The following is a 63,866-nucleotide window of genomic DNA, read 5'->3' on the forward strand; positions in this document are numbered from 1 at the left end:
CACTCACACATCACCACTGAACAATCTTAGAAAAACAAATACTGTATATAAAAAGAGAAAGAAAGACAGTCATTGCCTGTTGTGTTTTCTGACCTGGAGATATTGTTGCAATCTAGAGAAACTTCCAACGGTAATAACCAGTCTCTAATTGGCCTTGGCTCACATAGTGAGAATGACCACATGGACAAGATACCAGAAGGCCTCCTAACGCCCACTGACAGAGTGGGAGAAAATATCAAAAGCACTTTGAAATAAGTATGTACTGTACAAGATCCATAACTAGAGCAAAGTTAAAAATAATAAAATAATACTTTATCTCATGGACAGTTAAGCTTCTAGAGAATAAGAGATCACATGTGGGAATTTAATAGATCTTCTTAGGCAGTCCCTCGGAATCGAGGATGACTTGCTTCCACATTAAAAATGAGTTTGCAGGTGACTGATGAGTCCAATGCTGGAATTTTTTGAGGATGTAACTAGTAAAATAGATAAGGGAGAACCAGTGGATGTGATGTATTTGGACTTTCAGAAGGCTTTCGATAAGGTCCCGCATAAGAGATTAGCGTGTAAAGTTAAGGCACATGGGATTGGGGGCAAGGTATTGACTTGGATAGAGAACTGTTTGGTAGACAGAAAGCAAAGAGTTGGAATAAACGGGTCTTTTTCCGAGTGGCAGGCAGTGACTAGTGGGGTACCGCAGGGATCGGTCCTTGGACCCCAGCTATTTCACAATATATATTAATGATCTAGACACGGGAACTAGATGTAATATCTCCAAATTTGCAGATGACACAAAGCTGGGTGGGCGTGTGTGCTGTGAGGAGGATGCCGAGAAACTACAGGATGATTTGGACAGGTTGGGTGATTGGGCAGAAGCATGGCAGATGCAATATAACGTGGATAAATGTGAGGTTATCCACTTTGGTGGCAAAAACAGGAAGGCAGATTATTATCTGAATGGCAATAGATTGGGAGAAGGGGAAGTGCAACGAGACCTGGGTGTCCTTGTGCACCAGTCGCTGAAGGTAAGCATGCAGGTGCAGCAGGCGGTTAAGAAGGCAAATGGTATGTAGGCCTTCGTAGCGAGAGGCTTTAAGTACAGGAACATGGATGTCTTGCTGCAGTTGTACAGGGCCTTGGTGAGACCACATCTCGAGTATTGTGTGCAGTTTTGGTCGCCTTATCTAAGGAAAGATTCACCAAGCTGATACCTGGGATGGCAGGAATGACGTATGAGGAGAGATTGGGATGATTGGGCTTGTACTCGCTGGAGTTTAGAAGAATGAGAGGGGATCTCATTGAAACTTATAAAATTCTGACAGGACTGGACAGACTAGATGCAGGAAGGATGTTCCTGATGGTCGGGGAGTCCAGAACCAGGGGTCACAGTCTAAGGATAAGGGGTAGGCCATTTAGGACAGAAATGAGGAGGAATTTCTTCACCCAGAGAGTGGTGAACCTGTGGAATTCTCTACCACAGAAGGCAGTAGAAGCCAATTCATTAAATATATTCAAGAAGGAGTTGGATATATTTCTTAAGGCTAAAGGGATCAAGGGGTATGGGGAGAAGGCAGGGACAGGGTACTGAATTTGCATGATCAGCCGTGATCTCATTGAATGGCGGAGCAGGCTCGAGGGGCCGAATGGCCTACTCCTGCTCCTATCTTCTATGTTTCTACAGGGCTCGATTTTTGGGCCTCTGTTCAAGGAAGAAGCGGAGCGCCCTCAGGCCGTCTTGGTGGGGGATGGAGGTGTAGAGGGATTGGACGTCCATAGTGAAAAGGAGATGGTTGGGGCCAGGAAACTGGAAACTGTTAAAGTGACGGAGGGCGTCGGAAGAGTCGCGGATGTAGGTGGGAGGAGACTGGACAAGGGGAGAAAAAATAGAGTCGAGATAGGAAGAAATCAGTTCCGTGGGGCAAGAACAGGCTGAAACGATGTGTCTACCAGGGCAGTCCTGTTTGTGGATCTTGGGAAGGAGGTAGAAGCGGGCTGTGTGGGGTTGGGGGACTATGAGGTTGGCGGCCGTGGAGGGAAGATCTCCGGAGGAGATTAGGTCAGTGACATTCCACCACCAACCCCCACACAACTTCTCCTTTGACTCCACTCACTTCCTCCAAATTAAAGGTGTTGCTATGGGAACCCGCATGGGCCCTAGCTATGCCTGCCTGTTCATGGGATATGTGGATATGTTCAGGTCCCTCCCTCACCTCTTTTTCCAGTACATCGATGACTGTATCGGTGCCGTTTCCTGCTCTCGCCCTGAACTAGATAAGTTCATTCACTTTACTTCCAATTTCCACCCTTCCCCCACCTTCACATGGTCCATCTTCGACTCTTCCCTTCCCTTCCTTGACTTCTCCGTCTCCATTTCTGGTGATCGGCTTTCGACAAACATCCGCTACAAGCCCACTGACTCCCACAGCTACCTGGACTACACTTCCTCCCACCCCGCCTCCTGTAAGGACTCTATTCCATTCTTCCAGTTTCTCCGTCTCCACCACGTCTGTTCTGACGATGCCACCTTCCATACCAGTGCTTCTGACATGTCTTCCTTTTTCCTCAACCGAGGATTCCCCTCTACTGTGGTTGACACGGCCCTCGACCGTGTCCGTTCCATTTCCCGTACTTCTGCTCTCACCCCTTCCCCTCCCTCCCAGAACCATGATAGGGTTCCCCTTGTCCTCACCTTTCACCCCACCAGCCTCCACATTCAACGGGTCATCCTCCGCCATTTCCGCCACCTCCAACGTGATCCAACCACCAAACACATCTTCCCCTCACTTCCCCTTTCAGCATTCCGAAGGGACCACTCCCTCCGTGACTCCCTGCTCCACTCCTCAATCACCCCTAACAGCCCTTCCCCTTTGCCCGGCACCCCTAACAGCCCTTCCCCTTTGCCCGGCACCTTCCCGTGCAAGCGCAGGAGATGAAACACATGCCCTTTTACCTCCTCCCTTCCCACTGTCCAGGGCCCCAAACACCCCTTCCAGGTGAAACAGCGATTTACTTGTACTTCTTGCAATTTAATATACTGTATTCGCTGCTCACGATGAGGTCTCCTCTACATTGGGGAGGCCAAATGCAGATTGGGTGATCGCTTTGCGGAACACCTCCGTTCAGTCCGTAAGGGTGACCCCGAGCTTCCGGTCGCCTGTCACTTTAATTCACCGCTTCACTCCCACTCTGACCTCACCGTCCTCGGCCTCTTACATTGTTCCAATGCAGCTCAACGTAAGCTCGAGGAACAGCACCTCATCTTTCGATTAGGCACTTTACAGCCCTCTGGACTCAACATTGAGTTCAACAATTTCAAACTATAACCCCTGCCCCCATTTTTCATGCTGTATGATTTTGCCATTCCCATTTGCAACATTTTGTCTTTCCTGTCTTACAAAAGCACAGATTGTTCCTTCAATTCCTCCCCCCCTGTCTCTGCACCTGCTTAATATCTGTTACATTTCCAGCTTTTTCCAGTTCTGATGAAGGGTCCCAGACCTGAAACGTTAACTCTGTTTCTCTCTCCACGGATGCTGCCTGGCCTGCTGAGTATTTCCAGCATTTTCTGTTGTTATTTCAGATTTCCAGCATCCGCAGTATTTTGCTATCATTCTAGTAAATCTCTTCTGCACACTCTCTGAGGCCTTGACATCCTTCCTAAAGTGTGGTGTCCAGAATTGAACACAAATTTCATCTGTCATGTGTCTGCCCATTTCACCAGTCTGTCTGTGTCCTCTTGACGTCTGTTACTATCCTCCTCATTGTTTCCTACATTTCCGAGTTTCACGTCTTTATGATTGCAAGGGCTTTATCTTTGTCACGTTTTTACTGGAGAACATTGTGGCCCATCTGTAGTGTATGTGCTTTAAGTCAGAACTACTTTTTACAGCTCCTGTATACTGTAGTACCGGCAGTAACCACACCGGTATATAAGCTGTGCGCATGCCTCTGTACTCCAGTCTAGAGATTGCCCTCCTCCAGTAAAGACCTGTTATTTGTTATGTACAGCATCCGTGTAATTATTTATCCACTAAACCACGGATCTAACAGTGGCGACGAGTGTTGATGCGAATCTACCTGCAACATTAAACAAAAAAATAAAATAAAAAATAGTCGAGTCCAGGAACACGGGCATCGACCGCGAGCAACCGCCCAGCAGTCAGGCAGAGATCCAACTTCACTGGGGAGGCTGTGGAGAGCCGGGCTTGGTTCCCCAGCCACAACGAGCAGTAAGAGACCGACGACAGGTCCAGAGCAGACCCTTCCCGAGCAGCAGCGGCTGGAGCCGACCGACGGCAGAGAGAGAGAGCCGGGCAGCGTCGACGGTGTAAGAAAAAGGGTGAAGAGAGCAGGGCGCAGCCGGGGGTTGATCACCGAGCGGCGTCGAGGAAAAATACTGCAAAACCGGAGAGAGGGTAAGAAACAGCCAGGTTCTAGACTGAGCGGCATCGACAAATATCAAGAGAAGAACGCGCAGAGCACAGCCAGGGATCACGGGCTGATCAGGGTCCGCGGGGCGAAGCAAGGGGAGACGCCATTGAGCCGTGGAGAAGCAGGGAGAGCGCGGGAGATGCCATTGAGCCGCGGAGAAGCAGGGAGAGCGCGGGAGACGCCATTGAGCCGCGGAGAAGAAGGAAGAGCGCGGGAGACGCCATTTTGCGAAGCCGCAGCGGAGAAGACGGGCGAGCGTGGGAAGGAAGGAAAGCGCGGGAGACGCCATTTTGTGCCAGCGGAGAAGAAGGGGAAGCGCGGGAGGCGCCATTGGTGATAGTTAACGCACAACCAAGGATGCCGAAGAATGGCAGTATCTCTACGTTCGACAATGAAGTCGAAGATTGGGCGACATATGTGGAACGTATTGAGGTGTACTGCAGGGCGAATGAAGTGCCAGATGCTAATAAAGCACTGGTTCTGTTAAATTCCATGGGTGCAAAAACTTATGGGTTACTGCAAAATCTAATAACCCCAGAGAAGCCAGTAAACAAGAATTTTGAAAGCATAGTAGAAATCCTACAGGACCACTTAAACCCCACACCGCTGCTGATAGCAGAACGATTTAAGTTCCATAAAAGGAACCAACACAAAGACGAAAGCAATGCTGAGTACCTAACGGAACTGCGCAAGCTATCGAAATACTGCCAGTTTGGAGTGGGACTAGCAGACACGTTAAGGGCCAAGTTTGTGTGTGGGCTACAAAGTGAAGGAACCCAGAAGCGGCTTCTATCAGAAAAGGACCTTACGCTGGACAAAGCTTTCAGTATGGCAGTATCACACGAAGCAGCCGCAAGGGGCGCTGCAGAGATACAACGGAGACCGCAAGAATATGGCACCAACGAAATGACCTATGGAACAGGGAAGTGCTATCGCTGCGGCAGAACAACACATGACCAGAAAGATTGTTGGTTCAAGGACCAAGTGTGCAGACAGTGTGGGAAAGCAGGACACATAGCAAGAGTCTGCAGGTCTGGGAAGAAAACCAACAGTAAGAAATCTCCACAGGAGAAGTACAAAAAGGTACACCAGGTGATGGACAGTGGTTCAGACGAACAGAAAAGTGACACAGACTCCGGAAGCAAGGAGCTGGGTTGTCTGAAACTACATAATGTAACTGAAATGGAGGATCACCAGACTATCTGGGTTACACTCAAGATAGACGGAGTCCAAGTGGAAATGGAATTGGACACTGGGTCAGCTCTAACAGTCATAAATCAAAGAGACTACAAGCGGCTATTTTCACACATACCCTTGAAAGCTACAGAGATTGTCTTGAAGACGTATACGGGGCAAAAAGTCTACCCCAAAGGAAAAATAAGGGTGAAAGTGACATATAAAGGTCAGGAAATACCTAAAATGGATATATATGTATTGCCAAATGGAGGACCACCACTGCTAGGACGTGAATGGATCTGGAAGATACATTTAGATTGGCATTCCATACAGGCACTGAAGGCGGAGGCCAAAAAGGATGACGACGTCACACCTGGACGACTGTCAAAAATGCTAACTGACGCAAAAGAAGTGTTCCAGGAGGGACTAGGAACACTAAAAGGAATAACAGCAACAATTAAAATAGAGGATAATGCAAGCCCAAAGTTTCTGAAGGCCAGACCAGTGCCTTATGCGATCAGACCAGCGGTTGAAGCAGAGCTGGAAGGGTTGGAACGTTCAGGAGTACTGTCCAAAGTAGACTGGAGCGAGTGGGCTACACCCATCGTTCCTGTAATGAAGAGGTCGTTGAGTAATACGCCTGGGGAACCAAAGAAGGTCCGCATCTGTGGGGATTTTAAGGTGACAGTGAACCCAGTCCTTCACACGGTGCAATATCCGCTTCCATGAATTGAGGATATTTTCGCCTCACTATCTGGTGGTAAACGCTTCACAAAAATTGATCTAGCCCAGGCGTACTTGCAAATGGAGGTAGAAGAAGCTTCGAAACATTACCTTACGATCAACACCCATAAAGGTCTCTATCAATACAACCGGCTGGTGTTTGGAGTAGCCTCGGCTCCGGCTATCTGGCAACGGGCGATGGATCAGGTCCTGCAAGGGATTCCAGGGACCCAGTGTTATTTGGACGACATCTTGGTCACGGGCGAAAATGACGGTGATCACCTCGCTAACTTGGAGAAGGTGCTCGCCAGATTAAAGGAATATGGGCTACGAGCTAATCGCCACAAGTGCGAGTTTTTCCAGAAACAGATCTCGTATTGCGGCCACGTCATCGATGAAGAGGGGTTACATAAGTCCCCTGACAAGATAGAGGCAGTAGTCAAGGCACCAGCACCGGAAAATGTGTCACAACTGAGGTCGTTCCTCGGGCTGGTAAACTATTACCACAAGTTCTTACCAAATTTGTCTACGGTATTACACCCGCTGAACACCCTACTGCAAACAGGGGTACCATGGAAGTGGGATGACGAACGTAGACGAGCTTTCCAGAAGTGTAAAGAATTGATCACATCAAAAGAGGTGTTGGCCCATTTTAACCCAGCACTACCAATTCGTTTGGCATGTGATGCATCACCCTACGGCATTGGAGCGGTGCTGTCGCACAAATTCCCGGACGGTTTGGAGAGGCCAGTAGCCTTTGCGTCTCGGTCACTAACCTCAGCCGAGCACAACTATGCCCAGATTGACAGGGAGGCCCTCAGCCTAGTATGGGGAGTAAAAAAATTCAACCACTATCTGCATGGACAGAAGTTCACCTTGCTGACTGACCACCAACCACTTGTCTCCATCTTTAATCCTAAGAAGGGCGTGCCAGTAATGACTGCACAGCGGTTACAAAGATGGTTCCTGTTTCTAGGGGCGAATCAATATGAAATAGAATATAAAGGCACGAGACAGCATGGGAACGCTGATGGGCTATCGCGCCTGCCACTGCCTACTGTGGAGGAAGCACCAGCAGTGGACCCTATTGAGATATTTTATTCGTCGATAATTGAACGATTGCCAGTAACAAACGCGGATATAGAGAAGGAGACCCGCAATGATCCGACGCCGTCACGGGTATATGAATTGACGGTGAGGGGATGGCCAACACATGGCGACTCACTGTTGCCAGCATTCTCATCCAGAAGAGAACAGCTGTCAGTATGCCAGGGGACAGTGATGTGTGGATCCAGAGTGGTGATTCCACCCAAGTTAAGGGAGAGATTGCTAAATGAGCTACATGAAGGTCATCTGGGGGGAGTGAAAATGAAAAGCCTAGCTAGGGCTTATGTGTGGTGGCCGGGAATCGATCAACAAATCGAAGACCTAACTAAGAGCTGCTTAGGATGCCAGAAGGTCCAAAATGCACCACCACATGCCCCTCTACACCCATGGGAGTGGCCCTCCTCTCCATGGCAACGGGTGCACATTGATTTCGCTGGTCCATTCATGGACTCAATGTTCTTAATAGCAGTGGATGCTCATTCAAAGTGGCCTGAGGTGATAAGGATGTCTTCAACCACTACAGAGAAAACGATTGCAGTCCTACGGACCATATTTGCCAGAAACGGGTTGCCAGAGCAGATCTGCTCTGATAATGGACCACAGTTTGTGTCCGATGAGTTCCAAAAATTCATGAAAAGGAATGGGGTAAGGCATTACACATCCGCCCCGTATCATCCAGCCACCAATGGATTGGCTGAGAGGTTCGTACAAACCTTTAAGAAGGCGATAAAGGCCATGTGCGACGAGGAAATTCCACTACAGCATAAGATGGACAATTTCTTATTAGCCTACCGAAACGCGACACATGCAGTTACCAACCAGACCCCGGCCATGATGTTCTTTAACCGAAGGTTGAGATCTCGTCTGGACTTGCTCAGACCAAATGTGCGAAGAAATGTTGAGGACAAACAATTCCAGCACATCAACGAGAAGCCGACAAGGAGCTTCAATGTAGGGCAACCAGTCTTGGCCCGGGACTATCGAACAGAGAAGTGGCAACCCGGAACAATATGTACAAGGCAGGGGCCATTAATGTACACAGTGGATGTCGGGGAGAACATTGTGAGACGCCACGTCGATCAGATCTTAGCATCACAGGAATGCGTCAACCCCATGTCTCGAGTACCTGGGGATGAACCCAACATACCGGTAGTATCTACTTCAGACCCAGTAGCAGTGGAACCCGATGAACTACCCGATGAAAGGGGGTCAGAATCGCCTCTGCACCAAGAACATAGAAACATAGAGATAGGAACAGGAGTAGGCCATTCGGCCCTTCGAGCCTGCTCCGCCATTCAATGAGATCATGGCTGATCTTCGTCTGAGATCATAGCTGATCTTACCAGTTCAGTACCCGGTCCCCGCCTTTTCTCCGTAACCCTTAATCCCCTTAGCCTTCAGAAATATATCCAATTCTCTCTTGAAAATATTTATTGAATTAGCCTTCACAGCCCTCTGTGGCAGGGAATTCCACAGGCTCACCACTCTTTGAGTGAAGAAATTCTTCCTCATCTCTGTTTTAAATGATTTGCCCGCTATTTTTAGACTGTGGCCCCTGGTTCTGTGCTCCCCGGCCATTGGAAACATTCTCTCTGAATTCAGCCTGTCCAGGCCTGCCATAATTTTATATGTTTCGATGAGATCCCCTCTCAATCTTCTAAACTCCAGTGAGTACAAGCCCAAACTATTTAATCTCTCTTCGTAGGTCATTCCCGCCATTCCAGGTATCAGCCTGGTGAATCGCCGTTGCACTCTTTCCATGGCAAGAACATCCTTCCGCAGATGGGGTGACCAAAACTGTACACAATACTCCAGATGCGGTCTCACCAGCACCTTGTACAGCTGTAGTAAGGTATCCCTATTCCTATACTCGAACCCCCTTGATATGAAGGCCAACATACCATTTGCCTTCTTAATCGCCTGTTGCACCTGCATGCTCTCCTTCAGTGACTGGTGCACAAGAACACCCAGGTCCCTCTGCACTTCCCCATCTCCCAATCTATTGCCATTTAGATAATAATCTACCCTCCTGTTTTTACCCCCAAAGTGGATAACCTCGCATTTATCCACATTATAGTGCATCTGCCACGTATCCGCCCATTCCCCCAACCTGTCCAAATCGCACTGTAGCCTCCTGACATCCTCATCAGAGCCCACCCCTCCTCCTAGTTTAGTGTCGTCAGCGAATTTGGAAATATTGCATCCAATTCCCTGATCCAGATCATTTATATATATTGTGAACAGCTGGGGTCCCAGGACAGATCCTTGCGGCACCCCGCTGGTCACTGCCTGCCACTCCGAAAACGAGCCGTTTATTCCAACTCTCTGTTTTCTATCCGCCAGCCAGTTCTCTATCCACGTTAATACTTTGCCCCCAATCCCATGAGCCTTAATTTTGCATGATAATCTTTTGTGTGGAACCTTATCGAAGGCTTTCTGGAAGTCAAGGTACACCACATCCACTGGCTCTCCCCCATCTATTTTACCAGTTACTTCCTCAAAAAATTCCAGCAGATTAGTCAAACACGATTTACCCTTTGTAAATCCATGTTGACTCTGTCCGATCCTTTCCCCATTTGTCAAGTGCTCCGCTATTTTATCCTTAATAATGGACTCTAGCATTTTGCCCACAACCGATGTAAGGCTTACTGGTCTATAATTCCCTGCTTTCTCTCTACCCCCCTTTTTAAATATTGGGGTAACATTAGCTACCCTCCAATCCACGGGTACTGTTCCCGAGTCAATGGAGTTCCGGAAGATGATCCTTAGAGCATCTGCTATCTCCAGGGCCACCTCCTTAAGTACCCTAGGATGTAGTTTATCAGGCCCCGGGGATTTGTCGGCCTTCAGTCCCCTCAACTTACCCAACACCATATCCCTAGAGATACTAATTTCTGTCAGCTCCTCCCTCTCATTAGTCCCTATGTTTGCCGATATTCCTGGGAGGTTATTTGTGTCCTCCTTTGTGAATACAGAACCAAAGTATGAGTTTAATTGGTCTGCCATTTCCTTATTCTCCATTATATATTCTCCCGAATCGGACTGCAAGGGACCGACTTGGGATTTTACCAGTCTTTTCCTCCTGATATACCGATAAAAGCTTTTGCAGTCTGTCTTTATGTTTGCTGCAAGTTTACTTTCGTATTCTATTTTCCCCTTCCTGATTAATCCCTTTGTCCTCTTTTGCTGTATCCTGTACTGCCCCCAATCTTCCGGTCTGGTGCTTTTTTTTGCCAGTTGATATGCCCTTTTTTTTGATTTTATGCTGTCCCTAATTTCCCTCGTTATCCACGGTTGAGTCACCTTTTTAGGTTTATTTTTATGCCAAACCGGTATAAACATGTTCTGGAATTCTTCCATTCTATCTTTGAATGCTTGCCATTGTCTCTCCACTGTCAATCCCCCCAGAAACACCACCCAATCAATCTTACCCAATTCCCGTCTCATACCCTCGTAATTCCCTTTATTTAAGTTCTGGACCTTAGTCTCTGATTCAATTTCCTCACTCTCCATCTCGACTGAGAGCTCGATCATATTATGATCGCTCTGACCCAAGGGGCCTCGTACAAGAAGATTGCTGATAAGTCCCTTCTCATTGCACAATACCCAGTCTAAAATGGCCTGATCTCGAGTCGGCTCCTCGACATATTGGTCCAGATAACCGTCCCGAAAACATTCCAGGAATTCCTCCTCCTCTGGAGGGAGCAGTTTAGGGAGGATAGGGGGGCATTGAATTCTGAGCAGCAAAGGCAAGGATCATCAGTGTCATCAATCAAAACAAACAAAAGGGCCTCTTTGTAAAGGGGCACAACTAATAGAAAATTCACTCGTAAATAACAAAGGAAACTTATCAAATTATATCATTATCGCCCGTGTCGACTATGCCCTCCAGTCCCTGCGGTGCTCACTGGTCACGGAAGGCCTCATGCGTACCGGCGGACTCCACATGCTCCTTCTCCATGGGCATCCGGGCGCAGACAAGACCGCGGAAGAGAGGCAGACCCCAGAGCGACCACCCCCATTGGCTGCGCATCCTCGCCTCTGAGTCAGAAGGTTGTGGGTTGAAGCCTCGCTCCAGAGACTTGAACACAAAACCTAGGCTGACCCTCCCAAGTGCAGTACTGAGGGAGTGCTACACTGTCAGAGATGCTGTCTTTTGGATAAGACATTAAACTGAGGCCCTGTCTCCCCCTCTCGGGTGCCGTAAAAGATCCTATGACACCATTTCGAAGAAGAGATGGGGAGTTTCTTTACACAGCGAGTTGTTGTGATCTGGGATGCGCTGCCTGAAAGGGCGGTGGAAGCAGATTCAATTGTAACTTTCAAAAGAGAATTGGATAAATACTTGAAGGGGAAAAAATTTGCAGGGCTGTGGAGAAAGAGCAGGGTGAGTGGGACTAATTGTTCGCTCTTTCAAAGAGCCGGCACTGGCACGATGGGCCGAATGGCCTCCTTCTGTGCTGTAAGATTCTGTGATTCTCCCTGGGGTCCTGGCCAATATTTATCCCTCAACCAACATCACTAAAAACATTGTCTGGTCATTATCACATTGCTGTCTGTGGGAGCTTGCTGTGCACAACCTGGTTTGCCCTACATCTGTGGTTCTCAAACTGGGGTCTGCGGACCCCTGGGTATCCGTAGAGACTTTCCAGGGGGTCCGTGAAATAATCAGTACCGAGCAGGGTACGTGGCGGCCGCACTCCGCTCCCGCCTCCCACCAAGCCTGTCCCGGCCACCGCTCACTCGCAAGAGTAAGCGAATGAGCAGCGGCCGGAGGCGGGCTTGATGTGAGCTGAGAGGCGGGAGTGGAGTGCGACCGCTACATGTGCAGCATGTTTGACAGGCAGAATGAGCTCCTATATAAACGCAAGCCTTTGTTTCAATTGAAAGACACTTTTTTAAGCAAAAAAATATATAATTCTTCTTGAGCTATTTGTATTATAGTACTTTAATTTAGATGGGAGTTCGGGATTACTATAAAGAAAGAAAGACTTGCGCCTTTCATGACCTCAGGGCATCCCAAACTGCTTTACAGCCAATGAAGTACTTTTGAAGTGTAGTCACTGCTATAATGTAGGAAACAAGGCCATAAAAAAGCAAACCAAGCACTAGGGTTTATTTCTAGTGGGATAGAATTGGGAAGTTATGCTAAACCTGTATCGAACCTTAGTTAGACCACACTTAGGGTACTGCGTGCAGTTCTGGTCACCATATTATTAGAAAGGATATAGAGGCACTGGAGAGGGTACAGAGAAGATTGACAAGGATGATACCAGAAATGCGAGGGTATACATATCAGGAAAGGTTGAACAGTCATAGAGTCATAACGGCACAGAAGGAGGCCATTCAGCCCATCGAGTCCATGTCAGCTCTCTGTAGAGCAATCCAGTCAGTCCCATTCCCCCGCTCTATCCCCGTAACTCTGCAAGTTTATTTCCCTCAAGTGCCTATCCAGTCTCCCCTTGAAAACATTGAGTGTCTCCGTTTCCACCACTTCTGTCGGCAGTGAATTCCAGGTCATCACCATTCACTACATAAAAAGGTTTTTCCTTACGTCCCCCCTGTATCTCTTGTCCAAAACTTTAAATCTGTGCCCCCTAGTCCTTGTACCATCAACTAGTGGGAACAGCCTTTCCCTGTCTAGCCTATCCAAACCCGTCATAATCTTGTACACCTCTATCAAATCACCCCTCAACCTCCTTTGCTCTAATGAAAACAAATCCAGCTTCTCCAACCTGCCCTTGTAGCTAAGATCTCCCATCCCCAGAACCATTCTGGTAAATCTCCTCTGCACCCTCTCAAGTGCCTTCACATCCTTCCTAAAGTGTGGTGACCAGAACTGGACGCAATACTCCAGTTGTGGCCTAACTAGCGCTTTATAAAGGTTCAGCATAACTTCTCTACTTTTGTACTCAATACCTCTATTTATGAAGCCCAAGATCCCATATGCTTTGCTAACCACTCTCTCAATATGTCCCGCCACCTTCAGGGACCTATGCACATTAACTCCCAGGTCCCTCTGTCCCTGCACATTCTTTAAAACTGTGCCATTAAGTGTATATTGCCTCTCCCTGTTCCTTCTGCCAAAATGCATCACCTCACACTTCTCTGTATTAAATTCCATCTGCCACTTGTCTGCCCATTCTGCGAGCCTTTCTATGTCCTGTTGCAGTCGATTGGTATCATCCTCACTGTTAGCTACACCCCCAAGTTTGGTGTCATCGGTAAATTTAGATATTCTACTCTGTATTCCAATATCCAGGTCATTTATATATATCAAAAAAAGAAGTGACCCCAGCACTGATCCTTGGGGAACACCACTGTCTACCATCCTCCAGTCTGAAAAACAGCCATTTACCACAACTCACTGTTTTCTGTCCTTGAGTCAATTCCTTATCCAAGCTGCCACTGACCCACCTATTCCATGAGCCTCAATTTTGTTAACCAGCCTTCTATGTGGTACTTTGTCAAACGCCTTCTGAAAATCCATGTAGACAACATCCATTGCATTAATTTCATCAATCCTCTCTGTTACTTCATCAAAAAAACAGGCTGGGTCTCCTTTCTCTTGAAAAAAGAAGGCCGAGGGGTGACCTAATAGAGGTCTTTAAAATTATTAAAGGTTTTGATAGAGTGGATACAGAGAGAATATTTCCACTTGTGGGGAAGAGCATAACTAGAGGCTGTAGGAGTCGCTGGAAATAAACAGACTGCGAGACTTTCATAGCAGCAAAGAAAAACGCGTGTTAGCTTTATTAACTCTCCGCATGGACTGAGGGACTCGGCCTCGTCGCAGGGCTATGACATCATCACACAATCGACAACTCTTAAAGGGACCCTGCCCCGATAAACCAACCAAGTTCCGTACATAACGTGGAGCGATAACAACATTGGCTATACATAGTGAATTGTGTTACTGTCCCTATGTGGTCTCCGCCACATACGTCCCCCCAGAATTCACTAGAACTGGCAATGTTAGTCGTTGAGGGGCCTGGATCACACGACTGAAACGGCTCTTTAAGTCCGGGGCGGGGACCGGGGGGGGGTCGCAGGAGGGTCCCCGGGCGCTCGGTGGTGGACTGAGGGTGCAGAAGCCGGAGGTCGGCCCCGCCGTGGGGGCTGAGCCAACCCAACGGGTCGGTCCAGATCCAGGTGGGCCGGCTAAAGACAGTCCACGGAAATGTAGTCCGGCTTACCGCCGACATCCACCATGAAGGCCTTGTCCCCGGCTTTCAGGACACAGAATGGTCCGTCGCAGGGTGGGTGAAGAGGTCCCCGGTGGGCGTCGTGGCGGACGAAAATGTACTCCGCCGCACGAAGGTCGGGTGGAACGTGGGACTGAGGGAGACCGTGCTGCGACGTGGGGACCGGCGCGAAAACCTTGGCGTTGTCCAGGAGGGCGGGCCGCTGACGGGCTGCGGACCAAGGGTCCGTGGCATTGGGGACGAAATCCCCGTGAACCTGCAGCTGCTGCCCGTAGACGAGCTCGGTGGACGAGCACTGGAGGTTCTCCTTGGGGGTGGTCCTGAGTCCCAGCATAACCCACGGGAGTCTGTCGATCCAACTGTCGTCCCGGAGGCTGGCCCGGAGCGCGGCCTTCATGGAGCGATGAAACCGTTTGCACAGCCCATTAGCCTGAGGGTGATATGCGGTGGTGCGGTGGAGTCTCAACCCGAGGCCATGGGCGACAGCGTTCCAGAGCTCCGACGTGAACTGGGGCCCCCGGTCGGAGGAGATGTCAGATGGCGCGCCGAACCGGGCAACCCAAGTGTTGATGAACCCCCGAGCCACATCGGCGGACGTTGTTGACGACAGCGGGACGGCTTCCGGCCATCGGGTGGTTCTGTCGACCATCGTGAGGAGGTGGGTGAACCCGCAGGAGGGCGGCAGGGGCCCCACCACGTCCACGTTGACATGGTCAAACCATCTCTCGGGCACCACGAAAGGCGCCAATGGGGCCTTAGTATGGCGATGCACTTTCGAGCGCTGGCATACCACGCAGGTATTGGCCCAGTTGCGAACGTCGTTCTTGAGCCTGTGCCAGATTAACTTAGCCGCCACCAGCTTCTGTGACGGCTTCCTGCCCGGGTGGGAAAGGCTATGGACGGCGTCGAAAACCTGCCGTCTCCACCCGTCGGGCATGACGGGGCGTGGCTGCCCAGCGGAGACGTTGCACAGGAGCGTGGTGCCAGCGTCGTCAAACGCGACATCCGCTAACTGAAGGCCCGTGACAGCCGTCTAGGGTCCTCAATTTAAATAAAGGAAACTACGATGGTCTGAGGAGCGAGTTGGGTAGGATTGATTGGGGAATGTCACTCAAAGGGTTGACGGTGGATAGGCAATGGCAAACATTCAAAGACCAAATGGATGAACTACAGAATTTGTTCATCCCAGTTTGGCATAAAAATAAAACAAAAAAGATGACTCAACCGTGGCTAACAAGGGAAATTAGGGATAGCATAAGATCCAAGGAGAGGACATATAAATTGGCCAGAAAAAGCAATAATCCTGAGGATTGGGAGCAGTTTAGGATTCAACAAAGGAGGACAAAGGGATTAATTAAGAAAGGGAAAATAGACTATGAGAGTAAGCTTGCAGGGAACATAAAAGCTGACTGTAAAAGCTTTTATAGATATGTGAAGAGAAAAAGATTGGTGAAGTCAAGCGTAGGTCCCTTGCAGTCAGAATCAGGGGAATTTAGAATCACAGAATCACAGAAACCCCACAGTGCAGATAGAGGCCATTTCGGCCCATCGAGCCTGCACCGACACATATCCCACCTGATCCCCGTAACCCCACGTATTTAATCCCCCTAACACTAAGGGTCAATTTTTATCATAGCCAATCAACCTAACCCGCACATCTTTGGACTGTGGGAGGAAACCGGAGCACCCAGAGGAAACCCACGCAAACACGGGGAGAATGTGCAAACTCCACACAGACAGTCGCCCGAGGCCGGATTCGAACCCGGGTCCCTGGCGCTGTGAGGCAACAGTGCTAACCACTGGGGAACAAAGAAATGGCAGACCAACTAAATGCATATTTTGGTTCTGTCTTCACAAAGGAGGACACAAATAACCTCCCAGAGATGCTGGGAAACATAGGGTCTGATGAAAGGGTGGAACTGAAAGAAATCGGTATTTGTAGGGAAATGGTGTTAGGAAAATTGATGGGACTGAAGGCTGATAAATCCCCAGGGCCTGATAATCTACATCCTAGGGTACTTAAGGAAGTGGCCCTAGAAATAGTAGATGCGTTGCTGGATATCTTCCAGAACTCAATAGACTCTGGAACAGGACCCATGGATTGGAGGGTAGCTAATGTTACCCAACTATTCAAAAAAGGTGGTAGAGAAAAAGCGGGGAATTATAGACCGGTAAGCCTGACATCGGTAGTGGGGGAAATGCTAGAGTCCATTATAAAAGATGTAATAGCAGAGCACTTGGAAAGCAGTGACAGGATCGGACAAAGTCAACATGGATTTACAAAAGGTAAATCATGCTTGACTAATCTACTGGAATTTTTTGAGGATGTAACTGGTAAAATAAATAAGGGAGAACCAGTGGATGTGGTGTATTTGGACTTTCAGAAGGCTTTCGATAAGGTCCCGCATAAGAGATTAGCGTGCAAAATTAAGGCACATGGGATTGGGGGCAAGGTATTGACTTGGATAGAGAACTGGTTGGCGGACAGAAAGCAAAGAGTTGGAATAAACGGGTCTTTTTCCGAGTGGCAGGCAGTGACTAGTGGGGTACCGCAAGGATCGGTCCTAGGACCTCAGCTGTTCACAATATATATTAATGATCTTTACGAGGGAATTGGATGTAATATCTCCAAATTTGCAGACGACACAAAGCTGGGTGGGAGGGTATGCTGTGAGGAGGATGTCGTGAAACTCCAGTATGATTTGGACAGGTTGGGTGATTGGGCAGAAACATGGCAAATGCACTATAATGTGGATAAATGTGAGGTTATCCACTTTGGTGGCAAAAACAGGAAGGCAGATTATTTTTTGAATGGCAATAGATTGGGAGAAGGGGAAGTGCAAAGAGACCTGGGTGTTCTTGTGCATCAGTCGCTGAAGGTAAGCATGTAGGTGCAGCAGGTGGTTAAGAAGGCAAATGGTATGTTGGCCTTCGTAGCAAGAGGGTTCAAGTACAGGAACAAGGATGTCTTGCTGCAGTTGTACAGGGCCTTGGTGAGACCGCACCTTGAGTATTGTGTGCAGTTTTGGTCGCCTTATCTGAGGAAGGACGTTCTTGCCATGGAAGGAGTGCAGCGAAGATTCACCAGGCTGATACCTGGTATGGCAGGAATGATGTATGAGGAGAGATTGTGTCGATTGGGCTTATACTCACTGGAGTTTAGAAGATTGAGAGGGGATCTCATCGAAACCTATAACATTCTGTCAGGCCTGGACAGACTAGATGCAGGAAGGATGTTTCTGATGGCCAGGGAGTCCAGAACCAGGGGTCATAGTCTAAGGATAAGGGGTAAGCCATTTAGGACTGAAATGAGGAGGAATTTCTTCACCCAGAGAGTGGTGAACCTATGGAATTCTCTGCCACAGAGGGCAGTGGAGGCCAGTTCATTAAATATATTCAAGAAGGAGTTGGGTATATTTCTTGAGGCTAAAGGGATCAAGGGATATGGGGAGAAGGCAGGGACAGGGTACTGAATTTGGATGATCAGCCATGATCTCATTGAATAGCGGAGCAGGCTCGAGGGGCCGACTGGCCTACTCCTGCTCCTATCTTCTAAGTTTCTATGTTTTTATGTCCTGTAGGCCTGGACGTCCGGGTCGGAGGCCTGGTCGGCCGCCATGCGGTGTAGTCGATGCCGAGGTGTACGGCGCTCGCGACGGCCCGGGAGAGACAGTCGGCGATAGGGTTGTTTTTCCCAGCCACATGCTGGATGTCCGTCGTGAACTCGGAGACGAAGGAAAGCTGGCGCTGCTGACAGGCCGACCACGACTCAGAAACTTTGGTCATGGCGAAGGTCAATGGCTTGTGGTCCACGAACGCCGTGAACGGGCGGGCCTCCAGCAGGAAACGGAAGTGCTGGACGGCGAGGTAGAGGCCGAGAAGCTCGCGATCAAAGGTGCTGTACTTCCGTTCGTTGGGGCGGAGCTGCCGGCTGAAGAAGGCGCGCGGCTGCCAGGTGCCGTTGACCCACTGTTCGTGGACGGCGCCAACGGCATATTCCGAAGCGTCGGTGGTGAGAGCGATCGGCGCATCGGGCAACGGATGCGCCAGGATGGTCGCGTTAGCCAGGGCCCTTTTCGTGTCCGTGAAAGAATTGGCCATCTCCTTGGACCAGTCGACGGCGAGCTTGGCGGGCTTGCCTTTGAGGGCCTCGTAAAGGGGCTGCATAAGCTGGGCTGCCCGGGGAACGAAGCGATGATAAAAGTTCACCATGCCCAAAAACTCCTGCAGGGCCCTCATGGTGAGGGGTCGTGGAAAATCCTTCACGACCTCCACTTTCGACGGCAGTGGCACTGCCCCGTCCTTCGTGATGCGGTGCCCGAGAAAGTCGATCGAGGACAGCCCGAACTGGCACTTGGCCGGATTGACGATTAGGCCGTGCTGGCTGAGGCGTTCGAAGAGAGTCCGGAGGTGGGACACATGCTCCGTCCTGGAGGCGCTGGCGATGAGAATGTCGTCCAGGTAGACTAACAGGAATGGCAGGTCCCGTAACATGGTGTCCATTAGGCGTTGAAAAGCCTGAGCGGCGTTTTTGAGACCGAATGGCATGCGGAGGAATTCGAACAGCCCGAACGGGGTGATCACCGCGGTTTTCGGGACGTCCTGCGGCCGAATGGGGACCTGGTGGTAACCCCGAACGAGGTCCACTTTAGAGAAAACAACTTTCCCGGCCAGGCGGGCGGAAAGGTCCTGGATGTGTGGAATCGGGTAGCGGTCGGGGGGTCATAGCATCGTTGAGGCGCTGGTAATCGCCACACGGGCGCCAACCGCCGCCTGGTTTCGGTGCGATGTGGAGGGGCGAGGCCCACGGACAGTTCGACCGGCGAATGATGACAAGGCGCTCCATCGTGTCGAACTCGGCTTTAGCGATGGCGAATTTCCCTGGGTCGAGGCGCCGAGCGCGGGCGTAGACAGGCAGACCGGTGGTCGGGATGTGGTGTTCTACCCCGTGCTTTGTGGCGGCGGACGAGAAAGTGGGCTTCGTGAGGTCCGGGAACCCAGCGAGGAGGCGGGAAAACTCGTCGGAGGCCGAGAGTGCGTTGGACAACTTTGTCGTGCGTTGGACAACTTTGTCGTGCCGGAACCACTGAGCGAACACAGGAGTGAACTGAAAGTTTCAGCGTTGACGAGACGTCAGTTCTTGACGTCCACCAAAAGGCCATTGGCGCAGAGGAAGTCAGCGCCGAGAAGGGGGGTGGACACTTTCGCTGTAACAAAGTCCCAAGCGAAACGCTGCCCGCCAAAACACAGCGCCACGCTCCGTTTCCCGAAAGTACGGATGGAATTTCCGTTGGCGGCTTCGAGGACGGGGCCGTGGTTCCCCCCCTGTATGTCTACAGTTGACGCGGGCAGGACGCTCAACTGGGCACCCGTGTCGCAGAGGAAACGACGTCCAGAGTCAGTGTCCGTAATGAATAACAGACTACCTGAACGGCCGACAGCCATGGTAGCTAATGAGTGGGCCTTCGCGTTTCCCGACGCGGTAAAGCTGCACGGGGGCCGGCACTTCTTAGCGTTGGGGCTGAACTGCGCGTGGTAGAAGCACATGCTTGGGGGCTGCCGACATTGGGCTGTGGCGGTGGGGGCAGGGCCCCGCATGGCTGCGCAGTACTGTTGCCTGGCGGAGAAAGATTTGTCGGCCTCCTTGGCCAGGGCGCAGAAATCACTAATGTGAAAGTTGGCTAAAGCCGACCGTACCTGCCCTGGCAGCTGTTGTAGGAACAGTTCTCTGAAGAGGAAGCACGGCTTGTGCTTGCCCAGGAGGGTTAACATGTGGTCCATCAGTTCTGAGGGCTTGGAGTCGCCAAGCCCGGGTAGAGAGAGAAGCTGGTGTGCGCGCTCGGGTTCAGTTAGTCCAAAAGTCTGTAAGGGGTGCGTTCTCAGCATCGCAAATTTGTGGTGCTCCGGGGGGTCCTCGAGCAGGCTCACGACTCTGGCCGCGGTGGAGCTGCCGAGAGCAGAGACGACGTAATAATACTTCGTGTTGTCCGAGGTGATGTCCCGGAGTGCAAACTGAGCCTCGGCCTGGGCGAACCTAGCGGCAGCCTGCCGTTCCCAAAACTCCGGTAATTTGAGAGAAATGGCGTTCGTCGCCATCTCGGATAAAGTCTTTGGAAACGTCCAAAAGAGAAACGGGGTCACCAATGTAGGAGTCGCTGGAAATAAACAGACTGCTGTAGTGATTCGTGTGCATCGCCACTAAATAATCGAGTTCGACTTCGACAAACTATAAATAAGTTGTTTATTTACAGGAACAGGTTAAATACAACAGGTAAGGTAGCAGGTAAGATGGCTGACTGTAGTAGCAGGTAAGATGGCTGACTGTAGGAGCACCGTGGTGTAGGTCTTTCCCTAGCGGGGACGCCACGAGGACTAACTAGAAGTTTCCCAGCTTAACTGCCAGCAGGTTCCGAGCTCAACTGCCAGCAGGTTCCGAGCTCTACTGTTGGAAGGTTCCGAGCTCTGACGTCATGACGTCATGACGCAGAGTACAGGAGAGAAGCCTGAGTGCAGTAACAGACACATATAGTAAGGTAAGTTAAAGGGAATTATGTATCTCAATGTAAGGGACAACCAGTGGTACCGCCACACTGCGAGACTTTCATAGCAGCAAAGAAAAACGCGTGTTAGCTTTATTAACTCTCCGCATGGACTGAGGGACTCGGCCTCGTCGCAGGGCTATGATGTTATCACACAATCGACGACTCTCAAAGGGACCCTTCCCCGATAACCCAACCAAGTTCCGTACATAACGTGGAGCGATAACAACATTGGCTATACATAGTGAATTGTGTTACTGTCCCTATGTAGTCTCTGCCACAAGGCCATCAATATAAGATAGTCACCAAGCAATTTCTTTACCCAAAGAGTGGTGAGAATGTGGAACTCGCTATCACAGGGAGTGGTTGAAGCGAATAGTATAGATGCATTTAAGAGGAGGCTCGACAAGCATATGAGGGAGAAGGGAATAGAGGGTTACGTTGATAGATTTAGATGAGGAAAGACGGAAGCTCGAGTGGAGCATAAACGCCAGCATGGAATGGTTGGGCCGAATGGCCTGTTTCTGTGCCGTATATCCTATGTAACAGATACCCGGGAGTGAGTTACAGACTGGAATCTAATCGAGGGGTTCGGGGTGTTTATAGATAGAATAACAGATACCCAGGAGTGAGTTACAGACTCTGTGCCTTTTATCCTATGTAATCCTATGAAACGCGGCAGCCAATTTGCGTACAGCAAGCTCCCACAAACAACAATGTGATAATGACCAGATAATTTGTTTTACTGATGTCAACATTGTTGAGGGATAAATATCGGCCCAGGACACCGGGGAGAACTCCCCTGCTCTTCTTCGAAATAGAAGCCGTGGGATCTTTTATGCCCACCCATCCGTTTGAAAAGGGGTGCCTCAGCCAAAAAAGTTTGGCAACCACTGCCCTGGATGAAAGAACGACTTACATTTACATAGCGCCGTTTACGACCATCGGACGTCCCAAAGCGCTTTACATCCAATGAAGTACTTTTGAAGTGGAGTCAATGTTGTAATGTGGGAAGCGCAGCAGCCAATTTGCGCTCAGCAAGCTCCCACAAACAGTAATGTGATAATGACCAAAATCTGTTTTTGTTATGTCACTTGAGGGATAGGTATTGGCCAGGACACCAGGGATAACTCCCCTGCTCATCTTCAATATAGTGGCGTGGGATCTTGTACGTCCACCTGAGAGAGCAGACGGGGCCTCGGGTTAACGTCTCATCGGAAAGACGGCACCTCCGACAGTGCGGCGCTCCCGCAGCACTGCACTGGGAGTGTCAGCCTAGCTTTATGTACTCAAATCCCTGGAGTGGGGACTATGAACCCACAACCTTCTGACTCAGAGGCCAGTGTGCTACCCACTGAGCCAGGGCTGACTACGCTTCGAGAAAAAAAATACTTCATTGGCTGTAAAGCCGCTTTGGGAGGCGCTCTCGAAATGCAAGTCCTTGCTTTGCATAGCTGCCTTGGATACCACCATTTTAAAGACAGCCAATCAGGGGAGCGGATGTTGTGAAGTGCCGCGCGGGATTGTTCGGGTCGCGGCGCCATTTTGTTGTGCGGTTATCGCGGCGGCAGGAGGAGACGGAGAAGAGTCGCTGAATTAACTAGCCATTCCCTTTCGCTTTATTTTTCTTCTCAGGTAGTTTAAAATTTCCGCAGGATGGGCCGAAAGAAGAAGAAGCAGATGAAGCCGTGGTGCTGGTATCCTTGCGGTGCGTTTGTTGATCGTCTCCCCAGCCTCTCGCTCTGTGTGTAGATTAACGGCAGGCCGCGGCCGCCATTAGCGACACACAGGCCGCAGTGAGTGAGAGGGACAAAGGGAGAGGCGGCTCAGCCCATGGGGCGAGCCTCTAAGGCCGGCGACTTGCAATAACACCTATAAAATCGGGGTTGGGGGGAATAAGCATTTTATACATTTAATATAATCTAAAGGCTGTGGGTGACCAAGTGAGGAGGAAGTGGCTCCATCGATCACTCCGCTTTAAAATGGCGTCTGTTTTTTTCCTGGCGTATTTCTCCATTCCTTTTATCTCGCTTTGGGCGCACCCTTGACGGCTAAAGGCGAAGGAAGCACTTTTATTTTTAACGACCCATTTTTATTCATTGTTAGCAATGCGTATGTGGGATGATGAAAGTATGTATTGTCCCGTTATAAATGATTACATTCCCTTCCCACCCCCCGGAAATGGTTGGCTTTTAAAGCTGCATTTTAACTAGATGATGTGTTTAAATAGTTATAACCTGGGCACTTATTTTCTTCATATCTCTTTTATTTCGAAGTAAAGGTGAGACCGTGCAACGGAGTCTCAATTTAAAGTGTAATGTCTGCTGCATGGTAACTTTTTCATCATCTATATTCAAGTAGTTATTTGAGTCGCGTTGGGGTGTGTATTCTATTTCTTTACAAGTAGGTAGGCTTTTTTGGTTTTCACTTCCTTGACCACAGCGGTTCAGGTACTGCAACAGGGACTTTGACGATGAGAAGATTCTTATCCAGCACCAGAAAGCAAAACATTTCAAATGTCACATTTGTCATAAAAAGTTGTACACCGGTCCAGGTCTAGCTATTCACTGTATGCAGGTAAGTTGTTCTGTTTACTGGTTAATTTACCAACACAGTGGTGACAAGAATAGAATAACTATGCTTTATGTGGAAAATTCTGAGAACCACTTTTCTTGATAAAGAAGCATTCAGCAACATCAAAACAGTTTAGATTTCTCCTAGTTCATACAGGGATTGTATGAGTTGCATTAATGTGCCTTGAATGATCTTGTTCTGGTGCACAGGTCACTACATTGTGGTGTTTTGACAAATCTTGAACTTTTTGCAGTCAGTTTGTAAATTAGTCTCTTGTAGAAATGTTGCTTTTCTTCTGTTACATTTTAATTCAGAGAAATCCGACTAGCTTGATAAGTGTTCGCGATGAGATTTCTGTAGACTACTCTTTTCGTTTCAGCAGCCTCTTCAACTCAATTATTGCTCCTGATATAACTCAATGTAAACACTGTATGCGATCTTTATCTCTGTGCATGAGATGATTTGGCTGGCATTTCCTGGTTTGAAACATTCCACGTTCTGAGCAAGGAAATGGTGCTTTTATCAGGGTTCTGGGCTTGCATACTAAACTTAGATAATGGGAGCAATATTTAGCCGATTGCTTGTCACTCCTTATCTGGATTCTGTGTGTACCATGTCTTAAATTGGAAACGAACAATGATTATTGTAGGGACAGGCCACATTCAACTATTCTAACTGCCCACAATGTCTGTTGATTTGTTCTCATTCAGTTACAAAGACAAATATGGCTAAAGTTGCAAACTGTCTATTTTAGAAGTTGCATGTACAGTGATTATAATCAATTTTGCCAGGTCCACATTTGATCATAAGTGCTACATCTAAGGCTTTAATTTGCTGATCCATCTAACAGTCCTCTGATCCCACTAAAGTAAAGTAGCAGTATATAATTGCTGGTGAGTAAAGTGCATTCAATAGATCATCAGTTTGTTACTTTGCATTCAAAAGTCCTCTGCTCACCAACACTAAACACTGTTGTTTAAAATTAAAGTTCGAAATTTCTAAAGAGGCAGCGATATAGGACGTGGAAATAGGCAGTCTTTGTGATGGAGAGGAGATGGGACCAGACACTCAGCTCAATGTCAAATAAGATGCTAAGATTACAAACAGCCCGAGGCAGTGGAATGGGAAGGGAATCGGTGGCGAGGGTATGGACTTTGTGGAGGAGACCCGAACACAATGGCTTCAGTCTTCCCAATGTCTGGATGGAGCGGGAAAACACTGTTGCTGGAAAGTTTAGTCAAAATTCTTGTGGTAAATCACTGATCGGTAAATCACTATTTCATCGTGGAAAAGACCTTCCATGAGGTATGGATGGACTAACCAGATAAGTGCAACTAAACCCCACTGATCATTGTACTGTAGATGTTCACAGGCACAGACTTGGTTCTGGCAAGGAAAAATCCACATTATCTAATTTCAGTGATACTGCGCTATTCAGGATTTTCTAATGTGTAACTCGCAAGGAAGGGGCACATTTTATGTAGGAATTTTCAGTTAAAAAATGTTGCATTTGTTTTTTATTTACTTAATTTATAGCTTTAAAAAACATTACAAGTGCTTTGGGCAGTGATATTTGAAAGTGATGGTGTGTGCATCCACCTCGTTTGTCTTACTTGATTTGTAGAAAAGGGGACCAGAATGCAGTGAGATTACCGCTCATTTTTCCTGCAGTGCCTGCAGAATGTCTCAATAGATCAAACCTGGCATTTTATCTCTTCAGCCCCCTTTTTAAATTGCATATTGGTGCCCACTTTTATAACATTCAACTATAACTACACTATATTTTCTATTTTATCGTACCTGCTTTTTCTAAAGTATGGCAGCTTGGCATAGTGGGTGAAGGAGGGTTCAGAATTTGTATTCTTGGACACATTCTTGATGTTTTTAATGAAGAATATCTTAAGACACTCCCAAGAATTGAGTTCTTTGCAGAAATGAATGAAACTTACTTGCTGCACCTCTACTGTCTCCAAAGGCTTATACATCAGGGATTCCAGTTTAAGTTCTCACTTTTACATATGTCCCATTACTAGAAGTGGGTCCCTGAGAAAAATAACTTCTCTGCACAATAGGCCACACCTCTGTTTGCCTTAGGAGGTTTTACTAGATACATGGCCATTAACTGATACAGTACTGCACATCAGGTGTGCCCTCTGCCTTGTTCAAAAATTAATTCGCTTTATTTAATGTTTGTTTTATTTGAACAAAAGCAGCCTAAACTAACTAATCATTACAAGTAAACAGTTTTAGGAATGGACTGGAATACTTTTAATTTTTGGAACTTCAGTTTTGATTATAATTCAACAATATGTAACTACTCTCTGTACAGATCTGCAGCATAAAAATATTCCCATTTGGAAAGACTCCAATGCTGGTATGGGAGATGGGAATGCTGTACTAGTTGGGACTGTGTAGAAAGAGCTGATGTTTTAGCTCAGCTAGGAGTTCTTGATGTTGAGTTTAAAATATCGAAACAGATTTCTCCAAGCGTAAAAATCCCATGTCTTAATGAGTATGATTTATTTTATTACTTTGAAAAGCATATGAAAGTGAGGTTTTCTGTCTAAACAATGAGCCAATTTATGGCAATCTTATTTCTGCCATTGAAAAAATGTTGGTGACTTCACTTGATCCAGAAACTAGTTCACTGACTGCTTGTTTCGAAGTGGCAATGGCAGGAAGTTCAGCTTGAGATGAGCATGTTTTCAGTATTGATTTGTGTGACTCAGACTTTAAACTAAAAGTGCTCTGTTTTAGATTGTGGAAGACACGATGCTCATTTGTGCATGGAAATATATAATTTAATAATTTTGGCCATTTGTTTCCAGAGTGCTTGCACATGTCCATTTTAACTTTTCATGTTGCCTGGGAGGGTTAAACAAAAGTGCTGCTCAAGTAAAATGGCTACCTGAGTGAATGAGCCATGTAAATGTCTGGCTCTGTATCTGCAGTTCCTCCACTGCAATATGATTATAAGCTTGAAATGGATGATTTGGATTACTTGCTAAACATAACATTGGAATCCTGAACTAGCTTCCTGTCACTGAGCTGGAATGGACTCTGCTTAATTGTAGTTAATCTGGTCGCGATTCCTCGCTCAAACACCATCACCAAAACTAACAGATTAGTTGGCCTTTCTTCACATTTGTTGCTTGTAGAATCTTGCAGTTGGCAAAATTGACGGCCACATTTTGCAGGACAAGAGACAGTAATATTCGCTGCATAAACAAATTCTCCTCATCTCGCTTCTGGTTCTTTTGCCAATACTCCATTGTCTATAACTGTGTCTAATTCTGGGCACCACACTTTAGGAAGGATGTCAAGGCCTTGGAGAGAATGCAGAGCAGATTTACTAGAATAGTACCGGGCATGAGGGATTTCAGTTATGTGGAGAAGCTGGGATTGATCACCGAGCAGATAAGGTTAAGGCGAGATTTGATAGAGATGTTTTAAAATTATGAATTGTTTTGATAGAGTAAATAAGGAGAAACTGTTTCTACTGGCAGAAGGGTCGGTAACCAGAGGACACAGATTTAAGGTAATTGGCAAAAGAACCAGAGGCGAGATGTGGAGAATTTATTTTGCGCAGAGTTGTTTTGATCTGGAATGCATTTCCTGAAAGGACGGTGGAAGCAAATTCATTAACTTTCAAAAGGGAATTGGATAAATAATTGAAGGGGACAAATTTGCAGGGTCATGGAGAATGGAGCTGCAGGAAACTTTGTGCTATCCGGCACCGACGGGACCGAGCTGCTGCCGTTCCCTCAAAACTGCCGGACACTCCAGAGTTAATGTTGCAAGATACGGAGATTCTTATCTCCGTATCTGATAACAAACACTGTTGCTTAGCAACAGCTTCTAAACAGTCGGGTGCAGCTGCAAGCGTCCGTAGCTAAAGCTGTTGCTACAGCTACAGACCTTGCAGTGCTTGACTGGGGGGAAAAAAAGCAAAGAAAACAAACGAAAAGAATAAAAAACGGCTCCTGGTTTTTGCCGGTGGCTCCAGCTTGCCGGATGGTTTGCCTCCGGATAACTCAAAGTTTCCTGTAATTGGATAGCTCTTTCCAGGCACAAAGGGCCAAATTTGCTCCTGTGCTGATCTTTCTATGATTCTTGTTTATTACTAAGGGTGTTCTACAGTCTGGATATCATTTTATTCTGTTGCCTGGTAATTGATTTGGTGTATTAAAATGTTTTCACTGTCCTGATGAGTGTAGTGTATTGCTTCAACTGCTTTTGAAGTTTGCTGAATAATTTCTTGCTTGCATAGGTTCACAAGGAAACAATAGATGCTGTCCCAAATGCAATCCCAGGAAGAACAGACATAGAATTAGAAATCTATGGAATGGAAGGCATTCCAGAAAAGGATATGGAGGAGAGGAGGCGACTGCTTGAACAGAAGACTCAAGGTAAAATATAAATGTGTGTGAAGGTCACATCACAATCTGTTGATCTAGAAGTTGTCAGTCTTTTCGCCATCAATTTTCTCTCTTCTCCTAACGGCATTAACCCCCTAGATGGCGTTTGGTTCCACAAGTGCCTTGCCCAAAAAAAAAAGAACTTGCATTTATATAGCTCCTTTCAGGGCGTTTCATCGGAGACATGAGGAAAATCCTTTTTACGCATCGAGTGTTTAGGATTTGGAATGCAGTGCCTGATAGGGTGGTGGATACAGATTGACTAGTAGCCTTCAAAAAGGGAATTTGATAAATACTTGAAGGAGAAAAAAATTGCAGGGATTTGGGGAAGGAGTGGGACTGACTGGATTGCTCTTCGAAAGAGCCGGCACAGGCTCGATGGGCCGAATGGCCGCCTCCTATGCTGTACTATTTTATGAAGTGTAGTTACTGTTGGGAAATGGTTGTTGTTTCTGTTGAACCTTGATGGCGACTGCTGGCAGCCTGTTTGGCCCAGGATGTTGTCGTTGTCTGATGGGTGTGGAGGTGCACTTCCAGCAGAAGTTGCTGGACAATGATCGGGAGTGAGAATTCTAGCTGATTTTCCCCTCAGATTGCCACTCTAGCTAACCATACATGGATGGGGGATCGAACCGGAAACCTTCCTAGTCTGTATGACTGAGCTATTCAATTGTTTAACCTGCAGACCGATTGGGGGAGGCCAAGAGAAAGTAAGAAATCTTGCATTTATGTAGCACCTTGCCCTCAGGGTGGCACAAAATGCTTCAGAGCCATTGAATTACTTTTGAAGTGTAGCCACAGCACAGCAAGGTCCCACAGACAGCAGTAAAATAGATCAGCTAATCTGTTTTTGGTGGTGAAGTTACTATTGTAATGTCAGGAAATGGCCATTATTCCTGTTGAACCGTGGACAAAAGGTTCCTTGGCACTACATAAAGAGGATTAGAGGAGTTTTCCCAGTGTAATGGCCAGCATTTATGCCTCCGCAGACATCACCCAAAACCGATTAATTGATCTATTTTTGGTGTCTGTGGAGGCATATATGTTGGACTCCCCATATCCTCTTTATGTAGTAGGCAGGTGGAGACTCTGAAATGTCGCATCCAAAAGATGACACCTCCAGTACGTATTAAAATGGCTTCAAGTCCATGTTAATATGGTTTTGAGTGAACTGCGAAAGTGAGTTTGTAATTTTTTCATTGCCGCGGTTCGTTCTTTATTCAGACTGCAAGGAAGAATTTCCGTATCCTGTTTTAATTGTGGATTGGAGATTTGGTAGAAACTGACAGTAAATTTGGTGTTGAATTGTTTTTTGACACTTTCCCCTCCCATTTATGTCTTATTGTAAAATGCTGGGGTAGAGTTCCACTGGCATTGTACCTGGTCCAAGTAAGTATGTGAAAGGGCATCATAACCGAGTCTGATCCGGTTCTTGCCTGATGTCCACATTTACACCTTTCCAGTAGTATCACTGATTAATGATTTGGAATGGAAACTCTTTCAAATGCTGAGGGTTCTACTACCACTCCAGCTAACTTGGTACAGACCATAATTGTATGCCTAATGTAGTTGAATTCCATAATGGTTTGATTGGATACCCTTTCAAAACAGAGTTTTACTTTTAAGATCTATAAAGTGCCTTAAATTGGCTTAGAGAATAAATTCACTTTGTAATGTGAGACGAAGGCCGCACAGACAAGGAGAGGCCCCAGGTTCAGCCCCTGAACTGCATGGCTAGTGAAATTTGTTCCGGGTGAGGCTAGAGATGCTACCTTTGGTCTTCCCACACTGAGGAAAGGAAAAATTGGTCAGGGCTACAGCAGCAAGTCCTGCTGGAAATGCACAGTAGTAAACACAGGTTGGGGCTCAGCTGTGGTGAAATAACCCAGTGAAACTCATTGTCTAGATTCGCCTGCAATGAATAGTTGCTCGGGTGATGCACCCGAGTTTCTCTTGCTACCCTTCATTGAACCTTGTAGTAGGAAAGTGTCTACTGTCTGGAGAACAACAGTAAGGGAAGACTTTTGGAGGAAAGATTAAATTTGATTACAAACTTGTCGCGCTGAGCTTCCAACCAAGCTGTTCCGGGGCACAACTGTTAAACTTTTTATATCTTCCACCAGCTGAAAGTCAAAAAAAGAAGCAGAAAGATGATGATTCTGATGAGTTTGACGATGATGAGGCGGAAGCTGGGACTTCCTACCAGCAGCCAGGAATGCAACAACAGCAGAGCTTCATTTCAAGTATGAACCAGTCGGGCATGCGCCCCATACCGGGCGCATCAGGAATTCCTCCAGGTGACGTGAGCTACCTTGCTCTTTCTCAGAAACTCCTTGATTAGCACTACAAAATGTGTGTGGTGATGTTTAAAACAATTGCACTTGGGCTACACCATTCCTGCTGTAGCTCCAGTTGACCACATTGGCCAGAGGGGAAGAGTATATATGATTAATTCTTTGTAGGTTAGTGTAACTTGCATTTTAATGTCAATGTCACTCATCAGATGTCATGTGCTGATCTAGAAGCAAAATGATCTTTTTAAAAAAGAAAGCCAATTACTGGAATTTTCAAGCAGTTACAAGTGCCCTCTGATCTCGACAGTTTCTAAAGTGTGTATGATTGCCTATAGGCAGGCTAGCAGCAAAACATCATAGCCATTTCTTAGGTCCTGACTATCCATGAGCTATGCCATGGGAGATCGTCTGTATATACACTTTTTTACCCCAGTGGAAAAGTTTAATTTCTATGATAAACCCATTGGAGCAAGGTCATGAAGCAGGTTCCTCTGCTGCAATATTCCAGGGTTATTTGTGAATTCAGTTTTTATATGGTTGAATTTCTTCTCCACAGGAATGCCGCCAGTGGTACCAGGTGTTCCTCCCATGATGCCAGGAATGCCGCCAGGAATGCCTCCAGGGTCAGTGTTCTCTACAGTTTACCCCCCCCCCCCCCCATGTTGTGTCTTGTGATCAATATTAACAAGGACAAGGATTTTTTTAAAAACATTAAGCAGCCTGGTGTCGTCCCTCTTTGTATACTAACACATTGTGCTGTAAAATGGTCTGGCTATCCTTTCTTTACCCCTCCCTTCCCACTACTAAGGTGGGACAAGATGCTTCCTCAGGAAGGCAAAAATCAATCCGCCCTTGCAGCTGCCTGATGTTTCCATCAAAACTGTTTTTAAATTTGTGAATAATGACTAATGGGTATATCTTTTTAAACAATTTCTGATCCGTTTTCTGCCTTTTGAAAGTGTTGACTTTTGTTGGCTTATGGTCCCACGGTTGCAGTTCTGGTACCTTGCCAAAGTGACCACTATTCATCTGTGGGTCTCGGCGGCGAGTGTCAGAATGGTATTCTCTGCAGGGAGCCTCACCACTTAACCCAACCCTGTGTCCACACATGCACTTCCAGCTGGAGTTGCTGGTAGCAATCAGGAGCAAGCACTCTGGCTGAATGCCACCCCTCTCAGCCTGGGGCACAGCTCAGTTATAGCTCCTCACCAGCTAACTCAGCACAGATTTTGGGGCCTTTTGTTTTCAGCACCGCACTGAATAAATTAACTGAGCCCTTGTATTTTTATATACAGCCTTGATTTCAGAAAATGTGATTTCTTAACTCTGTGTTCACAGGATGATGCCCATGGGTGGAATGATGCCTCCAGGACCTGGAATGCCACCCATGATGCCAGGCATGCATCCTGGTGGGTATTTGAAAATGGTTGGCGGCAACTTAGGTCTGTATTGCAGCGAATAATTTTTAACCGTGTTATTTAGCACAATGCAAAAGTGTACTGTTGTATAAAGGCATCACCTTCCCAAAAGCACGCACTTTCAGCATATCCAAAACTAGCAAAAGACATGATTAGTCGACTTTGATCTGTGACTTCATTTGACAAAACCATTTCTCTTTAAAGAGATGTGCTGTTTCAGATACAGGCTACCTTTCTAGTTGCTTATTATCACTCAAATGTTTCATTACAGACTCAAGTGACCCGTAACTTATGTAAGATCATTTTGGGAAAACAAACTTCTACAGAAAAGACAGCCTTTTATATAAAAAAAAAGGAAAGAATAATTCCCATGTTTGCAGTAATTAGATGTAAAATAATAGCAATAAAGAAGAAATCTATATAATATTGAATTTGCCAGGTATGTCTGGGGATCCTTATTTGAATGTCATCATTCAGTGATGCAGCTGCTGCCTTCTACCATTTGATGGAGCTGCAGATCCCCATACCTACAGCAGCACAAATGCACTTTGAGGGAAATATGTTTTGTTTTGACTCTGGGCAACGCCACAGGAGATCCACTAGTAAATTTTTTAAAAACTGCCTATGGCGAGAAATGAGTGGAATTCACTGGGAAGAATATTGGAACCTATCAAACAAATTTGAATAGGCAATCCGAGGGATTTGCAGATGGCATAGCTGTAGAAACCAAACATGGCATTAAGAAATCCTGTAGTCTAACCGCAAGGATTATAAACCAGCAAATAAAATCCCTTTAAAAATGTAAACTGTGTTGAAACTGCAGAAGAATATAAGTAGTTAACATACTAAATGATTGCTTCCTAGCTGGAGAAGGCACTAGTAGAATGCCATGCAACCCATCAAAGGAAGTCTACAACAATGACTTTGATATCATTTTGTATGGGCGTAGGAACAGGAGTAGGTCATTTATAAAATAAAATTCTGGGGATATAGACTTCGCTAGCAAGGTCAGTATTTATTGCCCATCCCTAGTTGCTCTTGAACAATGAGTGGCCTTCTGGTACCACTGCAGTCAGTGTGGTGAAGGTACTCCCACAATGCTGTTGGCTAGGGAGTTCCAGGATTTTGACCCAGCGATCATGAAGTCGGAATGGTGTGTAAACTGGAGGTGATGGTGTTCCCATGCACCTGCTGCCCTTGTCCTTCTAGGCCATTTAAGCATGTTCCACCATTCAGTTACATTATGACTGATCTGTACTGTAACTCCCATTTACCTCCCATTGAATCATATCCCCTGATGCCCTTGCCCAAAAAGCTATCAATTGTCCTGAACAGGCTTAAAGGACCCAAAGCCAATAAATCCCCAGGGTTTGATGTTGTATACCCAAGTGTGCTACAGGAGATCAGGGATGAAATCTTCAAAGTATTGATAGCTGTAATGAGAGTGTTGGTGAATGCAGGGGCAGTCCCACTGGTTTGGAAATAGGCTAACTTGGAGTGCGGGCAGCGAAAGAGTGCTTATCTAGAGTTTGGTAAGTTTGAGTTGTGGCATAAGATTAATTAATTAGATTATTAAGATAAGTTAAGATAATTTAAGTTAAGGGAAAATTTATTGTTTAAAAAGTCAAACAGCAGGGGTTAATTGGGCAGGAAGAAAAACCGTTAAAAAAATCGGTTAAAAAACCAGAAGTGTAATTAATTGACTAGGGGACACTGATTGGCTGCTGAAAGTTTAAAAGGCCAGTGCGAGCGCAGGGAGTGCGGGCAGCGAAAGAGTGCTTATCTAGAGTTTGGTAAGTGAGAGAGTTCGGGCAAGTGGGGAGTGAGGGGCTGTTTTTGTCTTTTTTTATAAATCTTTAAGTTGGTAAGTTCTTTTAAATAAAGGTGTGATCTTCACCTAAAGTAGGGGCAGAGGGTCTTCTTAAATATTAAATTTAATTAATTACATAGAATGGGGGAGCAGGTGATGTATTACTACAGGAAACTTGGTGCTATCCGGCACCGACGGGACCGAGCTGTTGCCGTTCCCTCAAAACTGCCGGACACACCAGCGTTAATGTTGAAGCATACGGAGCTTTTCATCTCCGTATCTGACAACAAACACTGTTGCTTAGCAACAGCTTCTAAACAGTCGGCCCGTACCTTGGAAGCGTCTCTGTAGCTTAGCAACAGCTTCAGAGAGACTTTCCAGAGCCTGACTGTTTGGGGGGGGGGGGGGGGGGAAGCCACGAGAAGAAAGAAAACCTAACAAAACGGCTCCTGATTTTTGCCGGTGGCTCGAGCTTGCCGGACACTTAGCCTCCGGATAACACACAGTTTCCTGTACTGCGAAATGTGGGAGCTGGTGGACACCATTGATGCTCACGGTGATTACATTTGCGATAAGTGTTTGCTGCTAGAGGAACTCCGGCTCCGTGTTGATGAGCTTGAGACCAAGCTTCAGACACTGCGACACATCAGGGCGGGGGAGTGTTACCTGGACTCTGTGTTTCAGGAGGCAGTCACACCAATTAGATTAATTAATTCAGATGTAGTCCGTGGTCAGGGACAGGATGGTGTGACTAGAAGTGAGGCAGGTAAGGGGATCCAGGAGGTAAAGTTGGAGAAGCTTCAGTCCTTGCTCTTGTCCAACAGGTTTGAGGCTCTTACTCCCTGTGAGGATGGGAACAGGGACTGCGGGGAGGATGAGCAAACTGGCCACAGCACCGTGGAGCGGGGGGCCATTCAAGTGGGGGGAGTTAAAAGAAATGTTGTAGTGGTAGGGGATAGTATCGTTATGGGGATAGATAGGGTTCTTTGCAGCCGAGAGCGAGAGTCCCGAAGGCTGTGTTGCCTGCCCGGTGCCAGGGTTAAGGACATCTCCTCTGGGCTGGAGGGAAACTTGGAGGGGGAGGATCCAGTTGTCGTGGTCCATGTTGGTACCAATGACATAGATAGGACAAGGAAAGAGGTTCTGCTGAGGGTGTGAGAGCAGCTAGGGGCCAAATTAAAAAGCAGAACCACAAGGGGGGTAATCTCTGGATTATTACCTGAGCCACGTGCAAATTTGGCTAGGGTAAATAAAATTAGAGAGTTAAATGCGTGGCTCAAAGACTGGTGTGGGAGAAATGGGTTTTGCTTCTTGGGACACTGGCATCAGTACTGGGACAGGAGAGAGCTGTTCCGTTAGGACGGACTTCACTTGGCCAGTGCTGGGACTAGAATGCTGGCGAATCAAATAACTAGGGCTATAGAGAGGGCTTTAAACTAATTTAGTGGGGGGGAGGTTTTAAGGAAGCGAAAAATAAAAATGACAGCGGAGAAGACAATAGAGCAAGGTAGCAATGGGGGAATTAAAAACCAGAGCGTGTCAGGAAGGGACAGAATGTATATGATAAAGGTAAAGTAGTAAAGGGGTAAAAACAGGAATAAATTGTCAGAAAACATTTGAAAGTTCTTTATCTGAATGCACGCAGCATTCGTAACAAAATAGACAAGTTGACGGTACAAATAACTACACACGGTTATGATCTGGTGGCCATTACGGAAACATGGCTGCAAGATGATCATGACTGGGAACTAAACACACAAGGGTATTTGACAATTAGGAAGGACAGACAGGAAGGAAAGGGAGGTGAGGTTGCTATGTTAATCAAGGATGGAATCACTGCAATAGTCAGAAATGATATTGGGTCAAAGGATCAGGATAGTGAAACAGTTTGGGTGGAGATAAGGAATAATAAGGGGAAAAAGTCACTAGTGGGCGTAGTCTATAGGCCTCCTAACAGTTGCAACTCTGGTCGGAGTATAAATCAAGAAATAGTTGGGGCTTGTAATAAGGGAACAGCTATAATCATGGGGGATTTTAACTTTCATATTGACTGGACTAATCAAATTGGGCATGGCAGCCTTGATGAAGAGTTCATAGAGTGTACAGGAAACTTTGGTTTATCTGGAGGTTAACTGTCTGGAATGCTCGATCTACCGGCAAAATTCAGGAGTCGGTTCAATACGTTTTTTTTCTTTTCGTTGCTTTTTTTTTTCACCAGTCAGGCTCTGCAAGCTGTTGCTTAGCTACAGAGATGCTTGCAAGCTACGGCCGACTGTTTAGAAGCTGTTACAGGGTTTGTTGCTAGATACGGAGCTCAAAAGCGCCGTATGTTTTAACGTTACCGCTGGTTTGTCCGGCAGTTTTGATGGGACAGCAACAGCTCGGTCTCGTCGGTGCCGGATATCACAAAGTTTCCTGTATTAGGGACGGGTTCCTTGAGCAGTATGTAACTGAACCAACCAGGGGGCAGGCAATCTTGGATCTGGTCCTGTGTAATGAGACAGGATTAATAAAAAAATGTCCTAGTAAAGGATCCCCTTGGGATGAGTGACCATAATATGGTTGAATTCCAAATTCAGTTTGAGGGTGAGAGAGTTGGATCTCAAACCAGCATACTGAGCTTAAATAAAGGAGACTATGAAGGTATGAGAGTAGAATTGACTAAAGTGGACTGGGAAAACAGATTAAAGTGTAAGACGGTACAAGAGCAGTGGTGTACATTCAAGGAGATATTTCACATCTTTCAAGAAAAATATATTCCACTGAGGAAAAAGTGGAGTAAAAGAAAAGACAGCCATCCGTGGCTTAGTAAAGTAATAAAGGATAGTATCCGACTGAAAACAAGGGCATATAAAGTAGCCAAATCTAGTGGGAGGATAGAAGATTGGGAAGCATTTAAAAGCCAGCAAAGAATAACTAAAAGATTAATTAAGAAAGGGAAGATAGATTATGAAAGTAAACTAGCAAAAAATATAAAAACAGATAGCAAGAGTTTCTACAGCTATATAAAAAGAAAAAGGGTGGCTAAAGTGAATGTTGGTCCCTTCGAGGATGAGACCGGGAAACTAGTGGTGGGGAACATGGAGATGGCAAAGATGCTGAACAAATATTTTGTATCAGTCTTTACAGTAGAGGACACTAAAAATATCCCAACACTGGACAAACACGGGGCAATTGGGGGGGGAGGGGAAGGAGCTAAACACGATTAAAATCACTAAGGAGGTGGTACTCTGTAAAATAATGGGACTTAAGGCGGATAAATCCCCCGGACCTGATGGCCTACATCCTAGGGTCTTGAGAGAAGTAGCGGTAGGGATTGTGGATGCATTGGTGATTATTTTCCAAAACTCCCTGGACTCGGGAAAGGTCCCGGCAGATTGGAAAACTGCTAATGTAACACCCTTTATTTAAGAAGGGAAGTAGACAAAAAGCTGGAAACTATAGACCAGTTAGCCTAACATCTGTGGTTGGTAAAATGTTGGAGTCCATTATTAAGGAAACAGTAACAGAGCATTTGGATAAACATAATTTAATAGGACAGAGTCAGCATAGTTTTATGAAGGGGAAGTCATGTTTGACAAATTTGCTCGAATTCTTTGAGGACGTAACATACAGGGTGGATAAAGGGGAACCAGTGGATGTAGTGTATTTGGACTTCCAAAAGGCATTTGACAAGGTGCCACACAAGATTACTGATCAAAATAAAAAATCACGGGATTGGGGGTAATATACTGGCATGGGTGGAAGATTGGCTATCTAACAGAAAACAAAGAGTTGGGATAAATGGTTCGTTCTCGGGCTGGCAATCAGTAACTAGTGGTGTTCCGCAGGGGTCAGTGCTGGGACCCCAACTCTTTACAATCTATATTAATGATTTGGAGTTTGCCGACGATACAAAGATGGGAGGGAAAGCAGTGAGTGAGGAGGACATAAAAAAACCTACAAAAGGACATAGACAGGCTGAGTGAGTGGGCAGAGATCTGGCAGATGGAATATAATATTGGAAAGTGTGAGGTTATGCACTTTGGCAGAAAAAATCAAAGAGCTAGTTATTATCTAAATGGAGAGAAACTGCAAAGTGCTACAGTACAAAGGGATCTGGGGGGTCCTAGTGCATGAAACCCAAAAAGTTAGTATGCAGGTGATCAGGAAGGCCAATGGAATCTTGGCTTTTATTGCAAGGGGGATGGAGTATAAAAACAGGGAAGTCTTGCTGCAGTTATACAGGGTATTGGTGAGGCCACACCTGGAATACTGCGTGCAGTTTTGGTTTCCATATTTAAGAAAAGATATACTTGCTCTTGAGGCGGTTCAGAGAAGATTCACTCGGTTGATTCCGGAGATGAGGGGGTTGACGTATGAGGAAAGGTTGAGTAGGTTTGGCCTCTACTCATTGGAGTTCAGAAGAATGAGAGGCGATCTTATCGAAACATATAAGATTGTGAGGGGGATTGTGAGGGTGGATGCGGTGAGGATGTTTCCACTGATGGGTGAGACTAGAACTGGGGGCATAATCTTAGAATAAGGGGCTGCGCTTTCAAAACTGAGATGAGGAGAAACTTCTTTACTCAGAGGGTAGTAAATCTATGGAATTTGCTACCCCAGAGAGCTGTGGAAGCTGCAACATTCAATAGATTTAAAACGGAGATACAGTTTCCTAGCAGATAAGGGAATTGGGGGTTACGGGGAGCGGGCAGGGAAGTGGACGTGAGTCTAGGTTCTGATTAGCCATGATCCTATTGAATGGCGGAGCAGGCCTGAGGGGCCGTATGGCCTACTCCTGCTCCTACTTCTTATGTTCTTATCTATTTTCAAGAAAGAAAATAGGATTACTCCAGGTTACTATGGACCTTGTTAGTTTTGCACCAGTAACGGCATCCCTCATCTGTGCTGATCTTTCTGAATATTATGACAACGTGCAAATGTCACTGTTTATAGTTTAGCATAACATTCAGTTAGTTACCTTTGGATCCCTTGGTCTTTAATTTCTTAGCATCTGTGGAGCAGTGTTTTATTTGAACTGAAATACTTGTTTTATTGGGCAGAATGATAGTATTTACTCTGAATTCACTTAATGAGTTCAGTAATTGAAAACTGCTTTAGATTTAAAGGCCAAGATTGTGTCTAGCTGAATCGATACATTAGTAGTTATTGACTGCAGAATGCTTAAGTTTAAAGTTAATCATGGAGAAACCATGGATGCTTTTAAAAAGGCAAACATGCCTGAGTACTGAAGGGACCAAGTAGAAGCTGGTACTGTTTTAGTGTCTCCTGATTTATAAATCAATCAAGGGACTTGTACAGGAACCTCTCGAGTTGTAAGGTGCATCGCAGTATTTCCTCTCGTATTATAATTTATGGACTAGCCCTATACACCACCTGATAGAGAATTGTAGAATTTACAGCACAAAAGGAAACCATTTGGATTGTCATGTTTGCTGTGTTCTCAAATGGAATTGTGTACTCTAATTCCACTTCCCTACCCTTTTTGTATCCTTTTTGAATACTGTACTTGGCAGATTTGCTTTGAAAGCAATCTGGTAATCTCTGGCTCAATAACCATTTGTCGTAAAGCATTTCAGATTCCAATATCCCTTTGTGTTCCATTCACTTCTTTCTCCAAAATGTTTTCTAGCTTCCCTTTTGTACTTGTGACAATTGAGTTTGCGCCCATTACTGATTCATTAACTCTCAAAACCGTTCCTAATTTTGAACATCTATTGGATTCTCCCTTAATCTTTGTTTCAGTGGGGAGAGTTTTTTTTAAGCCTTTCAACAACAACTTGCATTTATATAGTGCCAAAAACGTCCTACGGCACTTCACCCTAACTATTCCTGGTATAATTCTGATCAATATTCAGTGTACTCTCCATGGCTGTAATATCTTTCTTATAATTGGCTGTTCAAAGCTACACTTGGTATTGCAACTGTGGCCTAGCCAATATTTTGTACAAATTTAACGTCTTTGCTTTTATATTCAATGCCCCTGTAAATGAAATCCAGAATCATGTTTGCCATGTGCCCTTTTATTACCTGCACACCTGTGTATCTGCATGCCTAGATCTCTGCTCCTCCACTGTAAGATTTTACTGTTTACTTTCACCAAAAAACACCCATTTAGTAAATACGAGGTTATATTTATTCGGGTAAATACTTGATACAACTGATCTAGAACCTTATTCAATGCCATTTATATAAAAAATGTATAGAACTGCAAGGGTACTTTATGGTATCAATAAGTGTTGAGACATGATCTGATGCCGGAAGTTATCTCCACATACTTAAGTGGCTGTTGTCGGTGAGTGGGTAAATTAAGAGTCAAAGGAATTAGATTATCTGAACAATGTTCTTTGTATTGTGCATTGTGCAGCAATTGAGTGGGGGTTATAGATTTATACATTAGCTGTTCTGATGGGTCTCAGTTGTGTCGGATTTCCTTCTAATAGCTTTCTTTTACTCTTCTAGGTATGCCCCCACCTGTTCCCCGTGCAGGAGGACCATCAATGACCCAGTCACAGCCCGTGGTTGCACCTGGTATGCCCAGTAGAGCACCACTACCTGGACCTGGTCCACAGCCCCCTATTGCAAAGCCGCTCTTCCCCAGTGCCGGACAAGTAAGTGCATGTTAACTGGCATTATCAGTGATGGAAAGCCCTGTTGACTTGCGTAATATTAAACTACTACAACCAGATTCCTGATATGTGGATAATTTTACTTTAGTACTTAATCTGGTCACGAGTCATTGCAGTTGACACTTAGACTAGGGATGGGTTTATTCGGGGCTAAGTTGTAAAACGTTTATGGGGAAACTGCAGTTCCTATAGGTTTTAACGCGTTGGATTTCTGATGGTCACCCTTTTAGTAGTGTAGTGTACTGGCAGCTGTTGAGGATTTTCATTGTCTGCTCTTTTTATGCTTCAGATGGGGACTCGTGTTTCGAGCACAACTACAACCTCCACTACAGCTTCATCAAATTCAGCAAATCTCTCAACTTCCTCTAAACCTCTGTTTCCTAGTGCAGCACAAGTACGCAGGCAGTCACCATCTGTTCTGGTGTTAGACTAATTCACAGCGCTTCACCTGCCAGGATAATTCTTGAGCATGCTGTAAACTAGCTTTAGAGGCTTTTCGAGTTGTGTATGGGCTGTGTAATGCTAATCTGGTGTAGTGTGCTGTACTACTTTGTAGAGTTAGCATTTTTATATAAGAAAAAATCACCAAGACACATCCTACAGCTTTATATCTGATGCAGAGCCTGCTGAAGGTTTGCCAGTTTAAATTGAGCCAGAAAAATGTGTATTTAAGTTTCACAACTTCTGTTCCTCTTGACACTTCTGAGGATAATCAGTTTGAATTATCAGAACAATTGAAACTTGTAAACCTTCATTTTGAGAATAGCATGTTATTTGGAAAATTAAACTGCTTTGCTTGTGGCTTGGGTTTTGCTTTTTTTAGATGTGCAATTAATCTAATTGTTTTGCGTGTTTTTTTTTGTTGATTGAACAGAGCCAGCCGTCTGTCTCCGGGCCCGTTGGTACGGATTTTAAACCCCTGAACAGTACACCTACTTCCGCAGAACCTCCGAAGCCCACATTCCCAGCATACACACAGTCTGCAGCTACTGCCACCAGCACGTCAAACAGCGCCGCAGCTAAGCCAGCCATCCCTGTAACTAGTAAGCCTGCTACTCTAACCACAACTAGTGCAACTAGTAAGTTGATCCATCCAGATGAGGATATATCACTGGTAAGTGGGTCATTCTAGAATTATTATTTTTTAACAACCTTCTGTCTTAACTGAATTAACTTGAGTGCCACACTAATAGAAAATTCAGTAGCAGATTCTTGTCAAAAGTTCCGTTTTTTTTTAATTAAAAAAAATTAACATGCCTGTGCAATTTTCTTTCCTCTGCCCCTTAGGAGGAAAGGAGAGCTCAGTTTCCAAAATACCAGCGCAACATCCCTCGGCAAGGCCAGGCATCTATGGGGCCGCCACCAGTTGGGCCAATGGGTGGCATGATGCCACCGCAACAAGGAATGCCACCTCAGCAACCAGCGATGAGGCCTCCCATGCCACCTCCAGGTTAAAAAAAAGTTTTTGTACCCCTTTTTGCACGTTGTAGTGGTTGTGATTCAATTATATTTGTTACTAATAGAGGTACAAAAATACTCAGCATGGCTTGAGGCCCATGTTAATTTTGCATTCAGATAGATATGGTTTCTATTGGCTAACCACTTCATTTTTGTTAACCTTTTATATGATGGAGGGTTCAATGTGTGGCATGAGTGAATGAATGCTGTTGGTACCATGGGATAATATTTGTCTATAGATTAAAGCTCTGTAGAGTGAAGCCCTAATTAAGAGTGCAGAGAATGAGACAGCACAAGAGGAGGCCCATCATGCCTGTGGTAGAGCTATCCAGTTAATCCCACTCACCTCTTTCCCTTCGAGTGTTTATCCAATTCTCTTTTGAATGTTAATATTGAATCTACTTTCACCACCCGTTCAGGCAGTGCATTCCAGATCACAACTCAGTGTAAAAAGCAAAAGTTTCCTCATGTCGCCTCTCTTTTGCCAAACCCCTTAAATCTGTCTCCTCTGGTTACTGACCCTTCTGCCACTGGAAGCAGTTTCTCATTTACTGTTTCAAAACCCTTCATGATTTTGAACACCCCTGTCAAATCTCCTCTTAACTTTCTCTGCTCTTAGGAGGTAAACCCCAGCTTCTCCTGTCTCCCCAGATAAAGTCAGTAATTTGGTAATAAAGGAAGCCATTTGGCCCATTGTGCCAGGGCTCTTCAGTTGGAGCTGTCTACTCTATCCCAATTCGATGCCCTTTCCCCATATCGTTTTACATTCCTCCTTTTCCAATACTTAGTCAATTTCCTTTTACATTGTCTCTGTCTTAATAGCCACTTGCAGTGAACATAACATAAGAAATAGGAGCAGGAATAGACCACTTGGCCCCCTCAAGCCTGCTCTGCCATTCAATAAGATCATGGCTGATCTTGGGCTCAAAGCTACTTCCCTGCCCGCTCCCCAAAACTCTTCACTCCCTTATCTTGAAAAAATCTGTCTATCTCCACCTTAAATGTATTTAATGACCCAGCCTCCACAGCTCTGGGGCAGAGAATTCCACAGATTTACGACCCTCAGAAGAAATTCCTCCATCACCGTTCTGAAACTATGCCTTCGAGTTCTAGATTTCCCCACAAGGGGAAACATCCTCTCTGCATCTACCTTGTCGAGCCCCCTCAGTATCTTACATGTTTCAATAAGATCACCTCTCGTTCTTCGAAATTCCAATGAGTATAGGCCCAACCTCCAAGTTTGCTGACGACACAAAGCTGGGTGGGCGTGTGTGCTGTGAGGAGGATGCCGAGAAACTCCAGTATGATTTGGACAGTTTGGGTGATTGGGCAGAAGCATGGCAGATGCAGTATAATGTGGATAAATGCGAGGTTATCCACTTTGGTGGCAAAAACAGGAAGGCAGATTATTATCTGAACGGCAATAGATTGGGAGAAGGGGAAGTGCAACGAGATCTGGGTGTCCTTGTGCACCAGTTGCTGAAGGTAAGCATGCAGGTGCAGCAGGCGGTTAAGAAGGCAAATGGTATGTTGGCCTTCGTAGCGAGAGGGTTCGAGTACAAGAACAAGGATGTCTTGCTGCAGTTGTACAGGGCCTTGGTGAGACCACATCTTGAGTATTGTGTGCAGTTTTGGTCGCCTTATCTGAGGAAGGATGTTCTTGCCATGGAGGGAGTGCAGCGAAGGTTCACCAGACTGATACCTGAGATGGCAGGGATGAGGAGAGATTGGGTCGATTGGGCTTATACTCGTTAGAGTTTAGAAGAATGAGAGGGGATTGATGCACTTTCAACAACACCAAAGACTACGAGTTGACTTATACGTAGTAGGCTTTTATTGACTAAGAACTGGAGCATGCCTCTGCTAGTGGATCCATCCTAAGAGCTCCCGGGGGAAGGGTGGTGAGTCACCTTTATACCCGGGCTTAGGGGTGGAGCCAGGGACGGAGACATGCCCGGACCTGTACAGAGTTAACTGGTTTACCACACAGACATGTACAGAGTTAGCAGTGGTTTACCACATTCGCCCCTCGTTTAAAAAAGAGTCCGGCGGGGTGAAGTGTTTCAAAAGTTCGTATACGAAAGTCTCTCCGGGGGTCTTGTCTGCCGTAATGATCTTCGTGGTGCCGGTTGCGGCGGCTCTTTGCCCGCGGCCGCTTCTCGCGTGGGACGGAGCACTGGCGTGTCGTCCTCTCGGGGTAGGGATGGCACCGGCGTGTCGTCAGTTCGTGGTAGACACCCCGGTGGTGCGTTGTGGGTAGTGGTGGTGGGTGGAGGTAGTGGATGGTGATCGATGGTGTTTTGGGTGGTACCTGAGGGTGCGAGGTCCCGAATTGAGACTGTGTCCTCCCGCCCGTCAGGATACGCCACGTAGGCGTACTGTGGGTTGGCGTGGAGGAGGTGAACTTTTTCGACCAGGGGGTCCGTCTTATGGCTCCTCACGTGTTTCCTGAGCAGGACGGGTCCCGGAGACGTCAGCCATGGCGGTAGTGATGTCCCCGAGGTGGATTTCCTGGGGAAGACGAACATCTTCTCGTGAGGGGTGGCGTTTGTGGCAGTACAGAGCAGTGATCGTATGGAGTGGAGCGCATCGGGGAGGACATCTTGCCAGCGGGAGATTGGGAGGCCCTTGGATTTTAGGGCGAGCATGGCGGTCTTCCACACCGTTGCGTTCTCCCTCTCTACCTGTCCGTTACCCCGGGGGTTGTAGCTGGTAGTCCTGCTCGTGGCTATGCCCTTCTCAAGCAGGTACTGGCACAGCTCGTCGCTGATGAACGACGAGCCCCTGTCGCTGTGAATGTAATTGGGGAAGCCAAATATGGCGAACAGGTCGTTGAGGCACCTGATGACTGTGGCGCTGGTCATGTCCGGGCAGGGGATGGCGAAGGGGAAACGGGAGTACTCGTCAATAATATTGAGGAAGTACGTGTTGCGGTCAGAGGAGGGAAGGGGCCCCTTGAAATCGACGCTGAGACGTTCGAAGGGGCGGGTGGCTTTAATCAGGTGTGCCCTGTCTGGCCTATAAAAATGTGGTTTGCATTCGGCGCAGACCTGGCAGTTCCTGGTCATGGTCCTGACCTCCTTGATGGAGTAAGGCAGGTTGCGAGCTTTAATAAAATGGAAGAGCCTGGTGACCCCCGGGTGGCAGAGATCATTGTGGAGGGTCCGTAGCCTATCGACTTGTGCGTTGGCACATGTCCCACGGGATAGGGCGTCTGGGGGCTCATTAAGTTTCCCGGGCCGGTATAAGAGATCGTAGTTGTAGGTGGATAACTCGATCCTCCCCGCAATATCTTATCATTTTTGATTTTCCCCCTTTGTCTGTTGTTAAACATAAATGCTACTGACCGTTGGTCAGTGAGCAGGGTGAAACGTTTACCGGCCAGGTAATGCCTCCAGTGCCGTACAGCCTCCACTATCGCCTGGGCCTCCTTCTCGACTGAGGAGTGTTGAATTTCAGGGCCCTGGAGGATCCGTGAAAAGAAGGCCACGGGTCTCCCCGCCTGGTTAAGGGTTGCGGCTAGGGCGAAGTCGGATGCATCGCTCTCCACTTGGAAAGGGATGGACTCATCCACTGCGTGCATTGTGGCCTTCGCAATGTCCTCTTTTATGAGGGTGAAGGCTGCACGGGCCTCTGCCGTCAGGGGGAAGGAGGTTGACTTGATGAGGGGCCGGGCTTTGTCCGCATAGTTGGGCACCCACTGGGCGTAGTAAGAGAAGAACCCTAGGCATCTCTTCAGGGCTTTTAGGCAGTGGGGGAGGGGTAGTTCCAGGAGGGGGCGCGTTTGGTCGGGGTCGGGGCCGATGACTCCGTTTTCCACCACGCAGCCAAGAATAGCGAGGCGCGTGGTGTGGAACATACATTTTTCTCTGTTGTATGTCAGATTCAGCCGTTGGGCCGTACGGAGGAATTTTTCTATGTTGGCGTCGTGGTCATGCCGGTCATGGCCGCAGATGGTGACGTCTAGATAGGGGAAGGTGGCCTGCAGCACGTTCTAGTCAACCATCCGGTCCATCTCCCTTTGGAAGACCGAGACCCCGTTGGTGACGCCGAAGGGGACTCGGAGGAAGTGGTAGAGGCGACCGTCCGCCTCGAAGGCCGTGTACTGGCGGTCCTCAGGCCTGATGGGGAGCTGGTGGTATGCCGACTTCAGATCAATCGTCGAGAATACCCGGTATTGTGCTATCTGGTTGACCATGTCAGATATGCGGGGAAGTGAGTATGCGTCTAATTGCGTGTATCGATTGATCGTCTGGCTGTAATCAATAACCAGGCGCTGTTTTTCGCCGGTCTTCACTACCACCACTTGGGCTCGCCATGGGCTGGTGCTGCCCTCGATAATCCCTTCCCTCAGGAGTCTTTCTACTTCTGATTTAATAAAGCTCCTATCCCCGGCACTGTACCGCCTGCTTTTCGTAGCAATTGGCTTGCAGTCTTTGGCGAGGTTAGCGAACAACGGGGGGGGTTTGACCTTCAGGGTGGACAGGCTGCATACTTTGCGCGGCGCCGTGTTTAAATTCTGCCGGCTGCAGACTGTAAGTGGGGGCAGGGGCCCGCCATATGCCATCGTGATGCTCTCCAGATGGCACTGGAAGTCTAATCCTAGCAGTACGGGAGCGCAGAGCTGTGGCAGGACGAGGAATTTAAAATCTCTGTACTCCACGCTGTTCACTGTCAGAGTCGCTACACAGTAGCCGCCGACGTCCGCCGTATGGGACTTTGAGGCCATAAAGACCTGGTGGCGTGTGGGCATAACCGATAGGGAGTAGCGTCGCACCGTGTCGGGGTGGATGAAGCTCTCCGTGCTTCCGCAGTCGAAAAGGCAATTTGTGGCATGGCCATTTACCTTTACGTTCAGCATGGACCTGGCTAGTTGATGGGGCCTAGATTGGTCCAGGGTGATGGAGGCCATCGTCGAGGTCGGTGGGTCGCTGTAGTATTCGCCCGCGCCGGGGGCCTGGTCCCGAAATGGTGTCCAAGATGGCGGCTCCCCCGCGGCTGGTGGGGTCCAAAATGGCGGCCTGCGCGGTTCACACGCGGCGCTGCTGGAATTGGGGGTCGATTTTGCCCTGCACACTCTCGCGTAGTGGCCTTTCTTGCCGCATTTGGAGCAGGTCGTGTCCTTTGCTGGGCATTGCTGTCTGGGGTGCTTGGCCTGGCCGCAGAAGTAGCATTTCTGGCCTCTGGTCATTGCAGCTGTAGTTGGGCTGCTGGCGGCTTGTGGCTTTACCGGGTCCCAAGATGGCTGCTCCCGCGACATCCACGTGGCCATCCGGTCACGGGGGTAGGTGTCCATGTTCTGGAGGGCCACGTCTAACGAGTTAGCGAGGGCCAGCGTCTTCTGCAGGTCGAGCCCCCTCTGTTCCAGCAGCCTCTGCCATGTATAGTTGGACCTGATGCCGGCTACGTAGGCGTCTCGGATCAGGTCTTCCGTGCATTCCTTGGCCGTCACCGCTTTGCAATTACAGGCACGGCCGAGGACTCAGTGCCAGTAAATATTCGGCGCCCGATTCCCCGGGGCGCTGTTTTCGGGTAGTCAGGAGGTGTCTGGCGTAGACCTCGTTAACAGGCCTCACGTATTGTTCCTTTAGCATCGCGATGGCGGCCGCGTAAGTTGTGGCGTCTCGGATGATCGAGTAGACTCGGTGGCTCACCCATGAGTTCAAGACAAGCCGTTTCGTGTCATCTGTAGTGACGGTAGTGCTGGAGGCCTCCAGGAAGGCTTCGAAACAGCTCAGCCAGTGTTCAAAGTTATTGGCTGCATCTGCTGCTTGAGGATCCAGGTCTAAACGTTCCGGCTTCAAGATTTGCTCCATGTCGAAAATTTAGTCAATAAAATTGATGCACTATCAACAACACCAAAGACTACGAGTTGACTTATACGAAGTAGGCTTTTATTGACTATAAGAACTGGAGCATGCCTCTGCTAGTGGATCCATCCTAAGAGCTCCCGGGGGAAGGGTGGTGAGTCACCTTTATACCCGGGCTTAGGGGTGGAGCCAGGGGCGGAGACATGCCCGGACCTGTACAGAGTTAACAGTGGTTTACCACACACACATGTACAGAGTTAGCAGTGGTTTACCACAGGGATCTCATTGAAACTTATAAAATTCTAACAGGACTGGACAGACTGGATGCAGGAAGGATGTTCCCGATGGCCGGGGAGTCCAGAACCAGGGGTCACAGTCTAAGGAGAAGGGGTAAGCCATTTAGGACACATGAGAAATTTCTTCACTCGGAGAGTGGTGAACCTGTGGAATTCTCTACCACAGAAGGCAGCGGAGGCCAATTCATTAAATATATTCAAGAAGGAGTTGGATATATTTCTTAAGGCTAAAGGGATCAAGGGATATGGAGAGAAGGCAGGGACGGTACTGAATTTGGATGATCAGCCATGATCTCATTGAATGGCGGAGTAGGCTCGAGGGGCCGAATGGCCTACTGCTCCTATCTTCTATGTTTCTGCTCAACCTTTCTTCATAAATCAACCCCCTCATCTCTGGAATCAACCGTGTGAATCGCCTTTGAACTGTCTCCAAGCACCCGTGTTCTAATAACTGTCATTACAATAAGTTCACTCTTTTAAGAATCTTATCTTTCACTGCTCTTTTTCCTAAAATGTTCTACATATTTTTCTACTATGCACTATCTGCACATTGTTACTAGGATTCAGTAAAGTATAATGTCGAGTTTGAAATTTCTGTAATATGTTTGTTTGAACTATGAACACCTATTGTTAGAATTTAGTTTATAGATTTTGCCCTTTCAGACTTGGGTTACCTGGTAAGGGTCGCGTGAGCTGCATTACATTCGGATGCAGTACCAATCAGCCTAAGGACGCTGTTAAGCTCATATAGATAAATTTACTCTTACCCAATGTTGTACATGTGTGCCTTATTTACTTGACGTTTGTTTGACAAGTGTTTGTACTTATGCTCCCAATTCTCTCCTCTTTCAGGCCAGTATGGTGGCCCTCCCCAGGGCATGCCAGGTTACCTCCCTGGCGGCATGCCTCCATATGGACAGGGACCTCCAATGGTGCCTCCTTACCAGGGTGGACCTCCTCGGCCGCCAATGGGAATGTCAGGAATGAGGCCCCCTGTCATGTCGCAGGGGGGCCGCTACTGAAGCTGGTGTACCTACATTAATAGGTTTGGAGATTCAACCTTTTCTCAACTTGCTGTTAACTAGACAAGCTTCAGTGAATATAAGTGACTTTAACATTTTTAAAAAAAAAAGAAAACCTGGTAAACCTCTTCCTGCCTGCTAATGATGACCACAAAATACTTGCAAAACCCCGGGACGTGCTGTTCGTGTTTTATCTCCATAGGGGAAAAGAAAAACATACTCTTGAAAAGCAAAACCCTGACGAGGAGTGTTTTGTCTCTTCCTTTCTTTCCCTCCCTCCTCCCACCACCTCTTTCCCCCCCCCCCCCCATGTGTAATTGCAATTCATGTTGTATAGTTTCTTTTCTCGTGTTTCATCTAGGTTTTTAGAAGTGAAGTATAATAAATATGGTCCGTTTATATATAAAAAAAATTCAAGGCGCTGGAGTTACATGAACGTACAGTACCACCTTTAAAGGCAAGTTCTGTAAATTAAAATTTGCTTTTGTATTAAAAACAAAAATGAGGCCTTCGCAGCACTTTAGGTGCTGTTGGACTTTTCTGTCCCCAACATTGTTTGGTGAGGGCTTCTGATGTAATTTCTTGTTGCAGCCCCCAAATACCTGTTTAGTTGAGTTTTGATTATGTAACTGTTTAAAGTCCCCCCCGTATCCAGCTGGATGCGGGGCTTAACAAAAGCATTTCGAACCTAAATAGGTCGTACCTGATTTCTTAATTTCTGTACCTGTTGTAAAGCTCATTGTAATAAAACTTGATGGAAACGTTAATGTTGCTTTATTCATGACCAGCTGTGGATCACTGCCTCAAGGTTTGTACCACTGCATGTTGCTGTGATTTAATGCAAAAGTAAAGGCATTGGAGGGGGATTTTATTGGTTATGCTTTTGGAATGAGCCAGCGTTCTACATATCTGTATATCTCTCTGCATGCTTTACATTAGCTCAGTATGCATTAAATTGTTCATAATTATGACAAACTGTAGGTCAGTAAAGCAACAAAAAGCTATATATATCTATATATTTAAAAACCTTTCTGGAAAGATTGTGGAGTGAATGCATGGTATATGGATGTAGAATTGACCACCCTAACGTGTTGCTAAAATTGGAATTTATTTCTTCCTTCCTGTAGCCCTGCCATGGGACAGGCTGAGGCTGAATCTTATTGTCCTCTCAGTCTGAGGCAAGTCAGATTTCATTTTATTCCTTTCCAGGGGCTTTCACAGCCAATTATGGCTGTTGGATTTCTCCGTCCCCAAACTTGTAGCAAGTTTGGTGAAGGCCCTTTTTAAAAAATCTATTTTTAGTAACGTATTATATTGTAATGTGACTGTATTTGACTTTAGAGCAAAGTGCTATTTGCTGGATATAGGGGCCTAATGCTTGCAGAGAATAGATTACTATTTAATGTTCCCATATACCTAAACATCAAAAATTTCTGCTTATTTGTCCCATTTTAAATAAATAAGTTTTCTAGAGTGCACAGACTGAGAAGTTGGTAGGGGCAATTGTTTATCTAGAGATTATACATGTTAAAATTTGTGTCTAGCTTTTTTTATAAATTTTTATTTCCTTGTATCTAGCAAGTGGGACATTGCTTGGGTTGCACTGATCTTTTAACATCACTCTGATCTAGGAATTCAATGTCATAACTTCATTATACTATGTATAAAATACTTGGAGACAGGGTTTAAGCTGAGTGAATTTTTCACCTTGGGTTGGGTAGATTTAAATATGCAACCTGGCCATCGAAGTAGAACTGAAAGTGATGACTTCCTGTCATTCTCTGGAATTTTGTTACCAAAAGTGTTTTAAGAAGCATTATTACTGAGTAATCATTAAGATTCTATCTTGACCCAAATACTCGTCACAGTAATCGGAAACTTGTATACCTGCAGTTAATGCATGGTTTTATTTTTTTCAAACTGTTTTTCATGCTCAATAAATTATGGGCAATGATCATTACTGCTGCTCTCCCCTTAGATGAATTACTCATTGCATTTCTCAGCAGATTTTTTTTTAAATGTGAAGTTACCTACTTGGCATCTCACACGAGTTCAGATTATTACTTCAGTGTGACCTTAAGCGCGTGGGCTATTTACCATTCAACATCTCTTCTAGATGGGGAATTCAGAATAAGGAGACAATTAAAAAATTACAGCCAAGCTGGTTGAAAGTGGATCCTGAAAGAAAGGCATCGCATGCAGAACTAAAAACATTGAGGGCACTCCCCAGAAAGTTATAAATACATTGTCACTTGAGCTGTTTAAAAGAAAGGTGCTTGAAGTGCAGGTATTAAGTAATATGGAATACGGGTTGGAAATTACATTTTAAAGAGAGTTGTCTGATTAACAAAAATAGCAGAACAGGCCAAATGACCCATTCCTTTCTATGTACATTTACTCAGGCTGACTGACTGTGGTATCTTCACTCTGGCATTTGGCGCACTTTGCTTGTCCTGATCAAGCCATTTTGCCCGGTGCACGTGCAAACATAAGCTGCCCAAGTCAACTTTAGACCAGCAAACCTTGACCCTCTGCTCGGCTGAGGCCCTGCTGTTCACCTCAAGGATTTAGGTTAAAATGTTCTGGAAACAATCTAACTCGTATGAGACCTCCGTGCTCTTGGTTGTTGTTAATATTGATATAGAATCATAGAATCTTGCAGCACAGAAGAGGGCCATTTGGCCTGTTGTGCCTGTGCCGGCTCTTTGAAAGAGTGTTCAGTTTAGTCCCACACCCTAGCTTTTTCCCCATTACCCTACAGATTAACCCTCTTCAAGTACATGTCCAAGTGCCTTTTGAAAGTTCCCATGGAATCTGTTTCCACCACCCTTTCAGGTAGTGTTCCAAATCATCATAACCCTCTGAAATAATTTCTCCTCTAGTTCTTCTGCCAATTATTGTAAATCTATGACCTCTGGTTAACATCCCACTTGCCAGAAGAAAGTTTCTCCATATTTGCTCTATCAAAACGCCTCATAATTTTGAATACCTCTATTAGGTCTCCCCTTAACCACCTTTGCTCTGAGGACAACAATCCCAACTTTGCCAATTTCTCCACATAACTCGAGTCCTTCATTCCTGGTAAACCACCTCTGCGCCCCCTCTAAGGCCTTGACATCCTTCCTAAAGTGTGGTGCCCCGAATACTCCAGCTGAGGCCTAACCAGTGATTTATACAGGTTTAGCATGACTTCCTTGGTTTTTGTATTCAGTGCCGCTATTTACAAAACCATGTATCGCATGTGCTTTCTTAACTGCCTTATCAACTTACCCTGCCACCTTCAAGGATTTGTGAATATGCACCCCAGGTCTCTGCTCTTGCACCCTGCTCAAAAGAGTACCACTTAGATTATACTGCCTCTCCATGTTGTTTCTCTCAAAGTGCATCACTTCAAACTTCTCTACATTAAATTGCATCTGCCCATTTCATCACCGGTGTCTGTCCTCCTGAAGTCTGCTACTATCCTGCTCACTATTTACTACGTTGCCAAGTTTTGTATCATCTGCAAACTTCGAAATTGTACTCCGTATACCAAAGTCCAGGTCATTTTTATATATAACAAAAGCAATAGTTGTAACACCCACCCCTGGGGGGACCCCACTGCATGCTTCTCTCCAATCCATTCACCTCTACTCTCTCTGCCTCCTGTCCCGTATCCAATTACGTACCCAAGTTATCACAGTCCCATTAATCCCATGTGCTTCTATTTTCCGAATAAATGCCTTTTTGAAAGTCCATATATACAGCATCTGCACTATCTTCATCAACCCTCTCTGTTCAAAGAACTCTGGTTAGTCAGACACAATTTGCCTTTAACACCTCTGCTGGCTGACCCTTGTTAACCATGTTTCTCCAAGTGAGAATTTTGTCCTTGACAGTAGTCTCTAATAGTTTCCCCACCACTGACTGAGGATCATCCCTCCTTTATTCAAACGGGTGTAACATTTGCAATTCTCCACTCCTTTGGCACCACTCCCATATCCAAGGAGGATTGAAAGATTGTGGTCAGAGCTTCTGTTATCTCCACCCTAGCTTCTCTCGGCAATGGAGGATGCATCCTATCGAGACTGGGTGACTTGTTAACTTTGAGTGATGCCAACCTGTTTAGCAGCTCCTTTTTATCTATTTTTATCCTATCCAAAATTTCTCCTCCTCCTCCTCCTCCCTCCCCCCCCCCCCCCCTTTTTACTGTGACATTAACTTCATCCTCCTCTGTGAAGACAAAGTACTCATTCAGTACCTCAATCATGCTCTCTGCCTCCTAAGATTTCATTTTTGTCCCTAATCGGACCCACCATTCCTTCAACTATCCTTTTTGTGTTTTTATAAAAGGTTTTTGGTTTCCCTTTTGTTACCCGCTAATCTTTTCTCATCCTCTTTCTTTGTCCCTCCTTGTATCGTTTTTTAATTTCCCCCTGCACTCTGTTCTGCCTGTGGCAGAGTTGTAGAGAGCTTCTGTCCTACTTGACTAAGGCCACTGAAGACTCGGGAGCTTATGGGTCCATCACTTAACCCAACTGCTCAGGGAGGGGGGGGGGCAATTGGGAACTTGTCAGTGAATGAACCTGCATTGTATGAAGCCTTCCACTGTACACCAAGTACCCCTGAGAGGAAGCAGAGTTACAGTAAACAATTAATTTGGAGTGGTATGACCGGAGCAAGTCGGGCAGTCATTTGGGGTAAAAAGTATATTTCTTTTAATTAACTTTCGTTAAGTGCGGAACTGAGTAATGTAGATTGCAGGTTCTGTAGTGAGCTAATCTCAGCTGGGACCTTGGTAGGGGTGTTACAGTTGGCCTCAGTACTCCCGAGGCTGAGGGCAGTGGAGGAGGAGGTGATGTCACGCGCGCAGTGAAATAGACTGCTGATACTTGCTGTCCACGTTTGTGTGATGAATGGCCACTTAAGATAGGTACTGGAAGGGTGCTGACACCCATGAAACTACCCCAGCATGACGAGGCACCATCAGTGAAGAAGATTCACATCGGCTTTAGAAGCCTCTAAATTTTGACAGTTGCATGAACATGTGAATGCAGTAAGCTTGGTTTAGCCTATTTCCAATGAGTCCACATGGAATTTTATCAGAGGCTTATGATTTCTAAATGGGCCCAGTTGCCTGTGTAGTTTGATCCCAGCTTTGAAATCTTTGATCTAATTACAGTGGTAAACTCTCAAGATCTGACTCCTTACTTAAAATGTACTATTTCTATATTCAGATTTCAAAATTATTGTTCTCCTATTCCGCTCCAAGAACAGTCAACTGATGCCTTGGTAATAAAGGAGCTGTGTTGCGTAGGCAGGACTATTTAATGGTCATGTTGTGGGGTGGCGGGAGGGGAGGGTGGAATTTGTAGTTTGGTGCGTGGCTCTTTACAGTCACAGGTTGGGGAATGAGATGCCAAGGAGATTTCTTGCTCCACCTGTTGATTGGCGACCTTTGGAAGTGTGTGGATATTCTCTCCTTGCAGCTTAATGTCCCTTAGCAACACAGGACAAATGAATAGACTTTTTTATCATGTCATTCCGTGCAGGATTTTACTTTTGAGGGAGCAGTCTGCACCCAGCATTGAGAGAAGTGGATAAAAGGGAGAAAACAATTTTATTGTATAGCTTCAGGATATAAACACCAAGACTGGGATAAAATGATTCTTTTTTATAAGGGATCTCTTGGCTATTTTCTGAAGTATGTACGAACTGGGGTTTACAGGATTTGGTTAATTCACTTTTAGCGCTCTTAACTGGTCCTGATGCTAGTATTTTACATTTTGGCCAGTTTAGTGTTTCATTTTTCACTGATAGGTTAGTTCCATATTATTGAAACACATTTACCGGAGGGTTTTTTTAGGGCCTTGATATGTTTTCCACTTGGCACTTTTAACCTTTTGGGTTAAAGCCAGTGTTAAAATAGGGTAGACAAGAATTTGGTGCGACCATGTTAATGCTTGTACCAAATCAGCATTGAATGGAAAATGTATCCCTCTAATTTGCAACGTTGCAAAACTGGTTTTTATTTATCAGAGATTTCCATTCAGATGATTGGGTTTTCAATGTTCAGCGTATTTTAATATGGAAGTTCCCTGCACCCGAAACTGAGATTTTCTTCAACATAATTTTTGTTTCAGTTAACTATAACAACAGCGTTCCGTCACTTGCTTTTTAACGTGTAGGAAAGGAAATGCCAAGAGCTCTGGCAGTACAGGTTAGTTTAATCTGTAAGTATCTGTTGTCTCTAAAACAGTGTGGATATTAGTGGTGAAAGTTTTCCTTCAAAAAAGAGCGCATTCAGAAGTAATGTCTAACAGAGCTTTTTTTAAAACAAATTTCCAGTGATCGACAGTAAAACCTTTATTGAGTGATCTTCACGTGGCTGCAAAATGACTCTCTGCTATACTACTGAGCCAATAAGAATTGGAGAAGCACAGAAAGCTCTGATGTGGCTAGATGTTACTTTCATTTGGCCATTTAATCTCCAACTATGATTGGCCTCTAAATCAATTCCTACTTGTAAGATGAAGGATCAGAGCAAGTGTTAACTAAAATTTACGCGGCTCTTCAGAAGACTTGGTGGGTAAATGCACTAAATGGCAGGGCAATGAACCAGAGTGTGTAGAGTGTCCTAGGGTTACTCTTTAGTTCACTGAATTCACTGATCTCGATCAGGGTGTCCCTGGGCTCAGGAAGGGGTATTAGGAGCGGGGTTCCTGCTCCTGGTCACTATTGAGCAAGCCTTCCCAGAAAGTCCTCCTTGTGCAGTCTTCAGGTGAGGAAAGGATCTGGCTTGAATACAGTGTCCTCCACACTCAAATAGCCTATTGATGGCCATTGTCTCGATGAATGCCACCCAATAAACTGAACCCTGCAAGAGTCAGCGCCTTCCTGGAAGGAGGGGGCAAATGGGAAAGACTGACAAACTCACCAACAAAACATGGGGTTTTTCTTACGCCCACCCCACCCAAAAAAATTAACAAATTTATTTCTGTATCGGAGAGCAAGGACAGCACTTTCTGCTGGGTCTCCTCTCTCCTATTAGACTTGAATCAGTTGCTGGAACATGTACATGCTTGGTGTGGTGTGGGCCAGCACATAACCTACTGTTTGCAGCTCCCCTTGGAGCTGATGTCAAGAAACCCCCAAATAGGGGCACCTATGCTGTGAACTTCATGGTGAAACAGACTGGAGCACTGCCACATTAGCATATTCCTGGACATTTTTCTACTTGAGTAGCAGAAACTCCAGCCCTTGTAATAATAACCAATCACTGGCAGTAACTAAGCCAAGCAGTTCTGGTGGTTACCCAAGAATTGGTTTATGAATACCAATTAAATATGATTAAATTAGTGCCTTAAACTTGTTGCCAGCTGTTTTGTAATACGTTCCCTTTTATTTTTAAAACTTTTACTACCTTTTTGTGTTGCGAAGGGGACATCACTGGCAAGGGAACGACCTGTTGTAGAATGTGGAAGTGTTTGGATAATGTGGTACGCTAGTATTGCAAATGCATTTTTTCAGCAGCAGACTACTGGGAAATTCTACCCTGTAATAAAGCTATAAAGAGTCTGGAAATGGAGACAGTCATGTCTTTTTAAATAAACTTGGCCCTCTTCCCCCTTCTTATTAAACTCTCCTGTCTCCCTTAATCAAAGGACTGTGCATTCACACAAATGGGCTGGGCGGATTCGGGTTGATGGATATTTGGCTAATGAAAGTTTACAGCCTTTTTTTATATAAAAAAAGTAACATTTAATACAGGTTTTACTGTCAGTTGAATAGAACTGTACCGATCATGTCCATTTGACACAATCTGTGTTTTAGTGGTTTTTTAATAACTGACTTTAATCTTGTCAAGAAATGTGCTGATTTGCCACATTGATTTTGATAAATTGTAGGATTTTTTTTTTGTCGGAACGTCCTGTTATACCCAGAGATGAAATGGGTGTGCTGTCTCAACACCTCCATGTCACAATGTTAAAAACTTAAATCATAATTGTGTTATGGAACCTTTTCATGCTTGGGTGTAACACGTGCAAATTGATTTTCTTTCCTCTAATCTTGCTAGGGGAATCCTGTCTGTCTTATCAATGTACCTTTTTCTATTGATATCTGAATTATTGTGACAAGTGGGGGGTGAGGCTGAAGAATCCGAGCACCATTTGAATTCACATGCCCCTGAAGAAAAGCCGTTCCTAATGGAGAACCGATTCCTTAGAATGCATTTAGCAAATGGTTTGAACAGGATCTCTTCAATCAATGTATTTCTTCAAAGGTCAGATCGGTGCACACCTTTATCCAGGCTAGTGTGTTTTCCTCATTAATACGGTACTTTCTAGGATACCTTTCAAAAAATGAACCAAATTAATTATATTCAGTGTTAAACAGAAAATTCAGGCTCTTCAATCACTATATTGTCTGGTTATTTCCCCCCGCCCCCTCTGTTCTACTGGTCTGCTTGGTTGGTTTGCCAAAAGTCTCCAGAGCACTAAAACAGGATCAACCGATCGAAGTTATATGTGATGTCTCTTAACTGGGTTTGGTGGGTGCTAACTTTTTTACATTGCAAAATTGTTGCTGGAGTTCACTCATTCTGGCTGGCTTGGTGCACTGCGTAAGGTTTATAAATCACTTCACCTTGGTTTGAGATTGTAGACCAGTGGTAATTAGAAAATGTTAGCGTTTATAGCCCACCTTCACCTGTGGCCATCAGCAGACTTGTTGCATCAATTGACTCCAGGTCTTAGTTCACAACTTCCCCCGTTGATGGCGCTGAGATGAAGTACTGTTTCCTCTTCTGCTCTTGCTCTACAGTAAGAGCGGGCAAGGGAATTGTGTTGGGAAGTGGAGATAGGTGTTCATGCCACAAATGGGGAAAAACCCTAGTTGTTTTGGAGGTGTACTTTTTTTCTTTCTGTTTGTGGGGAAGTGATGGGCCTTTGCTTGGCAAGCGCCCATGGTGACTTGATCAAAATCAGGAGCTCACTGTTGGGAATTACAGGAGTACACCTGTGTCCCCATCACTCTGCAACATATTGGAGTATTCAGACTGACTTTCAATTCGAGGTGGTGAGTAACACTGCTATGGACTGTTGGTTATAAGTGTCTTATAGCCAAATGCATTTCATTTATAGATTTTACCAAGTGAAATAAGTTGTTTGAGCATCTGGAGATGGCCCTTTTGAGAACAGTGATACCTGTGGTGTATCTGTTACTCAGCTGTACAGAAGAAAATGTTTTTTGGTGAGCGAGATTGCAAAGGGGCACTTGACGTGTCTGACATCATGATGTTAGTATTAAGGCAGGGTGTCCAAGGTTTTGTCTTTGTGGGCTACATAACTATGTACCATGGAGCCTCTGGGTCCATGTATAAAATTTAAAACAGTGTTTCTATTAATTTGCATACACCCTCAGTTGCTGATGCAATAAATCTTGGATATTTTGATTTGGGATTTTTCCACCAGCGAGGCATCTCACTGGATAAAGAACGTTTCTTCTCAAACCTCCAGGCCCATAAAATTCAAACAGACAAACCAACATATGAACTGTAAGTGCCAATAGGACCGAGTTACTTGGGATTTGAGGGCCAGATTGCCGGGGCTCAGGACCTTCATGTGGCCCACAGGCTGCAATTTGGACACCCCGTTAAGGAGCTCGTCTGATTTTTGAACTCTGCATTTGAATCATTTCCTCAAACGCCTCCAGATTTCAAGTTGCGTCTGTCTGTCTACCATCTCCTATTTACGCACTTTATACAGTCAACCAGCTGGACACGAGGTCTTTGTTCACACCAAAATTATTTGCTCCTTTTTCAGTTAATCCTTGTTCAAGGTTTGGAAAGTGTTTGATTGAAATAAAATGATCAATTTTGTCTGATGGTGTTTCTTGGTCCAACATGTTTTTCTCAAGATTGAGTTTCTTAATTAAACTGGAATTCAAAACACTAACTTATTCTGCAGCATATTTTCCCAAGACCCTCCACCCCATCCCGAGTCACAACCAATCAGTCCTGAATCTGTTCTTTATAGCAGTGTTTGCAAGCCATAAATAGCTTCATCGTATTTACACACCTTGGTTTTGTTCAAACAAATTTAATAGTTGGTCTCGCCTTTCTTATAGCTGTTCGGCTCCATTGCTATGAAAAATCTCTTGACCCATCTCAACCCTTAAGTGGCATCAATTCTTTTATATTTGTATACTTATTTGATGATCTGTGACTTGCACATGGGCGGTCAAGAGCAAGTGTTAATCCTCAGGTGAAATGGTGCTAGAAGATGAGAGATAGATAATTCAAGCTGGGCATGCAATAAGTTCCTATGGCCACATTTATTTTGGAAGTTTCCTGTGGAAAATTGTCATTGCCCTGTAATTACACCCTCCTGCCAGTGGTGGTGGTGCTGCAGCACTTTCAGTGGTATGTGGGTGTAATTAATGTGACAATTTGCATATATTGTATATAATAAAAGAATTTATAATGAAGGTTGACAGGAATTGTGCACAGATCATAGAATGATTCAGCCCATCACACCTGTGCCGGCTCTTTGATGGAGCTCTCCAATTAGTCCCACACCCCTGCTCTTTCCCCATAGCCGAGCACATTTTTCCCATCAATTAGTTATCCAATTTCCTTTTGAAAGTTAATTGAATCTGCTTCCACCATCCTTTCGGGCAGTGCATTTCAGATCATGACAACCCACTGCATTTATTTAAAAAAAAAAATCCTCATGTTGCCTTTAGTTCTTTTCCAATCACCTTAAATCTGTCTCCTCTGGTTACTGACCCTTCTACCACTGGAAGCAGTTTCTCCTTATTTATTCAATGAATTTGAATACCTCCATTAAATCGGCTGTTAATCTTCTCTGCTCTTGAGAATAACCCCAGCTTTTCTAGTCTCAGTACATAACTGAAGTCTCTGATGCCATTCTAGTAAATATTTTAGATGCAAGATTTTTTTATATACAATATTAAGTGCCCTACAAAATATGTTGGGCTAAAAACATTTCAAATTCTGTTTAACCCAGTAATTTCAGGAACTTCAGTCTTCCCTCATGTTTTAAATAAACATTCGAGGTCTGTGCTCTTAAAATGAGTAGATTCTGTCATTCTGTGATCACTTTATTGACTTTTTAAAAACCACATTCTAACCCTTTTCCCCCTGCTTCCTCTTATTTTGATTTTGTCCTGACCATGTACCTTTTTTTAAAATCATTAGTTCCTGGTTGTTCAAAAAAAAGGTTTGAGACAATTAGGATACTGAACATTGTAATTAACTGGTTATTGTAATAACTAAATCAGATTGATGGAAAATTTAGGTGAGCAGGCAACTAAGTACACCTGTCCTATAATGGTACAGCCACCTCAATCTGACTAGTGTCAAGATCCTGCACACATTTAAATAAACCTGGTTGAACGTTGCCTGCCTCAATTGAAATCTGTTCTTGGAAGAATGTTTTTTAATATAGATTTAAAATGCCAACTTTTCACATTTTTTGAAGAGTATGGAAATCGGGTATGCTGTTTCGCTGAATTGCATCCAATTACGTCTCTGAACCCTAGGAGGTGTAAAATAGTCGTACAGGATTTCTTTTAATGGAGCAACCGCGGTGAAGGCCAGGGCCCATGGGAGACCTCAAGACTGAAGAGTAGGAGAGATGATGAGGTAAAGCAGGAAGTTTTGATTAAGTGGCACTAGGTTTGGGTTTTAAAAACCTCAACGTGAGGGAAAACTGAGGGAAGTACAGAGTTTCTTAGTTAAAGGATTCTGAGACTGCAGTGCGTTGAGTTTCAATGTACTGTAATGACAATATATGGAGGTGAAAGTAAAGCTGGAGCTTTGAAGGGAGAGTAGGAAAGCTACAGTAGAGCACTAACTATAGTATTGATAAATTAGGAAAGATTGTAGTGGCGATGGAGTGTGAGCAAGAAGAATCTTCCCATATATGGAAACCGTATTCAAGTTTTGGTGGAATTGGGATTTATAGTGTTGAAGGGGCAAAGTGTGACAAAAAGACAGCTTGTGGACAGATAGTGAAGATTTAAAAGTAACTTTGATAACGGCGGAGATGGTGAGGCCAAGAATGTCAACAAATGAAGGACAGATGGAATCGGCAAAGGTAAGTGCTGTTAGATGTGTTTAAACTTGCAAGAGCCATGAAATAATTATCATGAAGCACTGAAATAAAATAAATTTTGATCTTTGAGGGAGCTCAAGATGTAGTGATTCAGCCATTAAGCTACAGGAGAACTTGGGAATGAGGTTGGAGATCACCAGATTGGTCATTGAATGGAGAAGCAAAACCCTGGGGGACCGCAGTGTTGAAGAATGAACCATCAACCAGAATGGAGTGATTTGAGGGGAAAGTAAATTGCTATGGGAGTGATGAGGCCATACAGTAACGTGTTCAAAGTGCAAGGCCCCAGAACCTGTCTAAGGCTTTTGGATGATTTGACACAATTTCAGAGATTACTGGGCACATCATTAGGGTTTTGCTAGCACAAAGCGCAATTCCATTACACTTACAATACCACAGTCAAAACAGTCACTTTCGTTACTGCACAAACTACTTTCCCTTCTACTCGCCTTGTTAAATTTTGGGGAAATTCATCCGTGGGACTGATTGGGTTCCTGATGGAAGTATTCTGCATTTATAATGGAATTAAGAGTTGAAACAGCTTGTTTGCCACTTTGTGAATTTCGCAAAGTTGGAATGAACAAAATGCACATTTTCAACGGTCTTCATTTGTGTTAAGTCTTGCATTCCACACAAATCACTAAATGCTGTCTACCGCGATTTTGTGGAGAAAAGTTTTATAGAAACACGATGTCTGCTTCCACATGTGCGCTGACGACACCCAGCTCTACCTCGCCACCTCTCGACCCCGCCATTGCCTCTGATCTGTCACTGTGCTTGTCCAACATCCAGTATTGGACGAACAGAAATGTCTTCCAATTAAATATTGCGAAGACAAAAGCCATTGTCTTTGGTCCCTAGCCACCGACTCCATCTCTCTCCCTGGCCACCGAGAATGAACCAGACTGTTCACAACCTTGGTGTCAGTCATTACGGCACAGCAGGAGGCCATTCGGCCCATTGAGTCCATGCCGGCTCTCTGTACAGCAATCCAGTCAGTCCCATTCACCCGCTCTATCCCCGTAGCTCTGCAAGTTTATTTCCCTCAAGTGCCTATCCAATTTCCTTTTGAAATCATTGATCGTCTCCGCTTCCACCACCCTCATCGGCAACGAGTTCCAGGTCATTACCACTTGCTGCGTAAAAAGTTCTTCCTCGCATCCCCCCTATATCTCTTGCCCAAAACTTGAAATCTGTGTACCCCTAGTCCTTGTACCATCAGCTAATCGGAACAGCCTTTCTCTCTCTACCCTCAACCTCCTTTGCTCTAGGGAGAACAACCCCAGCTTCTCCAACCTAACCTTGTAGCTAAAATCCCTCATCCCTGGAACTATTCTGGTAAATCTTTGCACCCTCTCAAGGACCTTCACATCCTTCCTAAAGCGTGGTGACCGGAACTGGACGCAATACTTAGTTGTGGCCTAACCAGAGCTTTATAAAGGTTTAGCATAACTTCCCTGCTTTTGTACTCTATACCTTTATTTATGAAGCCCAAGATCCCATATGCTTTGCTAGCTACTCTATGTCCCGTCACCTTCAAAGATCTATGCACATGAGCCCCCAGGTCCCTCTGTCCTTGCACACTCTTTAGAACTGTGCCATTAAGTCTTTATTGCCTCCCCCTATCCCTTCTGCCAAAATGCATCACCTCACACTTCTCTGTATTAAATTCCATCTGCCACTTGTGCCCATTCTCCTAGCCTACCTATGTCCTGTTGCAGTCAATTGGTCTCATCCTCACGGTTTGCCACACTTCCAAGTTTGGTATCATTGCCAAATTTTGAAATTTTACTTAGCACTGACCCTGGGGAACACCACTGTCTACCATCCTCTAGTCTCAAACACAACCATTTACCACACCTTGCAGTTTTCTGTTCTTAAGCCAATTTCTTATCCAAGATAACACTGACCCTCCTATTCCATGAGCCTCAATTTTGTTAACCAAACTTTTATGTGGTATTTTGTCAAACGCTTTCTTAAAATCCATGTAGACAACATCCACTGCATTCCCTTCAGCAACCTTCTCTTACTTTACCAAAAAATCTGTGCTGGCTCTCCTTAATTAACTTGAACCTCTCCAAGTGCCTGTTAATTTTTTTCCCTGATTATTGTTTCTAAAACCTTGCCCACCACTGATATTAAACTGACCAGCCTGTAGTTACTAGGATTGTCCTTACACCCTTGAACAATGGTGTCACATTTGCCACTTTCCAATCCTCTGGACCTCCCCTGCATCTAGGGAAGATTATGGCAATCCCATATCCTTTCCTACTTCCACTTCTGTAACATCACCCAACTCTGCCCCTCACCGGTCATCTGTTGCTGAAACCCTCACCTATGCTCTACTATTCCAATGTTCTCCTGGCCGACCTTGCATCCTCTGTAATCTTGAGCTAATTGAAAACGCTGCTGCTCGTACCCTAACTTGCATCAAGTCCTGTTCACTCATCATACCTGAGCTCACTGACTTACATTGGCTCCTGGTCTGGCAATGCCTCAATATTAAAATCCTCATCCTGTGTTCAACTCCCTCCGTGGCCTTGCCCCTTCCTATCTCTATAACCTCCTCCAGTCATTCAACCTTCTGAGATCTCTGTGCTCCTCCAATTCTGGTCTTTTGTACATCCGTGATTTTCATCGCTCCACCGTTGGTTGCCTTCAGCTACCTAGGCCCTGAGCTCTGGCATTCCCTCCTTAAACCTCTCCGCCTCCTTTAAGCCACTCGTTAAAACTTACATCTTCGAAGCTTTTGGTCATCTGTCCTAACATCTTACGTGGCCCAGCGTCAAATTCTGTTTGACGCTCCTTGAGATGTTTTACTGTTAAAGGCACTA

At 45.7% G+C, this 63,866-nt stretch overlaps 1 protein-coding gene across 10 annotated transcripts; it reads left to right on the plus strand.

The window, feature by feature from the left end:
- The first annotated feature begins 22,686 nt into the window (after nucleotides 1–22,686).
- LOC147102967 (BUB3-interacting and GLEBS motif-containing protein ZNF207-like) lies at nucleotides 22,687–58,777 on the plus strand. Of its 10 annotated transcripts, none has more exons than XR_015073165.1 (15): nucleotides 22,688–22,878; nucleotides 23,632–23,758; nucleotides 28,026–28,164; nucleotides 30,297–30,470; nucleotides 31,024–31,090; nucleotides 31,806–31,909; nucleotides 40,161–40,309; nucleotides 40,617–40,721; nucleotides 41,202–41,441; nucleotides 41,615–41,777; nucleotides 47,905–47,985; nucleotides 48,744–49,370; nucleotides 50,041–50,091; nucleotides 55,036–55,125; nucleotides 57,032–58,777. XR_015073165.1 is itself a non-coding variant. In XM_085963966.1 (13 exons), the coding sequence occupies exons 1-12, from the start codon at nucleotides 22,838–22,840 to the stop codon at nucleotides 48,911–48,913; spliced, it is 1,560 nt and encodes a 519-aa protein (XP_085820092.1). In that variant the 5' UTR covers nucleotides 22,688–22,837; the 3' UTR covers nucleotides 48,914–48,936; nucleotides 49,275–49,680. The 10 variants fall into 10 exon arrangements, 7 of the variants coding, with proteins under 7 accessions (XP_085820093.1, XP_085820092.1, XP_085820091.1 ...); XR_015073166.1 differs by having other exon boundaries at nucleotides 55,036–55,112; XR_015073164.1 differs by having other exon boundaries at nucleotides 55,036–58,777.
- Nucleotides 58,778–63,866: the final 5,089 nt, after the last annotated feature.

The sequence above is a fragment of the Somniosus microcephalus genome, chromosome 21, assembly GCF_052327205.1.
Source record: "Somniosus microcephalus isolate GS21.2 chromosome 21, FLI_Smic_1.0, whole genome shotgun sequence".
Taxonomy (NCBI): Eukaryota; Metazoa; Chordata; class Chondrichthyes; order Squaliformes; family Somniosidae; genus Somniosus; species Somniosus microcephalus.

Coding starts and splice junctions, on each gene's coding strand:
- LOC147102967 (XM_085963965.1), top strand. CDS start 22,838: ATGGGCCGAAAGAAGAAGAAGCAGATGAAGCCGTGGTGCTG. Junction 41,442..41,614: donor CAGATGAGGATATATCACTG/GTAAGTGGGTCA, acceptor TCTGCCCCTTAG/GAGGAAAGGAGAGCTCAGTT. Junction 47,986..48,743: donor TCACAGTCTAAGGAGAAGGG/GTAAGCCATTTA, acceptor CTCCTCTTTCAG/GCCAGTATGGTGGCCCTCCC.